This window comes from Phoenix dactylifera, chromosome 3, assembly GCF_009389715.1.
Source record: "Phoenix dactylifera cultivar Barhee BC4 chromosome 3, palm_55x_up_171113_PBpolish2nd_filt_p, whole genome shotgun sequence".
NCBI classification, from domain to species: Eukaryota; Viridiplantae; Streptophyta; class Magnoliopsida; order Arecales; family Arecaceae; genus Phoenix; species Phoenix dactylifera.
This window is the reverse complement of record NC_052394.1, coordinates 11,955,434-12,027,522: the sequence shown is the minus strand read 5'-3', so window position 1 is coordinate 12,027,522 and position 72,089 is coordinate 11,955,434. Positions and strand designations below refer to the sequence as shown.

General features: G+C 40.2%; 3 long non-coding RNA genes across 3 annotated transcripts; 2 read left to right on the top strand and 1 right to left on the bottom strand.

Annotated features, from left to right (window-relative positions):
- Nucleotides 1-5,509: 5,509 nt before the first annotated feature.
- Nucleotides 5,510-5,884, bottom strand: LOC120110080. Its single transcript, XR_005510836.1, has 2 exons — nt 5,837-5,884; nt 5,510-5,692 (listed from the first exon to the last, which is right to left on the bottom strand). It is a non-coding gene; the product is annotated as an uncharacterized LOC120110080 (long non-coding RNA).
- Nucleotides 5,885-17,279: 11,395 nt separating this feature from the next.
- On the top strand, nt 17,280-17,818 carry LOC120110079. The gene is made up of 2 exons (XR_005510835.1): nt 17,280-17,381; nt 17,516-17,818. It is a non-coding gene; the product is annotated as an uncharacterized LOC120110079 (long non-coding RNA).
- A 19,244-nt stretch (nt 17,819-37,062) lies between these two features.
- Nucleotides 37,063-37,634, top strand: LOC103698843. Its single transcript, XR_602771.2, has 2 exons — nt 37,063-37,187; nt 37,322-37,634. It is a non-coding gene; the product is annotated as an uncharacterized LOC103698843 (long non-coding RNA).
- The last annotated feature ends 34,455 nt before the right edge of the window (nt 37,635-72,089 follow it).

Sequence of the window (72,089 nt, the reverse complement as noted above, 5' to 3'; positions counted from 1 at the left end):
TTCCAAATGTTTCAGGGTCGACTCCAGCCTACCTGAGGTCGACTCTAGCCCTGTGCCTAGTGCTCTTGAGTTAGCTCTAAGTTTCATGCCGAGTGTGCCACTCCGTGCCATTTCATGCCAATGCATGCTATATGTATCAGAGTCAGCTCCAAACCCCTTGGGGTTGACTCTAGCCATAATTTTCTGCATCTTAAGATTAGACTTGCATACAGGGTTAATATATTCCAAGTAAAGTAGGATGCATGGCACATCAATATTTCATACCCTTAATAGTGAAAATTACATAATTACCCTTTTAAAGTATTTTTAACTTGAAAATTTGTCACAATGAATTTCTTAGTTTTCTCTCTTGCTCTACTATAAATTTGATCTCGAAATTAATTCTTGAGAGTTGTTTTGACCTTGTATTCATTATGCATTGTGAATGTATCGAGGGCATTGATTGTATTGAGTTAATTGACATTACTAATTTCATGTGACACTTAATGGCTTTGTTAATCATCAAAATAACATTAGGATCCTCATTGTGTTTGCCCCCTAATATATAGATTAGGATATGTACCAGCCAAAGAAAATCTTGCTATCGAAGGGTTGCCCCTGGCCTTCGTAATGGGGATGGCTAGTACTTTAAGGTTATACCACTACCTCCTATTTGGTAAGTGACCAATTCTGCAATCATATAATTAAGTAGGCATGGTCTCACCGACCTTATTAATACAACATTTTACAAATTGACATGGCAACTTTCAAGCTTGAACATCAATCTAAAGTTGACTGAAGTATCAACTCCTGTTCTATCTAGTATGACCTACACTTGCTAGTAGGATTCTGCCTTGCCTTGGTCTATGAATTCCAAGGACTCCACAAAATAGTCTTCGGTGTTTTCATCTACATAGGCCAAGATCCCTAAGTTGGGTTCTTCAAAGATGTCGGCATTTCGATACAAAGATTGATTGGCTAATTTATCTACCATATAGACAAGATCGGCTAATTCCTCTACAATATATGTTGGAGTATGCTTTGGCTTATAATATTGACTGTTGATAGTGGAAACAATTCTTTCGACTTGTTCCAGCATCAAAATCAAAGATGTCAAGTATCACTGCATCAATGGCTCTCGCACGGTGGCCACTTTACTGTTAGTATTTTGGCCTCCACCTCTCTTAGTGTATCAGCCTTTAGATCATGGATGGTCCAGATATGGTGTAATCAATATTCTTCCATTTTTACTTTTAGCATATGAAACTACATTGTATAACAACCATTATATGGTCACCTATCATGTGCTTGTTACCTAGCCATGACATGATGTGGAAATGAGGTGAGCATGAGTGAGCCAGGCGAAACTCTACTTCGGCTTATTTTATATTCGAGTTGAGCTCAAGATATTTATGTATGGCTTGTTTAAAAGTTCTGGTGAAAAGTAAGATCATTTGAGGCTTTCAAGAGAAATAATCCCTATTATATCTTCATTTTATATTTGTAATACATTTTATCCCACAAATCCATTTAAATCCATTATTTATAAAGTGATTGAAATAATACATGATATATACATATAAATTATTTATATATTAATATATTAAGTTAATTCAAACCAAGCTTGAGAAAGTTAAGCTTAGCTCTACTTTGGCTTGTTATTAAATCAAGTGAGCCAAATTTAAGCAAAATTTTGAGCTAAACTCGAGGTAATTCGTGAATAGCTTGTGAGCCCATTTTGTGGTGCATAATTGTTTTTTTTGGTACTTTTCAAAGCATGGATATTTTTAGAATGATTAATGATCAAAATATAGTCTAGTATCGGATTGTTAGTTTGGTTTAATATATCCAAACCCTATCTGAAGACTACTTAATAAATTTTATGATATTTTTATTACCCAAAACTAGATACCATTTGCATAAGGTTTGGGCATCAACCAAAATCAAACCAGTAACCCTAATAGGTCTGGATCTAAATTTACTAAAACCTAGACTCATCCCATCGTAATGACATGCTTATTTTCTCTTGCTATTTTTATTCTTTTCCGAAACTTTATTCTTTACCAAAATTCACCAGCTCTCCAACCCAAATTTCTTTAGAAAATCTAAGTTACATATTGACTCTCCAACCCAAATTATTTTTGGAAATCCGTTCTCTCTCCTTTTTTTGGAAATCCATTTTTTTGGAAATTTTGGTCACACTATGACTTCCAGCCTGATTTTTTTTGGAAATTCAGTTTTTTAGGAAATGTTGGTCACACTATGACTCCCCAACATGAATCATTTTTTTTTTTGAAATCTTCGCTTGCTTCCAATATTCTGGAGACCTTCTCGAGTTGGTAAAATCCTAGACCAAAGTGAATGCTTTTTTAAACTTGTAAAAATACAGAGGGTGAATTTTATGGAAGTTTTTCCTGCTTGCACCAGCTTGGGAACAAGGAACTATTTTTTCCTTTGACGTATGTGATACTATATTATGTTTTGTTATTAGTTTTGAATCAGTAGAGACATTGTTGTTCTGCATTCATATATTCTTGATTTCTTTTATGAGATATATTATTGTTATTATTTTTTAGATGGTTGCTGGAATTGTAGAGGTGGTTTGTAGGGGTTGATAGCCACTGGCCACTAGCAGCACTCTAATCAAGATTCTGTAGCTCTCTAGCTTTCATCCAAGTTTTCTTTTTGAAAATGACAAAATCAAAAATGCAATCGGAGACATAGATCTATTACTTGCAGTGACATTATCATATCATAGAGGTTATTGGATGTCTTATTAGATTTTTAGATTACTCGATCTATCGAAAGGAGACTTCTCTACCATATGATCATTAGGATTTTTTAGCCTAAGACAGAAAAGTTTGATTTTATTTTGGAAAGAGATATTGTAGTGATATTTCATGTGCTCGGGGAGTATCTCTTGAACATGCCTGCACTTATGTTTCGATAGATGCATGAGGCAACTAGCAAGTCTAAGGTATCCTTACCTTACAGCATGATCCTGACCTTAGTGTTTCGGAAACATAGTGTCAAGCTTAAGGGAAAGACCTCGAGAGCATTGATGCACCAACACCTACAATGACCACTCACTACATCAGATGGGATGTGCTAAGATTGATGGTCATTGGGTGAGAAGAGGTGGTAGAAGACAAGATGAACCAAGAGGGGATGAGCACAGAAAACCTAAGGCCGGACCTAGTAAGCCCATAGTTCTTACAGATCAGGCGAGCCACCTTTCTCTATGGAGATACTAGAGCCTTTGGTTGTGCCTGAGATTCATTTGGAGCATGGAGGAGGAGACTTAACTGCTTCCTTCGACTTCCAGCCTCCACATCCAGAAAGCAGTACGAGTCAGAAAATCAAACTAGATGAGGAGCAGATGAGGACCATAGTTGAGCAGATGATCATAGAGCTAACTATATTTGGTGTATTTAGAATGTGAGTCGATCCCAACACAAGAGAAAGAAAAGACTAACATGCCTTTACGAGTCGATCCCTGTATAATCGGAGTCAACCCTATAACAGTCTTAGGTGAAATATAGAAATGGGTGAAAATCTGTACGATTATGAGTCAATCTTGAAGTATCACAAGTCAACTCCTGCAAAACAAGGATCAACCATAGCACATATTGAGTCGACCTCAAAACAGTCACAGACAGAAAATAGTGCGCAGCAAAAATAAGCACTTTCTTCAGTCGACTTCTAAAAAAGAAGAGTCGACCCCTAAAGATCATGAGTCGACCCCTAAAGAAGTTGAGTGGACCTGACTACGCCTGACAATAGTAACAGCTAGCTTTTCTGCAAAAGCAGAATAACTGTTTTCACTTCCAACAGCTATTTCACCCTCTCTAATGGATAAAAACTATCTTCCAACTATTTTTCAGGATATAAATGCATGAAAACACTCAAAGAAGAGAACAACTAGTAAAAACAAGAAGTGAAATTAAAAAAAAAGAGAGTTTTAAGTGTGAACCTTCAAGGTCATATATTCGACATATCTAAAGCATTAAGTGCAAAGCTTTCAAGGCCAACCACTGCTTTCATAAGAGCTCCATCATGCCTTAATCTACTCATTAAGGAGCTTTAGTTGTTTCTTTATTGAAAGATCTTATTCTCTATTGCAACAAGTTTCAAGGTTTGAAATTTGGAAAAAGGTCCATCTAAACTTTAAATTAGATTGTATTTTCTATCATGTCTAGGCAAGGCTTGGATAGGGGGTGATTTTAGTTGAGTACTTGAGAAAATCAATTGGGTTTATTTTGAGCCCATGTAAAATAATGTTGCTATAATCTTAGAAAGATTATAGTGAAATTTCCAAGAAGAGTATTCTGGAGAGTGGCGTAGGTGTTGAGTTTGGAATTGAACCACTATAAAATTATATATTTGCTTGTTGTGAGTGTCTTCTCATTTTTCTCATATCTGTATTCTCATTTTGACACTCACTTCACTTTAAAAATCAGTTTTTAATTGCACAAACTTGTTAATTTTTTTTTAAACCCAATTCACCCCACCCCCTCTTGGGTTGTGTATCTGGGCAACAAGTATTGAACTTTAATAATAGCCCCGCATCATTTATATTTGTTTTATATTAATCAATAAAGTTTAATGATAGTTGTACATATTAACCTCAACGTTATTAATACCGGTGTCCACTTGGTCAATTGAGAGCTCAACATAAGTTGGGCCTCCACTTGAAATTGAACATTGAATTTGAGCTAGTTGCAATTATCATATATTCAAAAATTTTGGTTATAGGTAACAAAACTTGCCTTAGCATTCAGAAATTCCAAAATTATTAGACAACCATGGCCAATGTCACTAAACAAGCTTGCAATGTATCGCATGAAAAAATTATACCCAATAATGGATGCCCATTACGACTACAAGAAAATACATTTTCAGCGACTAAGATTCTAGTCGCCGAATAACCATATTTGGTCACCGAAACCTTTTCGCGACTAGCATACCCTTCGTCGCCGAACCCTAGTCACTGAAAGGTTTTGGCGACCAATATTGTGTGGTCACCTAAGGTACACCAACAACAACCAACGTTTGGTTGCCGAAGAAAATTTTCAGCGACCGAATATGTTGTCGCTAATTTCAACGCGGACCAAATAGTTGATCGTGGAATGTTTGTCTTTCGCTACCAAAAAAATGGTCACTGAATGTCTATCTTCCCCCACTAATAGTTTGGTCGCAGAATGTATTGAAATGCATTAGCAACAAACATTTTTTGGTGGCAGAAAGTATTAATCTGTATTTAATTAACAATTCAAATTATAAGCTTAATATTTATTTTTGGGCTCGTTCCAAATCCTATACAACCAACACAGCCTATCCAATATCCATATTGCACAATACATTTGCTCATCCAAATAGAAGTATACACAATGTTGGAGAATCCATAATCATTCATTATAAATATCATTATCTATAAGTCTAAAGTCAAGCATACCTATTAATACTATACATCACAATGTTTCATCCATACCATATGTTAAGGTGATAATCATTACCAAATACATCAAAATGTAAATTAAAAATTCCAAAATATCTGATCTTGCTATTCATCCAAACAACCATCATGTAGACAAAAATATTCTTATACCAAAAACTGGATTCTGCTTATAGACAACTCCACCATGATCATCTGAACAAAAGCTATCCATGTACCAAAAACTAGATTTCACATGCTCATAACTCCACCATGTATCTGAGAAAGCAAAAAAGAATACACAATCAATAACCACATGTGAAAAATAATAAACTAAAATTCAAGTATAAGTTCACAATGACATTTCGCTTAATTTGGTCAAAATCTCTAAATAACCTACGTAATATAAATGAGAATACATACCAACGAGTATTTGTACCACCAGTTGAATACATGTCCCCATTGTGATGGATAGATGATTTGTGCGTTTGAGTCTTTTCCTTTTAGAACTCTGTCACCAAACTTGTAAAATGTGCAATTTGCTTCTGTTCTTCCTCTCGCTCTTTCCTTTCCTCCTCACGCTCTCTCCTCGCCTGCTCCAATTGCCTCCGCAGCTCCTCACGCTCCATCTCACGCTGGTAAGTTTCAGGAGGAAGTTGGTAATCCTCAACTGGTGTAATGCTGACACAAAGATCAGCTATAGTTGCTCCCTGCATCCATAAAGAACTGAAATGGTGCGCCCAAAATCTTTCAGATTGTATATTAGAAAAACATGAAGGACATGAAGGTTATTTGTAAAATTTCTTTTCCTAAGATTGGAACATGTTAGCGAGTAATTTGCATTATTAAAATTTAACTCACTGAGAGAAGCATTGCTATGTCTGCTCCCTGTGACTCCTTGAAAGTGACATAGGTAATCTGAGACCTTTCAGATTCGCTGCCGAAGTGAAAACAACATGATTTTGATAATGATTTCCCACAAGAGAAATGCATAAGACATAATTAGAAGGACAATGACCTCCGCAATTCAATATATTGAATGTTCCCTGAGAAGGAAAAGAATTCCTTGATGTCCCTTTCTGATGCAGCCAGGGAAATGTTGCTGACTTTCACTGTTCTTACCTGCAACAGGAGACAAGGACAATATTTCATGAACACTGTAGTATCCACCACGCAATTGATTTATCTCACAACCAATTTGATTTATCTTACAACCAATTAACTTAGCACACATTGAAGTGCACATGCCATGAATGGTTGTGCCATAGGAATCCTATCAAGGCTCATTATATGTGTCAGTGACAAAAAAAAGTAAATTTAAAACTATTGAAAATGAGCTTTCTTGGGGAAAATTATTAAAACAGTGATGGGAAGTCATAGGGAACTGATAGATATAATGTTAGATCAAATACAAATTTCAGTAAAAAAGGGCACAATATCCTTCTTACTAAGAGATCCTACTCGTTGGCGCCAATTTGAATAACCATGCTTTGTTGAGGAACAAGAGATGGATCTACATGGACTATCTAGCAGCAGTTAGCTGAGACATTATGCACTATTTTCACTAACATCAGTAAATTAGATTGTTAAAAAAAAAATCTCTCACATCTGAAACATCGATAGTCCAATTTGATATAACCGTCAACTGAGGATCCACTCTCATCCTCAAATAGCCCTGGTCCAAAGGGACATGCAATAACATGCTCCATTAGGTGCTTCTCATGGAAAGAAGGGGGGAAAATAGGGCAAAGAAACATCTAAAGCAAGAAGCATTAGAATTGATGGAATAGTGATACATTGAACTAACTCAAAGTTTCATAAGGAGATGGTTACACATATGGTTTCATGTGGCATGCTTAGATGAATGTCAGAACAGAAAATAAAAGGGCAAAGAAATGGAAGAAGCCAGTGTAAGTCAGTGTAGGCTTGGCTTTGATGATATACGATCATGTGCAAATTAACCAAAAAGATAACAAGCTTACTTGCATCATTGACCGAGGATTTGCAGTGTAAGTCGTCTCAATGATTTTCTCCATCTGTGGTTCATGGAACAAATACGTGGAAACATGAATCACTGAACTTCTCTAAAATCTATGAGGTTAAAAATTATTTGTAGATACCTCCAATTCAAATTCATAGTGGAAAGCAACTTTCTTCACATCTTCCAAACTGAGTTCAATGGATATCTACTGGATGTCAGAGGAGAACAAGTTACAGCTAGCTCATTAAGTAAAAAAAAATCAACCCATTATATATCTTATCTGCGCTTGAAATTATATATACATACATCATCAGGTGAGTATGAGTCTGCAAAGTGATAAAGTAGAGGACCCAAATTTATCCAGAGCTGTTCATATAACAAGTATGAATCGTTCATACCATTAGAAGATAATACTTATCACTTACCAAGAAATAAGACACAAAAACCATTGATTAAAAAATTGGATCTGCTTACAAATCAAATTTTGAGAAAAAGTTGGTAAGGTTCAGGAATCTCTGAAAAGTTACTAAATGCAGAAGTTTATTCTAAACAGTTTCAAAAAAACTTACTCCTCCACTTTTGAGAATTTTTGATATTATTTCAATGTATTCAACAATGTTATGTGCCGTATCCAGGAAGAAATATGTTACAACAGCATCCCAAAATGCTGCAAGAACAAAGGAGTGCAGTAAGCATATGAAAGAATTTCAGCACAATTATAGTGTTAAAGTATGTGACCTGAAATAAATCCAGAGAAACCCCTGTTGGATTAAAGTTAAACGACACCTAGTTATCAAACTCTTACAGTGGAGGAAACAGACTGCAGCAAGCTTTCAAATGTTTAACATACAGCATAAGATTTAACTTTTTTTTTTTTTGGGCGCAAAGAGCATGCCTCGGTTGACCCATGCATATGCAGTCAGCTTTGTGAATCCTCCGCAGATTAATAAGATGACTTCTTTGTGTCCTTAGTTTCAAGTCATGGGGAAATTACAAGGAGTGAAAATTGAGTTCCTAGCAAGAGTTGCAACCAGGGGCGGCCCAATACATTTGGCGGCCTAAGGCGAATCCAATGAATGAGGCCTCTTTTTTTTAATAATAATTTTTTTAATAAATATAAAATACTTAAAAAAAAAAGATATAGGAATAGATAGCTATTAAGTATACTATTTCAACAAAGAGACATGGATCTAACAAAGATAGGCAAAAAGCTTTTTCAATTTAATATAATTTTTAAATGAAAGCACATAAAAGTAATTAGTCTAAAAGAAGGGCCATGAAACTGATTAAATAACTGGGATAATGCTTGACAATAGTGTTTACCATGTCAAGCAAGAGCCGGATAGGAAAGGGTCATCCCATGGCACTTCATGGTCAAGGTAAAGAAAAGAATTGAGCCTCTCTATTAGAGAAAGTAGGGGCCTTATGGAAAATTCACTCCATCTAATAAATAAAAGTCCCATCCCACCATCTCCCCTTCAAGTGAGTACCCAAGCAGCAACTGCAACATCGCAGCACTGCTGCCTTCAACCCCCTCTCGCTCCTTTTCTCTCTCTACCACCCAAGAGGGGAGAAGAAACCGAGAGGAGAAAATTAAAAGAATCTCCACCCTCCAAGAAGTCCATCTCCAATCCCCCTATCTTTCTTCCGGATGGCCCAGCTGGATCAGGAGTAATGTGAGGGAAGGAAAACCAAGACCAAAACCAAAAAAGAGAAGGGATGAAAGATAAGAGTGGCTTCAGGCGTGCATCAACTGTCGCAAGGATCTTTGAGGATGGTGGAAGGAAGACGAGGGGGGGAACGAGTGTTTGTATAGCAGCAGCACCTCCCGGTTCCAAGAGGACTTGATCGTCCCAAGGATCTTTGAGGATGGTGGAAGGGAGACCGATGTACTTTACTTCTAGAACTTTTACTTATAGCCGGAGGATGGGCAGCGGGGGGCGCAGGACGGCGAGCTTGATGTCGCAGCTCCGGAACCCGGCCTCGCCGAAGATCCGGCTGATGATCGGGTCGTCGAGGATGGCGAGCACCAGCTGCTGCAGCTCCACCTTCATGCCGGAAAACGACGACCCGAGGGAAGGCCGTGGGTGGGGGCCTTCCCTGGGCCGGGGGCCTTAGGCGACCGCCTCGGTCGCCTAAGGCTCGAGCCGGCACTGGTGATAGTCAACTTTAAAGATCACGCAATAGCACGTATCTGGTAGAATAGTGATTACGGGTATCGATCCACAGGAATTGGGGTATAGTTATTTTTCTTTAAAAAAAAAATATTTAAAAGGAAGAGTTTGTGAAGAAAATTAAACTAAATAATTTAATAAGAAATGCAATTAAAATGATATCAGTTTGGGAGAACCTAGGGCAAGGAATTCACCACTAACATCGGAACAAGAATTAATTATATTTTTAATTTATTCTTGGATAAATATGTAAATTGGCTACAAGCCTAATAAGCATTCGAATAAAATTTCACAAAAGTAATTTGGGCATAATCCATCTTCAGTTGGCATGAAATGTCTACCCTAATCTAAGGTGGCAGCACATCGCATCTTCCCTAAGCATGGACTATCTTATATTTACCTAGTGATCATGAAGAACAATTGTATAAACGTCATATTTAAAATCACAGAAATTAAATATGAGATGAAATAAAATATTCATTAGAAGCAAAATAAGGTTTATACAACTCCAAGAATAGAAATCAAAATATAAAATTCTTGGCCCTTTATTAGGGCTGCATCCGGCCCTAGTGAGAAGATTAGCCCTGCATGGAGTTGGAGACGGCAGCAGCAGCACAGCAGCGGGCTCCCATCTTCATATAAAAATCTTTTCCTTCCATCCCACTCTCTCTATTCCCAAAATATCACAAAGTATTCTCTCCCTCTCTTTTCTCTCTTTTTTATTTTTTTCGTGGGAACTTGGCTTCTCCCCTGTTCTCCGAAGAGATCCTGGAACCGGACCCCCCAAGCTTGCCTTCATCTTCACGCATTGATTCCCTTTTGCCTTCACCTGGATGGGAGGATAAGGTTGATTGAGCTGATCTGCCGTTGGGAAGATGAGGATGAATCGCGAGCTGGGATAATGTTCTCGGCTGAGAGGAGATGCCGGATTTGGAACTATTAACGGTGGGGTCAATCCAGGAGGCTTGGGAAGATGATGCGGAAGAAGGGGAACTCATCCTCCGATCCATGAAGCTCGGGATAAGGATGGAGGCTGAGAAGATCTCGGACGCTGGGATTTGAGGTTGGGAACAGATGGATTGGTTTTGTTCGTGGGATGCTAAACGGTAATGAAGGCTGATCTTGAATGACCGAAGCATAGAATGAGCTGGGAGCTGGAAGGAAGGCTTTGTTTGGATTCGGAAGAAGACATCCGGATGTGGGAGACTGGTGAACTGGGGGCTGTGAACGGTGGATACGGGATAAAGGCTATGGAAGTTTGAATCATGGAATCAGTCCGGAAGATGGCTGGGACGTGGGAAATCCTGATGGATGTGATTCGAAACAGGGGATTCCGTTTGTGGGTGAGATAAGGATGCTGGGAGATGTGATCCGGAGGGATGGAATGGATCTTGGCTTTGGGATAAGGATGAAGTCGGATCACAGAGGCAGAGGACGTTGTTGAGAGCTTATCTGTGGAGGAGATCTAGCGGGAGAAACTAGGATGGACTCGGTTCTGGTTGAATATCGTGGAACAGGGGAGTTGGGAAGGACGTGGAGGTTTGGATTCGGCTGATGGTTTGGTTTGGTTATGGAACACGGGATGAGGATGCGGACGAGGATCTTGGACAGGGGAAATGATAATCTGGTGACGTTATTGAGAATTTGGAAAGATGTAGATGAAGTTGGGATGAAGTTTGGTAACGATAGTTGGGAGGAAGGGATCAAGCTGGATCTTTTCCATGGATGAAGGAGTCGGGAGTCACGGGAGGATGAGGATGAATACGGTTGCTGGGTTCATGCGGACGGAAGGGAAGATGTTGATCCATGGGAGATTGGCTCTCTTTTGAATCTAAAACAGGGGAGGAAAGGATGACGTGGAAGCTTGGGATCAGTGGATACGGCTGATGCGAATGGATGTAGCTGGGATCAAACGTGAGCTTCGTCCGTGGAGCGGGATGGCCGAGAGTTGATCCGGAAATGTGGGATGAGCTGGCTCCAGGCTGAGGAGAGATGGATGGATGAGCAACTAAGATGATATATTTTGAAATCTGAGAAACAAATAATTGAAGGGATTTTATTAAAATAGAAGAATTGGATCACGTAGAAAAAGAGTTAAGTGACTGAATCAGAGAGTCTTGATTTGCGGGGTGCATGTGGTTTAGGTCTAGGAATAATCCCTAATGAACTTGACTCAACCTGCATACATTAGACTCAATCAGTAAATAAGTAAAACTTGAATTACCTTTAATAATTTATTAAAATGCAATGATGAAGGTAACACATTTTTTAGTTGAATTTATAAAATATATGAATTAAAATAATGATAAGTGCTATGAATAAGATATTAATTTATGCATTATTTAGCACTTATCAACTGGTTGCAACATCGGTCGCCTAAGGCTCGAGCCGGCACTGGTTGCAACAAAAGAAAAGTAACTCTTCAACCCTTCTTTTTTTTTCCATCTCTTTTCTAACAACTTGTAGAAGAAAATGGAAGAAGTCAGGTACTTCAATTACGTCAGTCACTTTTGATTTACATAGTGGAGAAGAAAATCAATCCAAGAATCTCAGCCTTCTTACCGAATGGAACTATTCAAAAGGTGATTTTCACAGAACATATGATACGATTATAAAAATATAATCCCATTTCCTCCTGTGAGGAAACAAATAGCATTAATTATCCAACATATGAGAAATTTTTTCTTTATTTCAATATTGCACTACCTACTTGAAGAAAGCATCTCTTTGTCACTCATGAATCTTTACAATGAGGAAATTATGATGTAACAGAAATTAAGAGAGAGAGAGAGAGAGAGATGAGAAATTTGCCTACCTTGGAAGAGAACTGGACCAACCGGTACCTCTCCCCATCCGGAATCGAGTTTGCGAAACCTCGATGAAGAAGAAGAGCAGCAGAACCCTTGGCGGCGGAACCAGAGGGGTCTCCGGTGGCCATCGAAGCAGCTCTGCCTGGCCGAGATGGAGGATCTCGGGGCGGCAGCGGAGAAGCGGCACTGGGACTGGGAGGATAGGAGGGCCGCCATGGGAGCTAGGGTTTCGAGAGGAGAGGGATTGGGGAAGCTAGGGTTTTGGAGTTAACGCAAAGGATAAAGGAGGGGTTAGGAAGGAGGAGGAGGAGGGGGAGGGGTTATCCCTGCCGTGGACGACCTTCCGGTTAGGGATTTGTTGGATTTGGGTTAAGAAGGAGGAGGAGGAGGAGGAGGGGTTAGGGATCGCGGGGGGGGGGGGGGGGGGGGGGGGGGGGGGGGGGGTGTGGGGAGGAGGGGGGTGGGGGGTGTGCGCAGGTTGAGAGGCGGCTGCAGGGCTGGAGGATTAGAATTTACCTTTCCTTGCTTTCATGTTGGCGCCGGACTGGGGGGATCTGGGCGGGGCGCACTTAGTTTCATTTTAAATTTTTCTCTTTTTATTTTTTTAATTTATAATTTTTTAAAAATAATATTTTTAATATTTTTGGAATTAGAAATTAAATTTAGTGACTGAAATTTCTGTCAATAATTCGTCACTGCCAAAAATAATCTTTTAAAAATTTATAAATACTTGAGTTACGATTTTTGTGATGGCTGAATTTGTCACTATCTAGTTACAATTTTGGTTACCAATTTTACGACAGATATTTCGTCACTATGGTAGTCACTAAGTTTTGGCGCCCATCTTATCCGTGTATTCTGTGACCAGTCTGTCACTAATCTGTCACTAAGTTCACACCACGGTGACCAAATTTTTGTCTGTCACTACTCCGTCACAAATAGTAACTGATAACGGGCCGTCACTAGTTTTCCGTCACTATACGCTTGTTTTCTGGTAGTGTTTGCCGCAACCGGACATGGTCTTCCTCTTCTCCAGATATAGGGTAGGAACTCGGAAGCGAAGAAGGCTTGGCTAGCACCGAGTGGGAGGGATTTGGGATTCTAGATAGGGGAACGACGAACGGGCGAAGGAATTAACTACGGCGACGGGTGAAGGCAAGGAGTTAAAGCCGAATAGAGGAATAGGGAATTAGGGTTTGTTTGGTTTCTCACACGACGTCCCCTACATGCATACTTTTCTCGACTTTTGTGGGATTGAGATTCAGCCGAAGAGACGAGGATATACCTAAGTGAATTAAGGTGTTAAACGGCACCATTTGAAAATAAGCAGTTTTTTTTTTTGAACTTAGAAATTAGCATCTTGCAGCGGCTAGTACAACATCGTTCGGTTTTATGGAAACCTTCCACTATCAAAAGTTTGGTCACTAAAAAATTTAAACTTTCTGCCCAATTTTTTCATCGAAAAAAGGCGCCATTCGTAAAAGTTTTCTTGAACTAAATTTTTTTTAGTCGCTGAAGGTGAACCTTTAAGGACCAAAATTTAGTCGCCAAAAGTTTTACCTCCAGCCCGCACGAAATATTGGACTCGTGCCAACTTGGTATTGCTTTTTCGCGACCAAATATGCATTTAGTCGGTGTAGGACAATTATTCAGTAACTAACAAGAATGTTGGTCGCAGATAGCTTTATTTTCAGCGACCAAACTTTAGTCACCAATCGTTTTACCTCCACCCCGCCAACTTGGTTTTGATTTTCTGCGACCAAATATGCATTTAGTCGGTGTAGGACAATCATTCAGTAACTAACAAGGATGTTGGTCGCAAATAGCCTTATTTGTAGCGACCACTAGTCATTTAGTCGTCGAAAGTGGTCGCTGAAAGTGTATTTTTTTGTAGTGTACATTATCTAAATTTTTATTACATAATATGGTCTCGTGCTTGTATCTTTTTGTGCATATGTATATATATATATATAAGTGTGTGTGTGTGTGTGTGTGTGTGTGTAACGCCAAAAATAAACCCTTTTACTTTGAACTTTAGATGGCTACAATAAATATCCGAACCATGTCAATCCTAGGTTTTATGAAAAAGCCCATCATCACAAGATCAAAACTAACAAGATACCATGCACTCTGATTTCTATATAGATTTAAACCTTACCAAGAAGGTCCCCTATTTGGATTCACAAGCACATGTAGAGCCATTAGTGGATGGCTAAGGCCGATGTGAGACATATAACCATTACCATTTTAGGACTATGTGATGAAAGAAGATAGCCATGACATCTCAATCATTCTTTCTACTAAATATGTATTTGGCTTTACGGACAAATGCTACCTCCAAGACGATCAATAAAGTTTATATTTGTTTCATATTAATCAATAAAGTTTAATGATAACTGTGCATATTAACGTCGATGTTGTTAATACCGGTGTCCAATTGGTCAATTGAGAGCTCAACATAAGTTGGGCCTCCACTTGAAATTGAACATTGAATTTGAGCTAGTTGCAATTATTATATATTCAAAAGTTTTTGGTTATAGGTAACAAAACTTGCCTTCACATTCAGGAATTCCAAAATTATTAGACAACCATGGCCAATGCCACTAAACAAGCTTGCAGTGTATTGCACGAAAAAATTATACCCAATAATGATTGCCCTTCTTATATTATATTATCTAAATTTTTATTACATAATGTGGTCTCGTGCTTGTATCTTTTTGTGCATATATATGTAATGCCAAAAATAAACCCTTTTACTTTGAACTTTAGATGGCTACAACAAATATCCGAGCATCTGACACCATGTCGGTCCTAGGTTTTATGAAAAATCCCACCATCACAAGATCACAACTGACAAGCACCATTTACCATGCACTCTAATTTCTATATATATTTAAACCTTACCAAGAAAGTCCCCCATTTGAATTCACAGGCACACGTAGAGCCATTAGTGGATGGCTAAGGCCGATGTGAGACATATAACCATTACCATTTTGGACTATGTGATGAAAGAAGATAGTCCTGACATCACAATCATTCTTTCTACTAAATATGCATTTGGCTCTATGGACAAACGCTACCTCCAAGAGGGGGCAAGCACAAATATTAGCCTTCATGGCCCTCCACTACCCACTCTATAATATTCTAGCATATGGTGGGTAATTGCAAGCACACATGGAGGCTAAGCCCATTTCTATTATTACACTTGTAGTGATGATGAATTGGGAAGGAGCATATCAAATAGGAGCACATGTGCTATGATTGGAGAGAAGAAAGAATTTCTTAAACTCGCTCAATCCAAATCACCCAACAAAAAAAAATTAGAAAAGGTGGAAAAACTAGTGAAAGTAGAGTTTTAAGTCTCTTTTCTTTTATTGATGATCATAAACTAACATACATAACCATATTTATAAAAGTGACATTTGTCTTGGCATCATTGGGGTCAGATTCTTCTTTTAGTTCTAACATGACTCCCTTTTCTAAAATAGACATAACTAGTAGATATTCTCTTAAAAAATCTAAAATCTAATAGGAGGTAGATCTTGACTCCTACATCAACTTGACTTATTGTCGCTCTATCGAATTCTTCTTGGGTTGGAATATACGGCCAATCAAAATCTTTTTTGAAAAGAAAAATTTAGTTCGATCAGCCTATTTCAGGGCCCAAAAGATGAAATTTAGGCTTGATCACCAGGGGCGCGACCAAAAAAGACTTGTTGGCATTTTATCCATCCCATTTGGAGAAGCATAAAAAAACTTGGGGTCCTAGGAAACTCAGACGGTTGGTGAGAAAAGGCATCGAGTGGTCAATAGAAACAAGGTTGGTATGCTCAGGAATGCCACCAGCATCTGGTAAATTGGAAAGATAGTGATAGGAATTAAAGAAATGACAGAAAGTAGCATGCATTTAGGTTCTTTGATTTTCAAGGACTCTCACCTCTATCACAGCATCGCTCGAAGGTGTATAAAACGGTGTATATGATAGAAGGGTGTTGCGTTGGGCTATAGTAGAGACATAGTGCTAGGCTATGACAAGCATGTAGCGCTAAGGTAGGTGGAAAGCTAAGTTATGTTACTCCTAGGATAGAAGATAGAGTAAAGCTAAGATAAGATAAAGATACATTGGATTGACTGTCAAAGGATCCCTATATAGAGCACAATTTCAACGTGTATACTAAAATAAACTAACTACCCTCTCGGATAGTAGCTCCATATTTGGCCTCAACTCCTGGTGGTTCTGGTAACTGGCATCGGTAGTTTTGCACTACGCACGTTTGATTGCATTGTTGCCCTACAATAACTATCAAATTGATAATCACCCCTTATCGATCATGGCTTATAATGGTTATTTATTTTTACTCCGGCCTATGATATAGACTCCTGCATATAGAAATCTTTAGGACCGATTCAGTCACCTCTACTAGTTTTCTTTATATGCTTTGTAGTTAATAATGGTCAAGGCTCAATTCATTAGCCTACTTTTCAACATTATGACTAAATAACTCTTCTTCAGCCTCTCCCTCCCCACTTAGTAGAAATCATCTGATTTCTATCTATTTTGACTTCATCCAAATTGGTCCACATGGCAGTTACTCATGGCTTTTTGGTGGGTTGTTGGGATGCGGTGTAAATAAGACAAAATCAAAAATTGAAATAACAAATCGCACAAAATCTACATGATATATTCTACGAATCTAATGGAGATATGGTGTAGATAAGATTGATACAAGAAATTAAAGAAGAGCAAATCTGATTAATTTTCATTACTGTATCTCCGACTAAATCCAAAAGTGACAAAACAATAAATTCCACAATATCTCACTAAATCTTTGAAAAAATAATAAATTCTGCAATATCTCACTAAATCTTTCTCCCTTCCTAGAGTCGCTATATAAAGAGCTTTACCTTACCACCAAACAACACAAGCACAATGACATCCAAGAATTCCATTGCTATTCTGGTCTTACTCCTCGTTACTCTCATTATGCCTGCCCAATCCACCAGTACGTATCACGTTCACCCATCAAAGTGTTTCTCATTGAAGCTTTTGTTTTGGATGTCTAATTAAGTTTGAGCTTAAGCTTGAGAAACCATTGCTGCAGTTGATGCTAAAGTTTGACTGGTTATTTGTTTGCAGGTTATCCAATTCATGATCAACAGATTGTACGCTGCATTTATATGGGGCCGTGCGTAAATAGTCGTCATTGTGAAAAGCATTGCCAATTCAATCGCCATCTTCCTGGGAAATGCGCTGATTATAATAATACACAAATTTGCTGCTGTCTTCCACCATGATTTGGAAGGGAGTTCAGGAGGCCTTTTCCTTAATGCATATGTAGTCTTCATGAGTTTTATTTTGTGCCGCTATGCCCGCTTTCATGTTCTCTGCTCTCTATATAGAAGGAAATAAATGAAATAATTTATAAACAAGAAAACAATAGAAAAAGAAATGCTCATTTCGTATGTGATGCGTTTCCGAATCTATTTTTCTTTTGAACCCTTTTTTGTATTTAAAATATAATTTTCTTAGATTCTCCATAACTAAGAAATCCCAGGTATAAATCTAAGCAGTGGTGTCCTAGTCATTTGTTTCGGGAAGGACCTTTTCTCAAAATTACGACTTAATATCTGTAAGTGGCTCTCATTAACAGCTAGAATGGATGTCACTATTTCAATTTATCACTTGTCCTTTTTACAGCTATTTTTAAAATGCAATATGATACTTTAAACAAGTATAATTAACATCCGGATTCAAAATAAAAATATTTATTGCACATTAAGTAATAAACTTTAATAATATGCTAGCATATGTAATACTAGCAACATTCACATTAATTACACATTAATCAATAAACTTTAATAACAATCATACACATTACTATTGATGTCATTAATTTCAGTGTCCACTTGGTCAATGCAGCGTTCTGCATAAGCTGGGCCTCCACTTGAAATCGAACAATGAATTTAAGTTAGTTGCAATTATTAGAAAGTTAAAAGTTTTAATTATAGGTAACAAAACTTGCCCCAATATTCAAGAATTTCAAAATTATAATTGGCCAATGCCACTCAAAAAGCTTATATTATATCGGATGAAAAACTTGTACTCACTAATGACCAGCTTTCTTATATTATATTATCTAAAATTTCAAGTAGGAGGGCATGGAACTCTTTTTTAAAAAAAATAAAAAATAAAATGGCAAGTCATCTCGTATTAAATTGATAGATGAAATGAGAGAGAGGAACAGTAACAAATATAAAAGAAGCAAATTAAGAGGAAAGAAGGAAAGAAGAAAAACAGACAATTGGAGGATACAAGGTCAGCCCAAAAACCTGGCCCAATAGAAAGCAGGCAGAAAACCTTATCACAACGTATTTGCTCCGGTCCAGTCCTAACTCAGCCCAAACCCAAAACAACATACACAAAGTCAAAAAACAGCTACTATGTGGAACCCTGCTGGTCTCTCTACTAAACACCTTGAATGCACCAATATGCGCAAATGGTTGGAATAATTATGTTCTGTGGTTCATGCAGATTTGTGGTAATACTTACCATGCTCTATGCTTGAGATTGCCCAAATTCTCGGATCAAGTAAACCTATTCTAATTGTACCCCAAAAATCATCCCCTTTTTTTAAGTTATTTTTTCACTTCGTCTATTAGTTGTTTATTTAATTGCTCAATTGAAAACAACATATTCATATTGATGTGGTTGTATTCGAACAAAGATATTTTGACAGAATTTAACTCTCTTGCTACATCTTAACCAACTAGATCTGATATTTTGGAACTAGTTAATACTCTACGATTGAACCTAATCAAGTTAAAAGGTACATGGTCTTAGCCTAGTATAAAAGCTTTTTAGGGTTGGATTGGTGCATAGGATGCTTGTAAAGAAGTGGAAAACAAAATAAGATTTGTTTCTAGTGAGACCTGACATCCTTATATTTTTTTATGTTTGTTTTGTTTACTTATATCAAAATACAGTTTAGATAATGCCAAGCTTGAGAATTATGTTGTGGTGGGAGTTGGTCGTGTTCAGTAATATATCAAGCCTCTAAAGATATAACCCAAACTTAACTCCATTGACTAGCTAATTAAACTGACCTAGACCTAACCTACCTTCGACTTAACTTTGGATTTCGATAACATTCAACTTGATCGATTTGAAGACAATGGAGGATTTGGTAGGGAAGAGACTCAAACTTTAGCATAAGGTAAAAACCATGGAGGATCCTGTGGAGGTAAAACCCATTGTTGTATTTGCCCCCTAATATATAGATTAGGATATGTACCAGCCAAAGAAAATCTTGCTATCGAAGGGTTGCCCCCGGCCTTCATAATGGGGACGGCTAGTACTTTAAGGTTACACCACTACCTCCTATTCAGTAAGTCACCAATTCTGCAATCATATAATTAAATAGGCACGGTCTCACCGACCTTATTAATACAACATTTTGCAAATTGATATAGCAACTTTCAAGCTTGAACATCAATCTAAAGTCGACTGAAGTATCGACTCCTGGTTCTATCTAGTATAACCCTACACTTGCTTGTAGGATTCTGCCTTGCCTTCGTCTATGAATTCCAAGTACTCCACAAAATAGTCTTCGGTGTTTTCATCTACATAGGCCAAGATCCCTAAGTTGGGTTCTTCAAAGATGTCGGCATTTCGATGCAAAGATTGATTGGCAAATTATCCACCATATAGACAAGATCGGCTAATTCCTCTACAATATATGTTGGTGTTAGAAACCCGCCCATGCCGCAGAAAAATTTCAAAAAATTTCAGATGCAGCGGAAGAGGCATGCGCGGGATCAACCGTTCATCGCATGAACGTTGTTTCAAAAACCGTTCGTAGATAGATAAGGATTAAAACTTTTAAAACCTTTAGTAAGATCAGATCTTCACCTTGTGCGGGTAGATGATCATCGCAAACTGATGATTGTGGTTTTGGATGAAGGTTCGCTTGAAGTCGTTCAAGTGTCCGGCCTCTACGGGTATCCACACGAAGCAGGAACCGATCCAAGCTTTCTATCTCCCCGAGGTGCTAGCTCCCTTGCAGAGATAACTTTGATGGCTAATGTCCTCCCTCTCAATCAACCTTTGATTGTGCTTGGGAGGAGGAAGAAGAAGGATGAAGAGAAGAAGAGGATCAAAGCCCTTGGCAGCCTTCTTCTCTTTTCATGCGTTGGAGCCAAGGAAGAAACCCAAGAGGAGGGAGATGCCAAGAGTTTTCTTCCCTTGCTGATGGCGGCTGAAACAAAGGGAAAAAGAGGAGGCCACGGCTGGAGAGGAGAGGGATTCAATCAATTAGGGTGCCTCCTCTTTACCCCCTTTTAAAGCATCTAGGGCTCCTACAAATTAGGAGCCCTTGATGTTATGCCATGTGGGGCGCCTCCCTTTCTTCTTGCCGCACCAAAGGAATCAAGGAGGAGGGGCATGATCCCCTCCTTCTTGTGATGCCCTAATCCTCCTCTAAGGAGGATTAGGTGTCCCTCTTATGGCTTAGTCCTAATCCAATTAGGTCTTAACCAAATCATTAATCAATTGGGTTCAATTTATGCTAGTCCTAATCCAATTAGAACTTGAATGAACCATGACTCAATTGAACTCTTCAATCCTAATCTAATTAGGAGTCATGTTGATTCATTAGATTCATAATTAATTAGGACTTAAGAAATTCTAATAAAATTAGGACTTGTTTAATTCTAGTCCTAATCTAATTAGGACTCTAATTTGAATTCAAAGTCCTAATCCGATTAAGACTCCAGGAATCCTACTCCAAGTAGGAATCCAAATTTAATTCAAAACTCCTAATCTAATTAGGATTATAGGAATCCTACTCAAAGTAGGAATCCTAGTCCTACTCCAAATAGGATTTTCAGTCTAAGTAGGAATCCCATATTGGGAACCCGCCCATGCCGCTGATATTTCAAAAAAATTCAGATGGCAGCGGAATCGGCATAAGCGGGATCGACGTTCATCGCATGAACGTTGTTTCATGAATCGTTCGTAGTTAGATAAGAATTAAAACTTTTTAAACCTTTAGGAAGATTAGATCTTCACCTTGTGCGGGTAGATGGTCACCGCAAACTGAAGTTCGTGGTCTAGGATGAAGGTTTGCTTGAAGCCATTCAAGTGTCCGGCCTCTACGGGTATCCACACGAAGCAGTGATCCGATCAAAGCTCTCTTGTCTTTCCGGGGTGCTAGCTCTCTTGCAAAGACTTCTTTTGATGGCTGATTTCCTCTCTTTCAATCAACCCTTGATTGTGCTTGAGAGGAGAAAGAAGAAGGATGAAGAAGAGGAAGAAGAAGAATCCCCACGCAGCCTTCTTTCTTTTTCCTGCATTGGAAGGAAGAAGGGAGGAAGAGGATGCCGCCAACACCTTTGGCTTTTATCTTCCTTGCTTGCGGCTGAACCAAGAGAAGAGGAGAGGGAGGCGTACGGCAAGGAGGAAGAGGACTTCTTCTATGCCCTAGGTGCCGCCCACAAGTCCCTTTTTATAGACATGTGGAGCTCCTAACATTTAGGAGTTCTTGATGTCTTTCCTAAGAGGGGGCGCCGTCTCTTCTCCCTTCTCCACGTGGAAAGGGGAGGGGCTTATCCCCTTCCTTATGGTAAACCCTAATCCATATTAGGTAGGGATTGGAATGCCCTAATGTGGTCAAGCCCTAATCCAATTAGGCTTAGCCCAAGGGTGAACCAATTTGGATCCAATCTAGGTAAGTCCTAATCCAATTAGAACTTAAATCAATTTTGACTCAATTGAACTCTTCAATCCTAATCCAATTAGGAGTCTTATTGATTCATTAGATTAATAATTAATTGTGACTTAAGAAATCCTAATCCAAATTAGGACATATATAATTTTAGTCCTAATCCAATTAGGACTCTATTTGAATCCGAAGTCCTAATCCGATTAGGACTCTAGGAATCCTACTCCAAGTAGGAATCCAATTTTGATTCAAAATTCCTAATCTCATTAGGATTGCAGGAATCCTATTCCAAGTAGAAATCCCAGTCCTACTCCAACTAGGATTCCCAGTCCTAATCCAATTAGGACTCTAGGAATCCTACTCGAAGTAGGACTCTTGTTTCAAGTCCAATTAATTAATTCCTTTTGTTCCTTCTTCAACTGAATATCAATCGAATTGATTACTTGTGATTCATAATCACTTTTCAACCATCGGATCGGTCAATACTTCTAGTGTGTGTGACCCCATAGGTTCTACTCTGACTGGTAGTGAGATATATTGTGATCTCTATCACTATATCATTGAAAACTCCTTTCAATGGGTTGGAACGATTCCAACTCAACTCATTAGGGTTTATCGATCATCGAGATAATCCCTGTGAGTCCCACCATCCACCAGTGACACCTAGCAGCATGTAGTGGCTACCCAGTAGAATAGAAAGATGAACCTCTAGGTGCAGTTACCATGTGATACAGTCCTACTATCATGGATCCCTACAGGACGGAGGTCATGGACAACTCGTCAAACCCCATCGTCTGTCATATGTCAAAATTTATTCGACTCGAGTTCGATAGTGGAAAACTCTTTCTCCACTTTATATTACTGCCCTGGCCAAGGTCTTAGAACTCAGTCTAACAAATCACATAGGATCACTCCTCTTCTATCAAGGTCGATAGATTCCTTGTAGGTGCATACCCTACTCCTACAGTGAACCTACTGCAGCCAATCTACACTGCATGGACCCATATGGCTAGAGACCATGTATGTGTGCAGTCAAACTACAATAACCTCACTGTGAGTAGCCGAAGCACCGCAGGTCAAAGGACCAGTCACACTACTGCAACATCAAGCAAGTCACTGACGAGTGGATAGACATCCAAGTGACTTCTTGTCTTGGTCACGCTCAGTACCCTTGTTCTCTAACAAGCACCTGCACTATCACTTCAGTGTCCCTACACTGTGGACTCAAATCTCGTCCATCCAGAAGGAAAGTGATCTGTGCACTGATCGGATCAATCACCGTCCTCGTGATGATCCATTGATCAGGAGCATTTAGAAATTAATCACCAATGATACATGGCTCAAATTCTCAACTCTTGAGAATATGTATCATCATCTTATTAATTTCTTGGATGATTCATAGACACATAAATAATATGAATGAAAAGATGCCTTTTATTTATTCAATAATAAATAGTCAAGTACAAAATTATGTCCTTAGAATTAACAATGTGTTAGCCAGATTGGCTTCTAGGGCATACATCTAACAATCTCCCACTTGCACTAAAGCCAATCAGCCATAAACCTAAGCCCCATCTTCTCAAGATGCGTTTTAGTTTTCAGCCGACTTAGCTGCTTAGTGAATGGGTCCGCCACATTTTCTGTGGAGTCTACTCTCTGATCCTCTACTTATTTTCTTTCGAGGTAGTCGCTTATTAGGTTAAACTGCCGCTCTATGTGCTTCGATTTTTGGTGAGACCTTTGGCTCCTTAGCTAGTGCTATGGTGCCTTTGTTATCGCAGTAGAGTGTTATGACATCTGATGACATTACACCTAACTATGCAATGAACTTTTTAAACCAAAAGATTTCCACTGCACCCTTAGAGGCGGCTTAACATTCAGCTTCTAAGGTAGAATCTATAATGATCGGTTGTTTGGAACTCTTCGAATTTACTGAACCACCATTGCACATATTCTGATGTAGACTTTCTATCATCAATATGTGTGCATCCTTCTACCTTCAACTCTGATCTTCTTCCAAAGACCAAAAATATGTCCTTAGTTCTTCTCAAGTACTTAAGACTGTTCTTCACAGCTATCCAGTGCTTCTTGCCTGGATCTGATTGACATATGCTCGTGACATTCACAGCATGTACTATATCAAGTCATGTACATAGCATGGCATACATGAGGCTCCCTATTGCTGATGCATAGGGGATCTTGCTCATGCGTTGAATCTCTTCAGATGTGTTGGGGCACAATTTTTTTTTTTTTTGGAGAGATTAATTCCATGCCTTAGGGGTAAGAGACCCCTTTTAGAGTTTTCCATGCTGAACCTTTTCAGCACTTCCTCTATGTACATCTTCTGTGATAGGCCAAGCATCCTTTTAGATCTATCTCTATAGACTTTCATTCCCAAAATATAGGATGCTTCCCCAAGGTCTTTCATGGAGAACCCTTTTTGACAACCAGACCTTGACCGAGGTTAGCATGGGAATATCATTCCCTATCAGGAGGATGTCGTCCACGTACAGTACGAGAAATACGACAGCGCTCCCACTAACCCTTTGTAAACACACGGTTCCTCTTCGTTTTTGATAAAATCAAACATTTTGATTGCGTCATTGAAACGAGTGTTCCAACTCCGAGATGCTTGCTTTAGTCCATAGATGGACCTTTGCAGCTTGCAGACCTTGTGATCTCCATCACTGGAAGTGAAACCCAAAGGCTGTTCCATATAGATGTCTTCATCAAGATATCCATTCAGAAAAGCTGTTTTCACATCCATCTGCCAGATTTCATAATCATGAAATGCTGCAATGGCAAGCAATATTCGGATGGATTTCAGCATGGCTACAGGTGAAAAGGTCTCCTGATAGTCAATGCCTTCGCGCTGACTATACCCTTTCGCCACAAGCCTTGCCTTATAGGTCTCTACCTTTCCATCCGAACCTATCTTTTTTTTGTAGATCCATTTGCATCCAATAGGTACAATACCTTCTGGTGGATCTACTAAGGTCCAGACTTGGTTGGAATGCATGGAGTCTAACTCTGACTTCATAGCTTCCAACCATTTCTCGGAATCGATATCAGATATCGCCTCGTCGTAGGTTTTGGGATCCTACGTGTGATCCCTATCTCCCACTAGGAACATTTCCTCGGTATCCTCTTCTAGTATACCTAAGTATCTATCGGGAGGATGGGAGATCCTACTAGATCTGCGAGGTGGTTGAGGGACATCGTGTACTGGCTTTGTATGAATGGGTTCGATAGGATCCATGACTCATTGCTTTTCAGAGACTTTCTCTTCAAGCTCAATTTTCCTCCCACTGCCTCTATCAAGGATAAACTGGTTTTTTCAAGAAGATGACGTGACGGCTCACAAACATATTGTGATCCTCTGAGACGTAAAAATTGTCTCCTAATGATTCTTTAGGATATCCTATAACACGAGCACTTATGGTCCAAGCCTCTAACTTGTCTGCCTGTAGTCTCTTGACGTGGGCCGGACATCCCCAAATCTTGGTTTCTTACCATGTCATATCTCATATGGTGCGGTAGGAATGGACTTTAGGGGAAACTCTATTCAACAAGTAAATAGCTGAAAATAGGGCATCTATCTAAAGAAACAAGGGTAAATCAGTGAAGCTCATCATGGACTGGACCATATCAATAGAGTCCGATTCCTCCTCTCTGACACTCCATTGAGCTGAGGTGTACCAGGAGGAGTCCATTATGAAACTATACCATTCTCCTTGAGATAATCACGGAACTCTCCATTAAGGTATTCACTTCCTCGATCTGATCGAAGAACCTTAATGAGTTTTTTGTGCTTATTTTTCTACTTCATATCTAAGCTTTTTGAACCTTTCAAAAGTTTCATATTTGTGTCTCATACACATATCCATACCGTGAGTAATCATCGGTAAAATGAAGTAAAAATTATAACCCCTAGCCTGCACATCGAATGGGCCACACACATCAGTGTGTACTAGGGTAAGTATTTCAGTGGACCTCCCTGTGTCCTACAAAAAATAATTTGGCCATCTTTTCTTGAAGGTAGAATTCACAGATCAAATATGACTCGAAAGTCAATGAGCCCAAAAGCTCATATTTCTCCAATTTGTTTATTCTGTCTTCTCCTATATGGCCAAGCCTGAGGTGCCATAAATACTTTAGATTTATCTCATTTTTGGATCTATTAGATCCTATGGTATTCACTGTTTGCTCAGATATATTTACAGATACATCCATATGTATGTGATAGAGACTGTCAATCATAAAACCATTTTGAATCAATTTAATTTTCAAATAAATAAAAATCTTTCTGTGCTAAATAAAATACAGAAATCAAATTTCTGCTAGCAATAGGTAACAGTCCCTAAGTATCCTGAGCATATCTGACAAACCTTCTGAAGGTCTGTCACCCTTCATGTTCTTTAGGCTCTCGAGGTATGAAGGACAGTTTCTCTTCCAGTGGCCGTCGACATTGCAGTGAAAACATTTTCCTTTGTCATTGGCCCTTTTCTTTTGAACTTCCTTCTTTGGCTTCTTGTCTTTCTTCTGCTTCTTAGCAGACTTCTTTTTCTTCCAAGTAGACTTTCTCTTGAAACCAGAAGTCAACTCAGCAGCAAGGACATTGCCCCTTGAACCTTTCAACGCTCCCTCAGCAGTTACCAACATGTTTATCAGTTCAGTCTTAGTGCATTCAATCTTATTTATGTGGTAGTTTACTATAAACTGACCAAATGAATCAGGAAGTGACTGTAGGATCAAATCCACTTGTAATTCCTTGTGCATGTTCATTCCGAGCTTCTCAAGCTCCTCTAGGTCCTTGATCATGTCAGACCGTGATCATGGACAGACTGTCCTTCGCGCATCTTTGTCTTGAAGAGCCTCTTGGACACTTCAAAATGAGATGTGCGACTCTGCTCACCATACAACTCTTGCAGGTGTGCTAGTATGTCCCTAGCAGTCTTGAGATTCTCATGCTGGCATTGGAGTTCATTGGACATGGATGCCATTGTGCAGCACCTAACTTTATTGTCATTGTTCGTCCACTTAACAAGCGTCTTACGCTGATCAGTGATCGGACGGATTGGTAACATGGGGATTCCATGGTCTAGCATATACCCGAATTTCTCACAATTCAAAACTATTTTTGAAATTTGCTGAGCCAATCTTTATAATTGGGTTTGGTCAAACGGTTGTTCTATAGGATATGAGTTAAGAGTCTAGAAGCTGACTTCATAATTCTCAGAGAGTAAAGATTCTAGTTAGACTTTTGTACTTGATCTTAATCTGTTCTAAGGTCTTTTAGAACAAATGTAACTCCCACTATTTTCTCGAATTCCTCACACTCCCCTGGTAGGAAAACGGAAATCTCACACGACTAGGATTTCTAGTGGGTACTGCTGTCCCACCGATGTACATGCCACCTCACCTAACAGTTATTGGTGACACATAGATTGATGAATGTACAACTCTTGTACAATGCTTCTCAAGCATGTTGTAGTGTAACTTGGTCTCTAAGCTATAAAAACCTCACCTAACAGTTATTGGTCCCATTTCTTATTTAAGTCAGACCCACCGTATAACCGTAGGAATAAAGTCGTCATTGGGTCCTCACCTAACAGTTATTGGTGCCCAACTCCACCTTTACCCTACAACATCTCATGTCTATAGACAGGTCCAGCCCCCCGATGCAACTTGATCACTGTGTCCAGCCGAGACAAATCAACATCAGAAAGGCCTTAGCAGCTCTACTATAGTGGAAGACCTATTGACTTAATATTGGTTAATCAGGTCTTAGTGTTTGCAACTTGAGCTCTTCATAAGAGGTAATCGAACAATTGGCCAGGTAAGCAGGTGGGAGGCTCCCCTTACTCAGAGAGTAAGGTCCTAATTAAGTAACCACCTTTCATGCTTTCCTAGACACCAATTAGATCAATTAATCTAATATGACTTGCTCATGTCGGTTCACTCTCGACTTGATTGAGGAAGTTTTGATTTAGGTCTCAATTGGGTTTGCTACATCACATGTAAACCTATCTACCCGACTCACATTCACATCACATGCCAACGGCACATTGCAGGCAGTTATAATCGCAGCAATAATTAAAGCTAAACTTAAAATAGGTGATGATCATGGATTCTAGTTAGGTCGTATTACAAGCACATGCACGTCAATCGATCAACTGGTCTTCAACTCTTGAATTGGTTCCAAGCCTCCTTGATCCGATCCTTGATCAACTCTTGATCCAATCGCCATCAACCGCTTAGATCACCTGTTCATCTCATGCCTAGTCTTCAACTTGATCGTTGACGTACATCACATCACACAAATACAACCAGATTGTAAAATAAAAATAAAAATAAATTACATCTCCTTGTAGGAGGCACGCAGGCCTCTCAAAACATCAAATAAGATGCATGCAAGCATCTGAAAAATTACAAGACATTGTAGATCACATCGCATGTCATTACATTTGATACCAAAAGAGTTTGAATCCAATGATCAACACCATATGCAACAATTATAATTTTCAGATCTGAAAACTAACTGATTATATCATGACATAGGTTGCTGATCATGCTAATCATGATTCTAAACTTTATAATCTCATTAACAATGCAATTAGAATCATCATTTTATCACATAAAAATCAGCATGCAAAAATCAGCACCCCTGAAAAATCTGCATGTAGAAATTTTCAGCATGCATGATCATTCAATTTTCAGATCTAATAAGCCTTTAGATAATTAATTCTTACCTTAATCTATGAAGCCTAGGCTCTGATACCACTGTTGGGAACCCGCCCATGCCGCTGATATTTCAAAAAAATTCAGATGGCAGCGGAATCGGCATAAGCGGGATCGACGTTCATCGCATGAACGTTGTTTCATGAATCGTTCGTAGTTAGATAAGAATTAAAACTTTTTAAACCTTTAGGAAGATCAGATCTTCACCTTGTGCGGGTAGATGATCACCGCAAACTGAAGTTCGTGGTCTAGGATGAAGGTTTGCTTGAAGCCGTTCAAGTGTCCGGCCTCTACGGGTATCCACACGAAGCAGTGATCCGATCAAAGCTCTCTTGTCTTCCCGGGGTGCTAGCTTCCTTGCAAAGACTTCTTTTGATGGCTGATTTCCTCTCTTTCAATCAACCCTTGATTGTGCTTGAGAGGAGGAAGAAGAAGGATGAAGAAGAGGAAGAAGAAGAATCCCCACGCAGCCTTCTTTCTTTTCCCTGCATTGGAAAGAAGAAGGGAGGAAGAGGATGCCGCCAACACCTTTGGCTTTTATCTTCCTTGCTTGCGGCTGAACCAAGAGGAGAGGAGAGGGAGGCGTACGGCAAGGAGGAAGAGGACTTCTTCTGTGCCCTAGGTGCCGCCCACAAGTCCCTTTTTATAGACATGTGGAGCTCCTAACATTTAGGAGTTCTTGATGTCTTTCCTAAGAGGGGGCGCCGTCTCTTCTCCCTTCTCCACGTGGAAAGGGGAGGGGCTTATCCCCTTCCTTATGGTAAACCCTAATCCATATTAGGTAGGGATTGGAATGCCCTAATGTGGTCAAGCCCTAATCCAATTAGGCTTAGCCCAAGGGTGAACCAATTTGGATCCAATCTAAGTAAGTCCTAATCCAATTAGAACTTAAATCAATTTTGACTCAATTGAACTCTTCAATCCTAATCCAATTAGGAGTCTTATTGATTCATTAGATTAATAATTAATTGTGACTTAAGAAATTCTAATCCAAATTAGGACATATATAATTTTAGTCCTAATCCAATTAGGACTCTATTTGAATCCGAAGTCCTAATCCGATTAGGACTCTAGGAATCCTACTCCAAGTAGGAATCCAATTTTGATTCAAAACTCTAATCTCATTAGGATTGCAGGAATCCTATTCCAAGTAGGAATCCCAGTCCTACTCCAACTAGGATTCCCAGTCCTAATCCAATTAGGACTCTAGGAATCCTACTCGAAGTAGGACTCTTGTTTCAAGTCCAATTAATTAATTTCCTTTGTTCCTTCTTCAACTGAATATCAATCGAATTGATTACTTATGATTCATAATCACTTTTCAACCATCGGATCGGTCAATACTTCTAGTGTGTGTGACCCCATAGGTTCTACTCTGACTGGTAGTGAGATATATTGTGATCTCTATCACTATATCATTGAAAACTCCTTTCAATGGGTTGGAACGATTCCAACTCAACTCATTAGAGTTTATCGATCATCGAGATAATCCCTGTGAGTCCCACCATCCACCAGTGACACCTAGCAGCATGTAGTGGCTACCCAGTAGAATAGAAAGATGAACCTCTAGGTATAGTTACCATGTGATACAGTCCTACTATCGTGGATCCCTACAGGACGGAGGTCATGGACAACTCGTCAAACCCCATCGTCTGTCATATGTCAAAATTTATTCGACTCGAGTTCGATAGTGAAAAACTTTTTCTCCACTTTATATTACTGCCCTGGCCAAGGTCTTAGAACTCAGTCTAACAAATCACATAGGATCACTCCTCTTCTATCAAGGTCGATAGATTCCTTGTAGGTGCATACCCTACTCCTACAGTGAACCTACTGCAGCCAATCTACACTGCATGGACCCATATGGCTAGAGACCATGTATGTGTGCAGTCAAACTACAATAACCTCACTGTGAGTAGCCGAAGCACCGCAGGTCAAAGGACCAGTCACACTACTGCAACATCAAGTAAGTCACTGACGAGTGGATAGACATCCAATTGACTTCTTGTCTTGGTCACGCTCAGTACCCTTGTTCTTAACAAGCACCTGCACTATTACTTCTGTGTCGCCACACTGTGGACTCGAGTCTCGTCCATCCATAAGAAAAGCAATGTGTGCACTGATCGGATCAATCACCGTCCTTGTGATGATCCATTGATCAGGAGCATTCAGAAATTAATCACCAATGATGCATGGCTCAAATTCTTAACTCTTAAGAATATGCATCATCATCTTATTAATTCTTGGACGATTCATAGACACATAAACAATATGAATAAAAAGATGCCTTTTATTTATTCAATAATAAATAGTCAAGTACAAAATTATGTCCCTAGAATTAACAATGTGTCAGCCAGATTGGCTTCTAGGGCATACATCTAACAGTTGGAGCGTGCTTTGGCTTATAATATCGACTGTTGATAGTGGAAACAATTCTTTCGGCTTGTTCCAGCATCGAAATCAAAGATGTCAAGTATCACCGCATAAGTGGATTTCGCACGATGGCCACTTTACTGTTAGTATTTTGGCCTGCACCTCTCTTAATGTATTAGCCTTTAGATCATGGATGGTCCAGATATGGTGTAAACAATATTCTTCCATTTTTACTCTTAGTATATGAAACTACATTGCATAACAACCATTATATGGTTACCTATCATGTGCTTGTTACCTAGCCATGACATGATGTGGAAATGAGTTGAGCTTGAGTGAGCCAGGCGAACCTCTACTTCAGCTTATTTTATATTCAAGTTGAGCTCAAGATATTTATGTATGGCTTGTTTAAGAGTTCTAGGGAAAAGTGAGATCATTTGAGGCTTTCAAGAGAAATAATCCCTATTATATCTTCATTTTATATTTGTAATATATTTTATCCCACATATCCATTTAAATCCATTATTAATAAAGTGATTGAAATAATATATGATATATACATATAAATTATTCATATATTAATATATTAAGTTAATTCGAACCAAGCTCGAGAAAGCTAAGCTTAGCTCGACTTTGGCTTGTTATTAAATCAAGTGAGCCAAATTTAAGCAAAATTTTGAGCTAAACTCGAGGTAATTCGTGAATAGCTTGTTAGCCCATTTTGCAGTGCATAATTGATTTTTTTGGTACTTTTCAATGGATGTTTATAGAATGATCAATGATCAAAATATAGTCTGGTATCGGATGGGAAGTATGGTTTAATATATCCAAACCCTCTGAAGACTACTTAATAAATTTTATGATATTTTTATTAACCAAAACTAGCGACCATTTGCATATGGTTTGGGCATCAACCAAAATCAAACTAGTAATCCTAATAGGTCTAGATCTGAATTTACTAAAACCTAGACTCAACCCATCGTAATGATATGCTTATTTTCTCTTGCTATTTTTAATTTTTTCCAAACCCTTATTCTTTACCAAAATTCGCCGGCTTTCCAACCCAAATTTCTTTAGAAAATCTAAATTACATATTGACTCTCCAACCAGAATTACTTTTGGAAATCTGTTCTCTCACCTTTTTTTGGAAATCCATTTTTTTGGAAATTTTGGTCACACTATGGCTTCCAACCTGATTTTTTTTGGAAATTCATTTTTATAGGAAATGTTGGTCACACACTGACTCCCAACATGAATCATGTTTTTGGAAATCTTGGCTTGCTTCCAATATTCTGGAGATCTTCACGAGTTGGTAAGATCCTAAACCAAAGTGAATGCTTTTTTAAACTTGTAAAAATACAAAGGGTGAATTTTATGGAAGTTTTTCCTGCTTGCACCGGCTTGGGAACAAGGAACTATTTTTTCCTTTGATGTATGTGATACTATATTATGTTTTGTTATTATTTTTGAATCAGTAGAGACATTGTTGTTCTGCATACTTATATTCTTGATTTCTTTTATGAGATATATTATTGTTATTATTTTTTAGATGGCTACTGGAATTGTAGAGGTGGTTTGTAGGGGTTGATAGCCACTAGCGACGGGCAACAATCTAATGAAGATATCGTAGCTCTCTAGCTTTCATCCAAGTTTTATTTTTTAAAATAACAATATCAAAAATGCAATCGGAGACATAGATCTATTACTAGCAGTGACATTATCGGATCATGGAGGTTATTGGATGTCTTACTAGATTTTTAGATTACTCCATCCGTCGAAATGAGACTCTACCATATGATCATTAGGATTTTCTTGCCCAAGATAAAAATGTTTGATTTTATCTTGGAAAGAGACATTGCAGTGATATTTCACGTGCTCAGAAAAGTTCCCTTGAACATTCCCGTGCTTATGTTTCGATAGATGCATGGGGCAACGAGCAAGTCTATGGTATCCTTATCTTACAGCATGATCCTGAACTTAGTGTTTCGGGATCATGGTGTCGAGGTTGAGGGAAAGACCTCGAGAACATTGATGCACTGACACCTGCAATGACCACTCACTGCATCATATGGGATGTGCTAAAATTAATGGTCATTGGGTGAGAAGAGGTGGCAGAAGACAAGATGAACTAAGGAGGGATGAGCACAGAAAACCTAAGGTCGAACCTAGTAAGCCCATAGTTCCTACAAATTAGGGTATCGAGCCACCTTCCTCCATGGAGATACCAGAGCTTTCAGTTATGCTTGAGATTCATTTGGAGCATGGAGGAGGATACTTAACTATTTCCTTCGACTTCCAGCCTCCGCATCCAGAGAGCAGTACGAGTCAAACCATCAAACTGGACGAGGAACAGATGAGGACCATAGTTGGGCAGGTGATCATAAGGCTAACTGCATTTGGTGTATTTAGAATGTGACTCAATCCTGACACAACAGAAAGAAAAGACTGGCATGCCTTCACGAGTCGACCCTGGATAATTCGAGTCAACTTTGAAGTATCACAAGTCAACTCCTGCAAAATAGGGATCGACCCCAGCACATGTCAAGTCGACCTCAAAATAGTCACAGACAGATAATAGAGCGTAGCAAAAATAAGCACTTTCTTGAGTTGACTCCTAAAAAAGAATAGTCAGCCCCTAAAGATCATGAATCAACCTCTGAAGAAGTCGAGTCGACTCGACTGCGCCTGACAATAGTGATAGCTAGCTTTTTTACAAAAGTAAAATGACTATTTTTACTTCCAGCAGCTATTTCACCCTCTCTAATAGCTAGAAACTGTCTTCCAACAATTTTTCAAGATATAAATGCATGAAAACACTCAAAGAAGAGAACAAGTTGTGAAAACAAGAAGTGAAATTAAAAAAAAAAAGAGAGCTTTAATGTGAACCTTCAAGATCACATATTCGACATTTCTAAAGCAATAAGTGCAAAGCTTTTAAGGCCAACCACTACTTTTATAAGAGCTCTATCAAGACTAAATCAACTCATTAAGGAGCTTTAGTTGTTTCTTTATTGAAAAATCTTATTCTCTATTGTAATAAGTTTCAGGGTTTGAAACTTAGAAAAAGGTCCATCCAAATCTTTAAATTGGATTGTATTTCTTATCATGCCTAGGGATGGCTTAGATAGGGGGTGGTCTTAGTTGATTACCTGAGAAAATTAATTGGGTTTATTATAAGCCCATTTAAAATAATGTTGCTATAATCTTAGAAAGATTATAGCGGACACTCACTTTGGTTTAATTCAGTTTTTAATTGCGCATACTTGTTATTTTAAAAAAAAAACAATTCACCCCACCCCCTCTTGGGTTATGTATCTAGGCAACATGCCTTGAACTCTAATAATAGCCCCGCATCATTTATATTTGTTTCATATTAATCAATAAAGTTTAATGATAGCTGTGCATATTAACGTCGACGTTGTTAATACCAGTATCCAATTGGTCAATTTGGAGCTCAACATAAGTTGGGCCTCCACTTGAAATTGAACATTGAATTTGAGCAAGTTACAATTATTATATATTCAAAAGTTTTTTGTTATGGGTAACAAAGCTTGCCTTCACATTCAGGAATTCCAAAATTATTAGACAACTATGGCCAATGCCACTAAACAAGCTTGCAGTGTATTGCATGAAAAAATTATACCCAATAATGACTGTCCTTCTTATATTACATTATCTAAATTTTTAGTACATAATGTGGTCTCATGCTTGTATCTTTTTGTGCATATATATGTAATGCCAAAAATAAACCCTTTTACTTTGAACTTTAGATGGCTACAACAAATATCCGAGCATCTGGCACCATGTCGGTCCTAGGTTTTATGAAAAATCCCATCATCACAAGATCACAACTGACAAGCACCATTTACCATGCACCCTGATTTCTATATATATTTAAACCTTACCAAGAAAGTCCCCCATTTGAATTCACCGACACACGTAGAGCCATTAGTGGATGGCTAAGGCTGATGTGAGACATATAACCATTACCATTTAGGACTATGTGATGAAAGAAGATAGCCATGACATCTCAATCATTCTTTCTACTAAATATGCATTTGGCTCTATGGACAAACGCTACCTCCAAGAGGGGGGAAGCACAAATATTAGCCTTCATGGCCCTCCACTACCCACTCTATAATATTCTAGCATATGCTGTGTAATTGCAAGCTCACATGGAGGCAAAGCCCATTTCTATTATTACACTTGTAGTGATGATGAATGGGGAAGGAGCATATCAAATAGGAGCACATGTGCTGTGATTGGAGGGAAGAAAAAATTTCTTAAACTCGCTCAATCCAAATCTTCCAAAAAAAAAAAAAGGTGGAAAAACTGGTGAAAGTAGAGATTTAAGTATCTTTTCTTTTATTGGTGATCATAAACTGACATACATAACCATATTTATAAAAGTGACATTCGTCTTGGCATCATTCGGATTTAGATTCTTCTTTTAGTTCTAACATGACTCCCTTTTATAAAATAGACATTACTAGTAGATATTCTCTTAAAAAATCTAATAGAAGGTAGATTTTGACTCCTACATCAACTTAACTTACTATCGCTCTATCAAATTCTTCTTGGATTGGAATATACGACCAATCAAAATCTTTTTTGAAAAGAAAAATTTAGTTCGATCGATCAGCCTATTTCAGGGCCCAAACGATGAAATTTAGGCTTGATCACCAAAGGCACGACCAAAAAATACTTATTGGCATTTTATCCATTCCATTTGGACAAGCATAAAAAAACTTGGGGTCCTAGGAAACTCAGATGGTTGGTGAGAAAAGGCATCGAGTGTTCACTAGAAACAAGGTTGGTAAGCTCGAGAATGCCACCAGCATCTGGTGAATCGGAAAGATAGTGATAGGAATTAAAGAAATGACAAAGAGTAGCATGCATTTAGGTTCTTCGACTTTCAAGGACTTTCACCTCTATCAAAAGCATAGCTCGAAGGTGTATAAAACGGTGTATATGATAGAAGGGTGTTACATTGGGCTATAGTAGAGAGATAGTGCTAGGCTATGACAAGCGTGTAGCGCTAAGGTAGGTAGAAAGCTAAGTTATGTTACTCCTAGGATAGAAGATAGAGTAAAGCTAAGATAAGATAATGATGCATTGAATTGATTATCAAAGGATCCCTATATAGAGCACAATTTCAATATGTATACTAAAATAAACTAACTACCCACTCTGATAGTAGCTCCATATTTGGCCTCAACTTCTGGTGGTTCTGGTAACTCACATCTGTTGTTTTGCACTACGCACGTTTGATTGCATTGTTGCTCTACAATAACTATCAAATTGATAATCACCCCTTATCGACCATGGCTTATGCTGGTTATTTATTTTACTTCGGCCTATGATATAGACTACTGCTTTGTAGTTAATAATGGTTAAGGCTCAATTCATTAGCCTACCTTTCGACATGATGACTAAGTAACTCTTCTTCAGCCTCTTCCTCCCCACTTAGTAGAACTTATCACACCATATCTTATCAATTCCGAAAAGAATCATCTGATTTCTATCTATTTTGACTTCATCCAAATTGGTCCACATGGCAGTTACTCATGGCTTTTTGGTGGGTTGTTGGGATGTGGTGTAAATAAGACAAAATCAAAAAATTGAAATAACAAATCGCACAAAATCTACATGATATATTCTACGAATCTAATGGAGATATGGTGTAGATAGAATTGATACAAGAAATTAAAGAAGAGCAAATCTGATTAATTTTCATTTCTGTATCTCCGACTAAATCCAAAAGTGAAAGAACAATAAATTCCACAATATCTCACTAAATCTTTGAAAGAATAATAAATTCCGCAATATCTCACTAAATCTTTCTCCCTTCCTAGAGTCGCTATATAAAGAGCTTTACCTTACCACCAAACAACACAAGCACAATGACATCCAAGAATTCCATTGCTATTCTGGTCTTTCTCCTTGTTACTCTCATTATGCCTGCCCAATCCACCAGTACGTATTACGTTCACCCATCAAAGTGTTTCTCATTGAAGCTTTTGTTTTGGCTGTCTAATTAAGTTTGAGCTTAAGCTTGAGAAACCATTGCTGCAGTTGATGCTAAAGTTTGACTGGTTATTTGTTTGCAGGTTATCCAATTCATGATCAACAAATTGTACGCTGCATTTATATGGGGCCGTGCGTAAATAGTCGTCATTGTGAAAAGCATTGCCAATTCAATCACCATCTTCTTGGGAAATGCGCTGATTATAACAATACACAAATTTGCTGCTGTCTTCCACCATGATTTGGAAGGGAGTTCAGGAGGCCTTTTCGTTAATACATATGTAGTCTTCATGAGTTTCATTTTGTGCCACTATGCCCGCTTTCATGTTCTCTGCTCTCTATATGGAAGGAAATAAATGAAATAATTTATAAACAAGAAAGCAATAGAAAAAGAAATGCTCATTTCGTATGTGATGCGTTGTCGAATCTATTTTTCTTTTGAACCCTTTTTTGTATTTAAAATATAATTTTCTTAGATTCTCCATAACTAAGAAATCCCAGGTATAAATCTAAGCAGTGGTGTCCTAGTCATTTGTTTCGAGAAGGACCTTTTTCTCAAAATTACGACTTAATATCTGTAAGTGGCTCTCATTAATAGCTAGAATGGATGTCACTATTTCAATTTATCACTTATCCTTTTTACAGCTATTTTTAAAATGCGATATGATACTTTAAAAAAGTATAATTAACATCTAGATTCAAAATAAAAATATTTATTGCACATTAAGTAATAAACTTTAATAATATGCTAGCATATGTAATACTAGCAACATTCACATTAATTACACATTAATCAATAAACTTTAATAACAATCATACACATTACTATTGATGTCATTAATTTCAGTGTCCACTTGGTCAATGCAGCGTTCTGCATAAGCTGGGCCTCCACTTGAAATCGAACAATGAATTTAAGTTAGTTGCAATTATTAGAAAGTTAAAAGTTTTAATTATAGGTAACAAAACTTGCCCCAATATTCAAGAATTTCAAAATTATAATTGGCCAATGCCACTCAAAAAGCTTATATTATATCGGATGAAAAACTTGTACTCACTAATGACCAGCTTTCTTATATTATATTATCTAAAATTTCAAGTAGGAGGGCATGGAACTCTTTTTTAAAAAAAATAAAAAATAAAATGGCAAGTCATCTCGTATTAAATTGATAGATGAAATGAGAGAGAGGAACAGTAACAAATATAAAAGAAGCAAATTAAGAGGAAAGAAGGAAAGAAGAAAAACAGACAATTGGAGGATACAAGGTCAGCCCAAAAACCTGGCCCAATAGAAAGCAGGCAGAAAACCTTATCACAACGTATTTGCTCCGGTCCAGTCCTAACTCAGCCCAAACCCAAAACAACATACACAAAGTCAAAAAACAGCTACTATGTGGAACCCTGCTGGTCTCTCTACTAAACACCTTGAATGCACCAATATGCGCAAATGGTTGGAATAATTATGTTCTGTGGTTCATGCAGATTTATGGTAATACTTACCATGCTCTATGCTTGAGATTGCCCAAATTCTCGGATCAAGTAAACCTATTCTAATTGTACCCCAAAAATCATCCCCTTTTTTTAAGTGATTTTTTCACTTCGTCTATTAGTTGTTTATTTAATTGCTCAATTGAAAACAACATATTCATATTGTTGTGGTTGTATTCGAACAAAGATATTTTGACAGAAATTAACTCTCTTACCACATCTTAACCAACTAGATCTGATATTTTGGAACTAGTTAATACTCTACGATTGAACCTAATCAAGTTAAAAGGGTGGTCTTAGGCTCTTAGCCTAGTCTAAAAGCTTTTTAGGGTTGGATTGGTGCATAGGATGCTTGTAAAGAAGGGCAAAACAAAATAAGATTTGTTTCTAATGAGACCTGACATCCTTATATTTTTTATGTTTGTTTTGTTTACCTATATCAAAATACAGTTTACATAATGCCAGGCTTGAGAATTATGTTGTGGTAGGAATTGGTCGTGTTCAGTAATATATCAAGCCTCTAAAGATATGACCCAAACTTAACTCCATTGACTAGCAAATTAAACTGACCTAGACCTAACCTGCCTTCGACTTAACTTTGGATTTGGATAACATTCAACTTGATCGATTTGAAGACAATGGAGGATTTGGTAGGGAAGAGACTCAAACTTTAGCAGAAGGTAAAAATCACGATGGATTCGGTAGAGGTAAAACCCATCACAGTATTTGCCCCCTAATATATAGATTAGGATATGTACTAGCCAAAGAAAATCTTGCTATCGAAGAGTTGCCCCTGGCCTTCAAAATGGGGACGGCTAGTACCTTAACGTTATACCACTACCTCCTATTTAGTAAGTCACCAATTCCGCAATCAAATAATTAAATAGGCATGGTCTCACCGACCTTAATAATCCAGTATTTTGCAAATTGATATAGCAACTTTCAAGCTTGAACATCAATCTAAAGTCGACTAAGTATCAACTCCTGGTTTATCTAGTATAACCCTACACTTGCTAGTAGGATTCTGCCTTGCCTTGGCCTATGAATTCCAAAGACTCCACAAAATAGTCTTCGGTGTTTTCGTCTACATAGGCCAAGATCCCTAAGTTGGGTTCTTCAAAGATGTCGGCATTTCGATGCAAAGATTGATTGGCTAATTTATCCACCATATAGACAAGATCGGCTAATTCCTCTACAATATATGATAGAGTGTGCTTTGGCTTATAATATCGACTGTTGATAGTGGAAACAATTCTTTCGACTTGTTCCAGCATCGAAATCAAAGATGTCAAGTATCACTGCATAAGTGGATTTCGCACGATGGCCACTTTACTGTTAGTATTTTGGCCTGCACCTCTCTTAATGTATCAACCTTTAGATCATGGATGGTCCAGATATGGTGTAAACAATATTCTTCCATTTTTACTCTTAGTATATGAAACTACATTGCATAACAACCATTATATGGTTACCTATCATGTGCTTGTTACCTAGCCATGACATGATGTGGAAATGAGTTGAGCTTGAGTGAGCCAGGCGAACCTCTACTTCAGCTTATTTTATATTCGAGTTGAGCTCAAGATATTTATGTATGGCTTGTTTAAGAGTTCTAGGGAAAAGTGAGATCATTTGAGGCTTTCAAGAGAAATAATCCCTATTATATCTTCATTTTATATTTGTAATATATTTTATCCCACATATCCATTTAAATCCATTATTAATAAAGTGATTGAAATAATATATGATATATACATATAAATTATTCATATATTAATATATTAAGTTAATTCGAACCAAGCTCGAGAAAGCTAAGCTTAGCTCGACTTTGGCTTGTTATTAAATCAAGTGAGACAAATTTAAGCAAAATTTTGAGCTAAACTCGAGGTAATTCGTGAATAGCTTGTTAGCCCATTTTGCAGTGCATAATTGATTTTTTTGGTACTTTTCAATGGATGTTTATAGAATGATCAATGATCAAAATATAGTCTGGTATCGGATGGGAAGTCTGGTTTAATATATCCAAACCCTCTGAAGACTACTTAATAAATTTTATGATATTTTTATTAACCAAAACTAGCGACCATTTGCATATGGTTTGGGCATCAACCAAAATCAAACTAGTAATCCTAATAGGTCTAGATCTGAATTTACTAAAACCTAGACTCAACCCACCGTAATGATATGCTTATTTTCTCTTGCTATTTTTATTTTTTTCCAAACCCTTATTCTTTACCAAAATTCACCGGCTTTCCAACCCAAATTTCTTTAGAAAATCTAAATTACATATTGACTCTCCAACCAGAATTACTTTTGGAAATCTGTTCTCTCTCCTTTTTTTGGAAATCCATTTTTTTGGAAATTTTGGTCACACTATGGCTTCCAACCTGATTTTTTTTGGAAATTCATTTTTTTAGAAAATGTTGGTCACACACTGACTCCCCAACATGAATCATGTTTTTGGAAATGTTGGCTTGCTTCCAATATTTTGGAGATCTTCTCGAGTTGGTCAGATCCTAAACCAAAGTGAATGCTTTTTTAAACTTGTAAAAATACAAAGGGTGAATTTTATGGAAGCTTTTCCTGCTTGCACCGGCTTGGGAACAAGGAACTATTTTTTCCTTTGATGTATGTGATACTATCTTATGTTTTGTTATTATTTTTGAATCAGTAGAGACATTGTTGTTCTGCATACTTATATTTATGAGATATATTATGGTTATTATTTTTTAGATGGCCAATGGAATTGTAGCAGTGGTTTGTAGGGGTTGATAGCCACTGGCGACTGGCAGCAATCTTGTGGAGTGATTAATTATAACCCTATTTGATTTTGATGAGCTCAAAGTATTTGAGTATATCTTATGTTATACTAATGAATTCAATCTAGTGTTTCAGGCAAATATTTATGAATTTATGTTTAAGAGCATCGAGCCTTGGTTCAAAGTCAATTAGCTAAGTATTGAACTCACTTAAGCCAAAGTCTGAAGCTCGAGTCGACTCCGGAAGATTTCGAGTCGACTCTAAGTGTTTCAGAGGTTCTGGCACATGCTCGAGTTGACTCCGGTACACTACGAATCGACTCCGACTAAGAACTGACAGAAGGACAGAAAGTTGATTTTCAGACCCTATCAGCGAGTCGACTTCAGAAGGGTTCGAGTCGACTCCGATGGAATCCGAGTCGACTCCCGATGATTCCAGATCGACTCCAAAAGGTAACAAAAGAAAGACAGAATGATGTATTTCAGACCCTGCAACCGAGTCGACTCCAGAAGGTTACGAGTCGACTCCGAAGTTTGGCGAGTCGACTCCTAGTTACGTCCGAGTCGACTCTCAGAGGAAAGCAAGATTAAAAGGCAGAGAACCAACTTCGGGGACTCTGAGAGCCGAGTCGACTCCAACAAAGTGCGAGTCGACTCCGAGGCAGTTCAACTCAAAACATAGAGGATCAGTTTTTCGGTCTCTGAGAGCCGAGTCGACTCCAACAAAGTGCGAGTCGACTCCGAGGCAGCTCAGGTCAACAGACAGAGGATCGGGGTTTCCGACTCTGAGAGCCGAGTCGACTCCAAGAGAATCCGAGTCGACTCGAGGTAGTAAAACCGAAAGAAAGATCTCTGGAACCCTGAGAACGAGCCGTCTCCAAAAGTGTCGAGTCATCTCCAGACATTGGCGAGTTGACTCCAAGTTTGGTCCGAGCCGACTCCGGAACGGGACAGCATTTTAATTCAAATCCTGAACAGTGGGCGAGTCGTCTCCAGTGAAGCATGAGTCGACTCCAGCAACAGCCGAGTCGACTCCAGATCGAGCGAGTCGACTCTGACCCCAACGGATACATTGTCAGGAGTTGCAGATTGTGCAGAACGGCCACAAATTAGTGTCTAGCAGCTAGTTTTCAAAGGAGACTGCTTAAATAGCTAAAGTGAACAGTAGTAGACATCAAGAGAGCTATTCCATTCAAACAAAAAGAGATTTCCACCTACCAAAGGCTCTCAAGAGAAAATACAAGAGAAAGAAGGAAGAAGCGCATTGAACTCCATCCAACAAACTCTTTCCTTCGCATTCAAGGCTCTCCTTCTGACATCAAATCTTTAGCGCATTCAAAGAGGAGACTCAGAGTTCGAGAAGCCTCTTCTTTCTCTTCCAAAATCTGTTTGAGGGCTTCTAACTCTACTTTATTCATATTGTTCATATTTGCTTTTTAAGAAGCTTTCCCTGTACTCTTTCCAAACTGTTTTTTTTTTTCTTACTTGATTCAATCAGGGGATTGAATCAAGGTTGTTAAAGTTAGTTGGTAAGCCGAAGTTAAAACCAACGGTGTAAGGGTTCGATTGTAATTCCGGAAAAACAATCGGGTGGTTCTAGTCGGTGAGCCTGTGAAAACCGACCGAGTTCGTTGTGATCTCGTGAAAACAACAAGTTAGGTTGTGAACTTGTAAAACAACTGGCTGTAATCCTAGGAATTATAGTGAACTCCCAAGTGAAACTTGGAGAGTAGACATAGGAGCAAGGGTTAGCTCCGAATCACTATAAAACCTCTTGTGTTTGTAATTGGTTCATTGTCTCTTCCATCCTCTCCACTCACTACAACTAGTAATCTAATTAATCTGCCTGCAATAATCTTAATTAGTTACTCATTAAGTTTTAATTTGCAATTATTACTTAAAACCCAATTCACCCCCCCCCCCCCTCTTGGGTTGTCTTCTTGGGCAACAAGTGGTATCAGAGCCGGAGCTCTTATATTAAAAGAGTAAAAAATCAAAATGACAACCCCTTTTGGATCTTCTCTTAGTGAGGGGCAATCCACCAATAGGCCTCCATTCTTTAATGGAGCCAACTACACCTATTGGAAGGCTATGAGGATATTCATCCAAGCCCAAGACTATGATGTTTGGAGCATCATAATTAATGGACCATACATTCCTTCTATTTATGTAGATAACATTGCTATACCCAAGCTTGAAAAAGATTGGGATGACAATGATAGAAGGAAGGCACAACTAAATGCCAAAGCAATGAATATGCTTTAACGTGCCTTAGATCATAATGAATTCAATAGAATCTCTACTTGCAATTCTGCAAAAGAGATATGGGACAAACTTGAAGTGACCCACGAGGGCACGAATCAAGTAAAGAAATCTAATAAACATACTAGTACATAAGTATGAACTATTTAAGATGGAATCTAATGAAACTATCTATCACTTGCATGTTTACTAGATTTACTGATATTGTCAATGTGGAGTGATTGATTATAACCCTATTTGATTTTGATAAGCTCAAAACATTTGAGTATATCTTATGTTTATTAATGAATTCAATCTAGTGTTTCAGTGAAATTCTCTTAAATTTATGGTTAAGTGTCTCTAGATTTGGTTCAAGACACTTTGGATAAGTTAAGAAGTCAATATGAGCCAAAGTCTGAGACTCGAGTCGACTCCGGAATATTACGAGTCGACTCCAAGCGTATCAGAAGCACTGGCACAGGCTCGAGTCGACTCCAGAACATTACGAGTCGACTCCGACTGAGAACAGACAGACAAACAGAAAGATCCAACTCAAAACCTATCAGCGAGTCGACTCCTGAAGAGCGCGAGTCGACTCCGATGCTTGCCGAGTCGACTCCAGAGTAGTATGAGTCGACTCCAGGGAGTTACAGACAGAAAGACAGAAAAATTATTTTGGATCCTGAGAGCCGAGTCGACTCCTGAGGAACTCGAGTCGACTCCGATGGTTGGCAGGTCGACTCCAAAGGAAGCGAGAGTCGACTCTCAGTATAATACAAGGCAAAAGTCAGAGAGCAACTTTCGGACACTGAGAGCCGAGTCGACTCCCGCAAAGGCCGAGTCGACTCAAAAGACAGCGCGACCCCAAAAAGACAGAAGACAGTATTTTTGTCTCTGAGAGGCGAGTCGACTCCAAGACAGTTCGAGTCGACTCCAAGGCAGCGCTACCCCAAAAAGACAGAAGACTGCTTTTCGGATACTGAGAGCCGAGTCGACTCCAAAACAGTCCGAGTCGACTCCAAGACAGCACGAGCCAAAAGACAGAAGCTCGGGAGTTCGGACTCTGAGCGCCGAGTCGACTCCCAGAATTCACGAGTCGACTCGAGTGAGCAAACTTGAAAAATGCATCCAGGGATTCCTCGGGATGAGCCGACTCCAAAAGTGCCAGGTCAGCTCCAGACTTTGGGGAGTCGACTCCGGGTTAAGTCGAGTCGACTCCCAGTCGAGAAGAGCACTTTAATTCAAATCCGGAACAGTTGCCGAGCCGACTCCAGAAAAGCATGAGTCGACTCCTGCTGCAGCCGAGTCGACTCCGGATCGCGCGAGTCGACTCCGATCCCAACGGAAACATTGTCAGGATGTGCAGAATGTGCAGAACGGCTAGTAGATTGTGTCTAACGGCTAGTTTTCGTGGGGAATGGCTTAAATAGCCACAGAGAACTGTAGCAAGGTAGAGAAGTGACATTCCTTTCAAAGAAAACACATATTCTTCATCTGCCAAAGGATTTTCAACGAAAAAGAAGGAAGAGGGCCATTAACTCCATTCAACCAACTCTTCCCAGCATTAAAGAAGTCTCCTTCAGCCTTCAAGTCTTCAAGACATTCAAGAGGAGACCCAGAGTTCAAGAAGCCCTCCACTACATCATCATAAATTGTTTGAGGCCTCTTAACTTCTCTTCTATTTATATTGCTGAAAATCTGCTTATTTAGAAGCTGTATTTTTCTGTTTGTTTTTCTATCCATTTGGTCCTTACTTGATTCAATCAGGGGATTGAATCAAGGGTGTAAAGGTTTGTTGGTGAGCCTAGGTTGAAACCAACGTGTGAAGGGTTTGATTGTGATCCCGAAAAAATAATCGGGCGGTTCTAGTCGGTGAGCCTGGGAAAACCGACCGAGTTCGTTGTGACCTCGTAAAACAACAAGTTGGGTTGTGAGCTTGTAAAACAACCGGCTGTAATCTGAGGGGTTATAGTGAATTTCCAAGTGAGGCTTGGGGAGTGGACGTAGGAGCAAGGGTTAGCTCCGAACCACTATAAAATCATTGTGTTTGTGATTGCCTTGACTTCTTTACTTTCATCTCACTCACTGCACATAGCATCTAATTAATCAACTTGCAAAAAGTATTAATTAGTGTCCACAAATATTTTAATTGCAATAATTGTGGAGTGATTGATTAAAACCCCGTTTGATTTTGATGAGCTCAAAGCATTGGAGTATATCTTGTGATTACTAATGAATTCAATTGAGTGTTTCAGTGAAAATCCTGTCCAAGTGTCTCTAGACTTGGTTCATAGCATTTTGGATAAGTTAAGAAGTCTGCATGAACCAATGTCTGAGATACGAGTCGACTCCCGAGTTTCACGAGTCGACTCCAAGCGTATCAAGGTCACTGGCACGAGCTCGAGTCGACTCCTGATCAGTACGAGTCGACTCCAACTGAAAACAGACAGAAGGACAGAAGAGCAGTTTTTCAGGTCTGAGATTCGAGTCGACTCCAGTGGAACGCGAGTCGACTCCCAGCGGTACACAAAGAAAAAGTCAGAGAGCGTTTTATGGACTCTGAGATTCGAGTCGACTCCCGCAGTACGCGAGTCGACTCCGAGACTGTGCAACCATCGACAGACAGAAGACCATGTTACTGCCTCTGAGATTCGAGTCGACTCCCAGACAGCTCGAGTCGACTCCAAGACAAGCTTCACGTCAAAAGGCAGAAGACCAACTTTCGGAAACTGAGAGCCGAGTCGACTCCAAGGAAGTTCGAGTCGACTCCAAGACTGGATGAGCCAAAAGACAGAGAATCGGGAGTTCGGGCTCTGAGATTCGAGTCGACTCCCAGGACAGTCGAGTCGACTCGAGTGGACAAAATTCAAATTTGGATCCACGGACTACAGAGGATGAGCCGACTCCAAAATTGCCAGGTCAGCGCCAGAAGTTGGCGAGTCGACTCCGGGTCAAGACGAGTCGACTCCCAGTCAAGACGGCAACTTTAATTCAAACTGGGAACAGTTGCCGAGTCGACTCCGGAAAAGCTCGAGTCGACTCCTGCTACAGCCGAGTCGACTCCTGATCGCGCGAGTCGACTCCAACCCACCAACGGTCACATTGTCAGGCTGCGCAGAGTGTGCAGAACGGCCAGAAAAAGCAGAGTAACGGCTAGTTTCCGTGGGGGTTGGCTTAAATAGCCACAGAAGACTGTAGCAAGGTAGAGAACACACATTCCACTCCTAGCATTCAAGTCTTCAAGCTCTCTAAGTGCTCTTCAACGAGAAAAAGGGAAGATCTGCATTTACTGCTCCACCAACATCTTCCCAGCATTCAAAGCTTCCTCCTCCTGCTTTCAAGTCGATCACTCTTTCAAGAGGAGACCGGAGTTCCAGAAGCCACACCTCTTCACCATCTTAAAAGCGTTTGAGGGCTTCTAACTCCTTTACGATTATATTGTTTTAAATCTGCTTTTTGAGAAGCTATTTTCTGTTTTCTTCTATCTCGTGTATTTACTTGATTCAATCGGGGGATTGAATCAAGGGGATTAAGGTTGGTTGGTGAGCCGATTTAAAACCAACGAGTGTAAGGGTTTGATTGTGATCCCGGGAAAACAATCGGAGTGGTTCTAGTCGGTGAGCCTGGGAAAACCGACCGAGTTCGTTGTGAGCTCGTAAAACAACAAGTTCGGTTGCGAGCTTGCAAAACAACCGGCTGTAATCCAAGGGGGTTATAGTGAAATTCCCAAGTGAGACTTGGGGAGTGGACGTAGGAGCAAGGGTTAGCTCCGAACCACTATAAAACTTTGTGTTTGTAGTGCATTGTCTCTCATCTTCTTCCCCACACATTACTCACAGCACTTAGCTTTAATTAAATAACTGGCTATAGTATTTAGTTAATCATCCACAAAGTTTTAATTAGCTAAGTTAATTTAAAAACCCAATTCACCCCCCCCCCCCCTCTTGGGTTGTCTATCTGGGCAACAAGTGGTATCAGAGCCAAAAACTCTTCCACTCAAGAGTTAAAAGATCAAAATGACAACCCCATTTGGATCTTCTCACATTGAGGGTCAGTCCACCCAAAGACCTCCTTTCTTCAATGGATCCGACTACTCATACTGGAAGGCTAGGATGAGAATATTCATCCAAGCCCAAGACTATGAGATGTGGACCATTGTAGTGAATGGCCCATACATCCCATCCACATATGTAGAGGGTGTTAAGGTACCCAAACTAGAAACGGATTGGGATGAACATGACATGAGGAAGGCACAACTAAACTCTAAAGCAATGAATGTGTTTTATTGTGCCTTAGACCGTAATGAATTCAATAGAGTTTCAACTTGTAATTCTGCAAAAGAAATTTGGGACAGACTTGAAGTGACCCATGAGGGCACGAATCAAGTCAAGGAATCCAAAATAAACATCTTGGTTCATAAATATGAACTATTTAAAATGGATTCAAATGAAACAATCACAAGCATGTTCACTAGGTTTACTGATATTGTCAATGGCCTAAAAAGCCTTGGCAAGAACTATACTAACAGTGAACTTGTCAGAAAAATCCTTCGATGTCTACCAAGGTCGTGGGAAGCCAAGGTGACGGCGATCCAAGAAGCTAAAGACTTGAACAAGCTTCAACTTGAAGAGCTCCTTGGATCCCTGATGACGCATGAGCTTACCATGAAACAACACAACGAGGAAGAGTCCTTCCATAAGAAAAAGGTAATAGCTTTAAAATCTACTTCTTCTAACAAGGACCTGTCTTGCAGCAGCAGCAGTGAAGAGGAAGAAGATGAGGAAGATGGTGGTGAGGCACTTCTTGTGCGCAAGTTCAAGAAGTTTATCAACCACAAGAAGACGTATCATCAAAGGAGAGGTCCCTCAAATTCCTACCGCAGAGACAAAGGTAAGGAAAGGGAAAATGAGGGGATTGGGTGTTACGAGTGCAAGAAGCCGGGACACATAAGAGCAGAGTGCCCCTTACTGAAGAAGGGGAGTAAGTACAAGAAGAAGAAGGCACTTGTCACCACCCTATCGGACTCCGATGCATCATCTTCATCATCGGATGAAGAACAAGAAGAGAAGGCCAATTTCTGTTTCATGGCCAACGAAAATGAGGTAATCTCCGATACGCATTTTGATTTTACATTTGATGAACTTTATGATGCGTTCAATGAATTAATGATTGAGTATAAGAATATAAATGATAAAAACAGAGAACTAAAAGTAACTAACCAAAGTTATATTCATAAGCATGATTCATTAATTAAGGATAAAGATAATCTCACCAAAGAAAATCTAGAACTTAAGACAAGCAACCAACTCCTAATTAAGAAGACTAACACCTTAACGAAAGATATTGAGAAACTAACAAAGGAATTTTTAGATCTCAAAAACCATAAACAAGTCTTAAACAAGGATCTAACTAAAGAGCTAAATGATCTAAAAACCGAAAATCAGACATTAACTAAAGAACTAAACAAATACAAACCCTTAGTTGAAAAATTCACATATAGTTCTGAAAAGTTAAACATGATACTTAATAATCAACGAGCCGTATTTAATAAAGCGGATTTAGGGTATAAACCAAGGAATAAGCAAAAACTTCTTAGTAACTTCTTTGTTAAAGCTGGGGAAACTAAAATTAAGAAAATAACTTGCTTTTGTTGTGGAATAGTAGGACATAAAGCAAATGCATGTAATTTTAGGAAAAGTAAAACTAAAAGAAAAAATAAAAGGGTATGGGTTCCAAAAGGAACCAACTTGACTAACCATGAAGGACCCAAGAAAACTTGGGTACCTAAGATGACATGATTTGCTTGTGTAGGAGTGTCTTGCAGCCAAGGTCAACAAAAACTGCTGGTATTTGGATAGTGGCTGTTCAAGGCACATGACGGGTGATAAAGATCAATTTTTCACCCTTGAAGCTAAGAAGGGAGGTGCTGTGACTTTTGGAGACAACAACCAAGGTCACATCATTGGTATTGGTAAAGTTCAAATCACCCCTTCTACCTTTATAGATAACGTTAGATATGTTGATGGTCTTAAGCATAACTTGTTAAGCATTAGTCAATTATGTGATAAAGGATATGATGTTATGTTTAAACCATCACTATGTATTATAACAAATCCTAATAATAATAGTTTAGTTTTTAAAGGGATGAGACGTGGAAATGTATATGTGGTAGATCTAGAAGACCTTACAAAACATAACCAATGTTTAGTTGTTAATGAAACTAAAGAAAATGATGCTAGTTGGTTATGGCACCGTAAGTTAGGTCATGCAAGCATGGACACAATAACTAAACTAGTTAAAAGAGACTCCGTGATAGGTTTGCCAAAATTAAAATTTGAAAAGAACAAAATATGTGAAGCATGTCAATTTGGCAAACAATCTAGAAACTCTTTTAAATCCATAAAAAGTGTCTCTACTTCTAGGCCTCTAGAATTACTACACATGGACCTATTTGGTCCAACTAGAACAACAAGCCTAGGTGGAAATAAATATGGTCTAGTTATAGTAGATGATTACTCTAGGTACACATGGGTCATGTTTCTAGCGCATAAGGATCAAGCATTTTCTATGTTTAAGAAGTTCCATAAGGAAGTAACAAATGCTAGAGAGTCCTCAGTTATAGCTATTAGAAGTGACCATGGTACCGAATTCGAAAATCAATTATTTGATGAATTTTGTAGTAAAAAGGGGATAACCCATAATTTCTCAGCACCTAGGACACCACAACAAAATGGAGTTGTGGAAAGAAAAAATAGAACCCTAGAGGAAATGGCTAGAACGATGTTATGTGAAAGTAACCTCCCTAAGTACTTTTGGGGAGAAGCCATTAATACTTCTTGCCATGTATTAAATAGAGTTCTATTAAGACCCATCATAAAGAAAACACCATATGAACTGTGGAAAAACAGAAAACCAAAGGTTAACTATTTTCATGTTTTCGGATGTAGGTGTTTTGTACATAATAATGGGAAAGATAATCTAGGAAAATTTGATCCAAAATCTGATGAAGGAATATTCCTAGGTTATTCTACAACTAGTAAAGCCTATAGAATCTTTAATAAAAGAACCCTAGTTATAGAAGAATCTATACATGTTGTTTTTGATGACTCTAGTGACATCTCATCTAGTAAGAAGGTTAATTTTGATGATGATATTGAAATACTTGAAGAAAAGATAGATGAGATGGGATTACAAGATGATAATCAAAAGTTGAATTGAAGGAGAATCATCAAACCAAGAGCCTATAGTGGATCATGGGCTAACTAAAGCTTGGAGGTATGCTCATGGGCATCCTAAGGAACTAATTCTAGATGATCCATCCCAACCCGTTAGGACTAGAGCATCCCTTAGAAATTTGAATAACCATCTAGCTTTTGTTTCACACTTTGAGCCCAAACATATAGAAGAAGCCGAAAATGATGTAAATTGGATAAATGCAATGCAAGAAGAACTAAACCAATTTACTAGAAACAAAGTGTGGGATCTAGTAGAGAGACCTTCTGAATATCCAATTATAGGTACAAAATGGATATATAAAAATAAGCTAGATGAAAATGGAATTGTTATAAGGAATAAGGCTAGACTAGTAGCAAAGGGTTATAATCAAGAAGAAGGTATAGACTTTGATGAAACCTTTGCTCCCGTAGCTAGACTTGAGGCTATTAGACTATTATTAGCATATGCATGCTCTAAGGACTTCAAGCTATATCAAATGGATGTAAAAAGTGCTTTTCTAAATGGGTTTATTAATGAGGAGGTATATGTGGAACAACCTCCTGGTTTTGAAAATCATCAATACCCCAATCATGTGTATAAACTGAACAAAGCACTTTATGGACTAAAACAAGCACCTAGAGCATGGTATGAGAGACTTAGTAAATTTCTATTAGAACATGAATTCTCTAGGGGAAATGTAGATACAACATTATTTCTGAAAAAGAAAAATAAGGATATGTTATTAGTACAGATTTATGTTGATGATATCATTTTCGGTGCTACTAACAATCGCCTCTGCGAGGAATTTGCTGATTTGATGCAGAGTGAGTTTGAGATGAGCATGATGGGAGAGTTGAACTACTTCCTCGGGCTTCAAATCAAACAATCTGAAGGAGGCATCTTCATCAATCAAGCCAAATATATCAAGGAGATGCTCAAGAAGTTTGATATGGAGGGAAACAAGTCAATCAGCACCCCCATGAGCTCATCATGTAAGTTAGACCAAGATGAATCAGGTAAATCTGTAGATCAAAAACTTTATAGAGGTATGATAGGTTCTTTACTGTATCTTACTGCAAGTAGGCCTGATATTATGTTTAGTGTGTGCATGTGTGCTAGATATCAGGCTAATCCTAAAGAATCACACCTAGCTGCAGTTAAGAGAATCTTTAAATACTTAATAGGAACTAAGAACATAGGGCTGTGGTACTCTAAAGAATCTAGCCTAAACTTAATAGGGTACACAGATTCAGACTTCGCTGGATGTAAGCTTGATAGAAAAAGTACCAGCGGGTCTTGTCAATTTTTAGAGAAAACCTAATCTCATGGTTTAGCAAGAAACAAAACTCGGTTGCATTATCCACTGCAGAAGCTGAATATGTTGCAGCCGGGAGTTGTTGTGCTCAAATCTTGTGGATTAAACAACAATTAGAAGATTATGGCATTAAACAAGATAAAATCCCCATTAATTGTGATAATACAAGTGCCATAAACCTAACTAAAAATCCAATTCAACACTCAAGAACTAAACACATTGAGATAAGACATCACTTCATAAGAGATCATGTATTGAATGGTGATGTGACTCTCCAATTTGTTTGTACTGATAATCAATTAGCAGATATTTTCACAAAACCCCTAAGTGAAGAGAGGTTCAGTGTACTTAGGAGGGGATTAGGAGTGATTGACCCATCCTAGTGGGAGTTTCCACTAGATTAATTGATTTTGATGATTAAAATGAGGTTAAAATAGAGTTTCTATTCAATGATCATCAAATCAGATCCCAACTAGGTGATCTTCCCTCATTTGGCACGGTTATAGCATGATTTTTAAGTGCGTGCCAAGGTTAGAGACGACTCGAGTAAGTTTCAGAGCCGGCTCCTAAGGGGGAGTCGACTCGCGCATTTAGGGGAGTCGACTCGCAAAGTTGGCAGCTGAGGGGGAGTCGACTCGCACATTGTCGGGAGTCGACTCGAAGTCTACAGGCGCATAAGGAGAGTCGACTCGCGCATTTTCTGGAGTCGACTCGAGGTCGAGTCGACTCGCGACTCAGGGGAGTCGACTCGCAGTCGGGATCCGACTTTTTAACCCTAGGTTTGTCGTTTCGCAAACACTTTTTCTCAAGCCGCCACTGTTCACAAAGCCCTAGAGCCGACTCCTAGGTCATCCTCGATCGTCTCCAAGCCCTTTTCCCGTCGATTCTTCGCCGGACATTGAGTTTCCATCCGTTCCTAGGTCTTTTCAGGTCAGTCCCGAGCTTCCTCTATCGATCCTTCTTCGTTCTCTAGGTTTTCATCTCGTTTAGGTCAAGATGCCTCGCAAGGGAGTTGTTAGAAAGAGGTCCCGTCCCGTGGCCGGTCCCGAGCGGCGCTCCAAGGCGCGGCACGATCCCGCGAGGCAACCTCCTCCGGATCGTTCCCCGCCTAGGGTGGTTCATGTTAGGCCGTTGGCCGGGAAGGCCGTCACCTCCGGGAGGTATGTCACTTTCGACTATCTCTCCCGGGAAGGATTCACCATAGGCGATAGGCTTAGAGCCCAGGGTCTAGAGTACTTCCTCACCTTGGACCTTCCCACCTATCCTGGCCTAGTTCAAGAGTTCTACAGTACCGTCCATCGGGGAGATGGAGGTATTGAGGGCACGGTATTAGGTGTCCCATTGCGTGTCACAGAGGACCTCATTGCCCATATCCTCCACCTTCCATTAGTAGGGGTGGCTCCTGCACATCCTGAGGATAGATTTGAGGCCCTTACGATCGTCTTAGGGCATCCACCTCAGTCTCCCCTAGATGAGGTATCTGCTAGCTCACTTCCTATTGAAGTGAGAATCCTTTTGAGCATTTTGTCCAGGTCCATCTTCCCTAAGACAGGGAGATTTGATTTTGTGAATGAGAGGGACCTAGCTATTATGTCTTACATTCTTCAGGACACCCCGGTCAACTTCCCCAAGCTCATTTATAGGTATATGTGTGAGCCCCTGGATAGACCTAGGCTCTCCCTCCCATACGGAATGATATTCACTCTTCTCTTTAGGCAGTACGAAATTTCCATTTCTGAGAAGGAACCCTCTCGTGCCTTGCGATGGACTGATCGCTTGGGTACGGGGACCATGCACAGGATGGGATTTCGGAAGAGAGAAGGGATCTGGGTTAGGAAGTCCACTCTCACCGCTCAGACCACCAGACCATCACCCAGTCCTGAGCCAGATTCTGACTACCCAGAGTTCCCAGACCATCCAGACCTTCCATCCACTCCTCCTGCTCCTACCACCTCTGCCGGACCTTCCTCCTCAGCTCCACCATCTATGGAGGTCCGTATTGATCCAGAGCAGCTCCGGGAGCTGCGGCAGGAGATCGTCCGAGATTTGAGGGACGAGCTGCTCCGGGAGCTCCGAGGTTCCGTGCTAGCTCCCACTCCTGCACCCACTCCATCCTCAGCATTGGTCCCATCCTTGACAGCCGTGACAGACATGACGGCTGAGGTGCGGCAGGAGATCTACAATATTAGGACCCTGGTGCAGGCCCAGTTCCACAGCATGAGCGAGGTCACGAGCACCACGAGGAGGATGCGGGATGACATCCGCCGTGACATGCACACCACCACCGAGGGGGCCGAGCGCTTGTCGAATGTGCTCATCGACAAGCTGGACGCACTTCAGACCTCGGTGACTGGGCTTCAGATGTCGGTGACTGAGCTCTCCACTACACATAGCAGAGCCACCACGTCTATTATCACGCAGCTGGGCCATGTTACAGAGGCAGTCGCCCTCCTTATGGAGCAGAGCCGATTGAGAGGAGGAGTCACATCCTCGAGAGGAGGAGCTACATCCTCCAGAGGAGGAGATGTATCCTCGAGAGGGGGAGCCACATCCTCGAGGAGGTCATAGATGATTTTGAGTTGTGTTTTGTCTTCTTTTGTATTGTTCTTGCTTTACCTATTGTATGCTCAAATGTATTCACCTTCATATCAATACAATGAGTAGACATCTTATCTTCATTTCTGTGCCATTTGATGATTGACTGTGCCATTTGTGCCATTGATTGTGTGTGATTACCTCCTTTTTGGTATGATGACAAAAAGGGGGAGAAATGTGTAAGTATAAAATATGTAAAAGGGGAGAAATATTAAAAAATATGTAAAAGAAATCAATGGAAATAAATAAAACGATAAACTCTTAAAAACACACATAAATTTGTTCTAAGTGGATTCGGTACCTCGAGGCTCATTATCTCTCTTTTGGGGCTCCTAATGGAGTAATCTCCAGAATCTATTCAAGGGATATTCGGAGATTAGCTGAATCCTACTCAAGAACAAATTGACAGATTTTTCCTCTAAAAACAAAAATTTTAGTTCAAAAATTTCAAAGCATTAAAAGAAAATTCAGAAAATCAAAACATAGTTGAATGCATATGTTGAGGGGGAGAATCTGAATATTAATCAAGCTAAATCATTAATGTCATATAAGCCAAACAATTGATTGCAGAATATGAAGGCTTATATAATTCCAAATGAAAGGGGAAACTTTAACTCCGAAATTTAATGTTTCACTCCTTTCAAACTTGGATAAATTAAATTATCAGACATTTGAATTCATTTATGGAGTTTATTTCATTATTTACTGAGCAACTCATTTTACATATACTCAAAGTTTTGTCATCATCAAAAAGGGGGAGATTGTGGAGTGATTGATTAAAACCCCGTTTGATTTTGATGGGCTCAAAGCATTGGAGTATATCTTGTGATTACTAATGAATTCAATTGAGTGTTTCAGTGAAAATCCTGTCCAAGTGTCTCTAGACTTGGTTCATAGCATTTTGGATAAGTTAAGAAGTCTGCATGAACCAATGTCTGAGATACGAGTCGACTCCCGAGTTTCACGAGTCGACTCCAAGCGTATCAAGGTCACTGGCACGAGCTCGAGTCGACTCCTGATCAGTACGAGTCGACTCCGACTGAAAACAGACAGAAGGACAGAAGAGCAGTTTTTCAGGTCTGAGATTCGAGTCGACTCCAGTGGAACGCGAGTCGACTCCCAGCGGTACACAAAGAAAAAGTCAGAGAGCGTTTTATGGACTCTGAGATTCGAGTCGACTCCCGCAGTACGCGAGTCGACTCCGAGACTGTGCGACCATCGACAGACAGAAGACCATGTTACTGCCTCTGAGATTCGAGTCGACTCCCAGACAGCTCGAGTCGACTCCAAGACAAGCTTCACGTCAAAAGGCAGAAGACCAACTTTCGGAAACTGAGAGCCGAGTCGACTCCAAGGAAGTTCGAGTCGACTCCAAGACTGGATGAGCCAAAAGACAGAGAATCGGGAGTTCGGGCTCTGAGATTCGAGTCGACTCCCAGGACAGTCGAGTCGACTCGAGTGGACAAAATTCAAATTTGGATCCACGGACTACAGAGGATGAGCCGACTCCAAAATTGCCAGGTCAGCGCCAGAAGTTGGCGAGTCGACTCCGGGTCAAGACGAGTCGACTCCCAGTCAAGACGGCAACTTTAATTCAAACTGGGAACAGTTGCCGAGTCGACTCCGGAAAAGCTCGAGTCGACTCCTGCTACAGCCGAGTCGACTCCTGATCGCGCGAGTCGACTCCAACCCACCAACGGTCACATTGTCAGGCTGCGCAGAGTGTGCAGAACGGCCAGAAAAAGCAGAGTAACGGCTAGTTTCCGTGGGGGTTGGCTTAAATAGCCACAGAAGACTGTAGCAAGGTAGAGAACACACATTCCACTCCTAGCATTCAAGTCTTCAAGCTCTCTAAGTGCTCTTCAACGAGAAAAAGGGAAGATCTGCATTTACTGCTCCACCAACATCTTCCCAGCATTCAAAGCTTCCTCCTCCTGCTTTCAAGTCGATCACTCTTTCAAGAGGAGACCGGAGTTCCAGAAGCCACACCTCTTCACCATCTTAAAAGCGTTTGAGGGCTTCTAACTCCTTTACGATTATATTGTTTTAAATCTGCTTTTTGAGAAGCTATTTTCTGTTTTCTTCTATCTCGTGTATTTACTTGATTCAATCGGGGGATTGAATCAAGGGGATTAAGGTTGGTTGGTGAGCCGGTTTAAAACCAACGAGTGTAAGGGTTTGATTGTGATCCCGGGAAAACAATCGGAGTGGTTCTAGTCGGTGAGCCTGGGAAAACCGACCGAGTTCGTTGTGAGCTCGTAAAACAACAAGTTCGGTTGCGAGCTTGCAAAACAACCGGCTGTAATCCAAGGGGGTTATAGTGAAATTCCCAAGTGAGACTTGGGGAGTGGACGTAGGAGCAAGGGTTAGCTCCGAACCACTATAAAACTTTGTGTTTGTAGTGCATTGTCTCTCATCTTCTTCCCCACACATTACTCACAGCACTTAGCTTTAATTAAATAACTGGCTATAGTATTTAGTTAATCATCCACAAAGTTTTAATTAGCTAAGTTAATTTAAAAACCCAATTCACCCCCCCCCCTCTTGGGTTGTCTATCTGGGCAACAATAATTATTTTAAAACCTAATTTACCCCCCCTCTTGGGTTGTCTATCTGGGCAACAAGTGGTATCAGAGCCTGAACTCTACTACCCAAAGAGTAAAAAATCAAAATGACAACCCCATTTGGATCTTCTCATATTGAGAGCCAGTCCACCCAAAGACCTCCATTCTTTAATGGGTCCGACTACTCATATTGGAAGGCAAGGATGAAAATATTCATCCAAGCACAAGACTATGAGATGTGGACCATCATACTTAATGGACCATACGTTCCATCAATTTTTGTAGAGGGTGTAACTATACCCAAACTTGAAAAGGATTGGGATGACAATGATAGAAGGAAGGCACAACTAAATGCCAAAGCAATGAATGTGCTTTATTGTGCTTTAGATAGAAATGAATTTAATAGAGTCTCTACTTGCAATTCTGCAAAAGAGATTTGGGATAGACTTGAAGTGACCCACGAGGGCACAAATCAAGTAAAAGAATCCAAAATAAATATATTAGTTCATAAGTATGAATTATTTAAAATGGATTTTAATGAAACAATCACTTGCATGTTTACTAGATTTACTGACATTGTCAATGGCCTAAAAAGCCTTGGCAAAAATTATACTAATAGTGAGCTTGTCAGGAAGATTCTTCGTTGTCTACCAAGATCATGGGAAGCCAAGGTGACGACAATCCAAGAAGCCAAGGACTTGAACAAGCTTCCACTTGAGGAGCTTCTTGGATCCCTAATGACGCACGAGCTCACAATGAAACAACACAGCGAAGAAGAGTCCTCCCACAAGAAAAAGGTAATAGCCCTCAAATCTGTTTCTACTAACAAAGACTTATCTTGCAGCAGCAGCAGTGAAGAGGAAGATAATGAGGGAGATGATGATGAGGCTCTTCTCGTGCGTAAGTTCAGAAAATTCATCAACCGTAAGAAGACCTTTCATCAAAGGAGAGGCCCCTCAAGTTCCTATCACAAGGATAAAGGTAAGGAAAGGAAAAATGAGGGAATCGGATGTTACGAATGTAAGAAGCCGGGACACTTCAGAGCAGACTGTCCTTTGTTCAAGAAGGCCAGCAAGTACAAGAAAAAGAAGGTCCTCGTCTCCACCCTATCGGACTCCGATACATCATCATCATCATCGGATGAGGAACAAGAAGAAAAGGCCAATCTATGCTTTATGGCAAACGAAAATGAGGTAACATCTGAAACGCATTTAGATTTTACCTTTGATGAGTTATATGATGCATTTAATGAATTAATGGATGAATATAAGACTATAAGCCTTAAGAATAAAGAGCTAAAACTAACCAATCAATCTCACCTCCATAAATACGATAAATTAGTTAAGGATAAGGATTTTATCACTAAAGAAAATTTAGAACTTAAGACAAGCAACCAAATGTTAATTCAAAAAACTAATACCTTGAGTAAAGATAACGAAAAACTAGCCAAGGAAATTTCTGAACTTAAAAAGGATAAACAAACTATTGGAGGTAATTTCACAAAAGACTTAGATGCACTAAAAACAGAAAAACAAAAGTTGGCAATAGAACTTGAGAAGTACAAGCTTTTTGTAGAAAAATTTACTTATAGCTCAGAAAAAATAGAAATGATACTTAATAGTCAACTAGCTGTGTTCAATAGAGCTGATTTAGGGTATAAACCTAAAAATAGGCAAAAACTCCTTAGTAATTTCTTTGTTAAAGCAGGAGAAAGCAAAATTAAGATAATAACATGTTTTTGCTGTGGAACATTAGGACATAAAGCAAATGTGTGTGATTATAGAAAAGAAAAAACTAAAAGAAAAATTAAAAGGGTTTGGGTTCCAAAAGGAACCAACATTACTAACCATGAAGGACCCAAGAAAACTTGGGTACCTAAAATTGTATGATTTGCTTGTGTAGGAGTGTCTTACAGCCAAGGTCGACAAAAATTGTTGGTACTTGGATAGTGGCTGCTCAAGACACATGACGGGTGACAAGGACCAATTCTTCACCCTTGAGCCTAAGAAGGGAGGTGCTGTGACATTTGGAGACAATAACCAAGGTCACATCATTGGTATAGGTAAAGTACAAATTACCCCTTCAACCTTTATTGATAATGTTCGATATGTTGATGGTCTTAAGCATAATCTACTTAGCATTAGTCAATTATGTGATAGAGATTTTGATGTTTTGTTCAAACCAACCTTATGCATCATAACCAACTCAAATGACAACAGTTTAGTTTTTAAAGGAATAAGACGTGGGAATGTGTATGTAGTAGACCTTGAGGATCTTGCCAAACATAACCCATGTTTAGTTGTTAATGAAACTAAGGATAATGATGCTAGTTGGTTATGGCACCGTAAGTTAGGTCATGCCAAGTATGGACACAATATCAAAACTAGTTAAAAGAGATTCTGTGATAGGTTTGCCAAAACTAAAGTTTGAAAAGAATAAAATATGTGAAGCTTGTCAATATGGCAAACAATCAAGGAACTCCTTTAAATTCATAAATTGTGTCTCTACCTCTAGACCTCTAGAACTACTACACATGGATCTATTCGGACCAACTAGAACCACAAGTCTAGGAGGAAATAAATATGGTCTAGTTATTGTAGATGACTTTTCTAGATATACTTGGGTCATGTTCTTAACTCATAAAGATCAAGCATTTTCAGTTTTTAAGAAATTTCATAAGGAAGTAACAAATGCTAGAAATACTTCAGTCATAGCTATTAGAAGTGACCATGGAACCGAATTTGAAAATCATTTGTTTGATGAGTTTTGTAGTAAAAAGGGAATAACTCATAATTTTTCTGCACCTAGGACACCACAACAAAATGGAGTTGTGGAAAAGAAAAATAGAACCCTAGAGAAAATGGATAGAACCATGTTATGTGAAAGTAACCTTCCTAAGTACTTTTGAGGAGAAGCCATTAATACCTCATGTCACATATTAAATAGAGTTTTATTGAGACCCATTATAAAGAAAACACCTTATGAACTTTGGAAAAATAGAAAACCAAAAGTAAACTATTTTCATGTCTTTGGATGTAGGTGTTTTGTTCATAATAATGAAAAAGACAATCTAGGTAAATTTGACTCTAAATCTGATGAAGGTATATTTTTGGGGTATTCTACAACTAGTAAAGCCTATAGAGTTTTTAATAAAAGAATCCTAGTTATAGAAGAATCTATACATGTAGTTTTTGATGATTCTAGCGATATCTCTTCGAGCAAGAGAGTTGATCTTGATAATGATGCTGGAATTCTTGAAGAAAAGATTGATGAGATGACATTACAAGATGATCAACAAAAATTAATTGGAAATGCATCATCAAGCCAAGAGGCTGTTGTGGATCATGGGCTGACTAAGGCTTGGAGGTATGCTCATGGGCATCCTAAGGAATTAATTTTAGATGATCCATCTCAACCTGTTAGGACTAGAGCATCTCTTAGGAACTTAAATAATCATCTAGCTTTTGTCTCACATTTTGAACCCAAACACATAGAAAAAGCTGAAAAAGATGTAAATTGGATAAATGCCATGCAAGAAGAATTAAACCAATTTACTAGAAACAAGGTATGGAACCTAGTTGAACGACCCTCTGAATATTCAATTATAGGTACTAAATGGATATATAAAAATAAACTTGATGAAAATGGAATTGTAATTAGGAATAAGGCTAGACTAGTAGCAAAGGGCTATAATCAAGAAGAAGGTATAGATTTTGATGAAACCTTTGCTCCTGTAGCTAGACTTGAGGCAATTAGATTATCACTAGCATTTGCATGCTCTAAGAATTTCAAATTATTTCAAATGGATGTAAAAAGTGCATTTTTAAATGAGTATATTAATGAGGAGGTGTGTGTAGAACAACCTCCTAGTTTTGAAAATCATCAATACCCTAATCATGTGTATAAATTGAACAAAGCACTTTATGGTTTGAAACAAGCACCTAGAGCATGGTATGAAAGACTTAGCAAATTTCTACTAGAACATGAGTTCACTAGGAAAAATGTAGATACAACACTGTTTTTAAAGAAGAAAAACAAAGATATGTTAGTAGTACAGATTTATGTTGATGATATTATTTTCGGTGCTACTAACAATCGCCTCTGTGAAGAATTTGCTGACTTGATGCAGAGTGAGTTTTAAATGAGCATGATGGGAGAGCTGAACTATTTTCTTGGGCTTCAAATCAAACAATCAAAAGAAGGGATCTTCATCAATCAAGCTAAATACATCAAGGAGATGCTTAAGAAGTTTGATATGGAGGGAAACAAGTCAATCAGCACACCAATGAGCTCATCATGCAAACTAGACCAAGATGAATCAGGTAAATCTGTACATCAAAAGATGTATAGAGGTATGATAGGATCTTTATTGTATCTCACTGCAAGTAAACCTGATATCATGTTTAGTGTATGCATGTATGCTAGATATCAGTCTAATCCTAAGGAATCTCATCTAATTGCAGTAAAGAGAATCTTTAAATACCTAATAGGAACAAAAAGTATAGGTTTATGGTATTCTAAAGAATCTAGCCTGAAATTAATAGGATACACAGATTCAGACTTTGCTGGTTGTAAACTTGATAAAAAAGCGCCAGCGGGTCATTGTTGGGGTATGTGGAGACCATTGGTGATGAAGAGAATTGAAGGAGAATTAATTCTGCATAGTTCTGTCTGGCGGACTGTCGGAGTCGACTCGAGCTACAGTCGAGTCAACTCGAGAATAGTGGAGTCGACTCGAGGCTCGTCGAGTCGACCCGAGAGGAGAAAAGCCGCAAAAATCATGTTTCTGTCTGGACTGTCAGAGTCGACTCGAGCTACAGTCGAGTCGACTCGAAGCATCATCGACTCGACTCGAGCCACAGTCGAGTCGACCCGAGATTGTGCTAGTCATACTGAAAGTTATCCAGACGTGCCCGAGTCGACTCGAACTAAAGTCGAGTCGACTCGAGCTCGCGGGAAATCATACGGATGAGTTTTCTTTTGGTGTTTTGTTGGCGTTTCGACGGCTATGATCATCTGAAGGTCTTGAGACTATATATAGGACTCATGAGAGCCCTAGGGTATAGAGATTGCCGTATATTTGAGAGAGACTCTTGTTTTGTGAGGCTAGGGTTCTAGAGAAGAAGAGGATTGGGATCCTACTTCTTGTGCAAAGGGAATTCTGTGTGAATCTCTTGAAGAGCGATCGCTTGTGATCGTTCGGGTGTGTGCTATCTCTGTAATCAGATCATCCTAATTGAGATTTGGAGCGGTGGAGGACGTAGGCTACTTGTAGCCGAACCTCGTTACATCTTTGTGTTTGCTTTGCTATTTTCTTCTTTCTTCTTCCTTTGGTCTGATAATCCGTTGCGGTGCTCAAGTGTTTTACCCTATTGATACCAGGGGTAATCTTTTGCCCTTCGCAGCGGAAGCGAAGTGGTGATCCTTGAGTCCGGTGTCGAGGGAGCGAGAGAGTGCTTATCCATTTGTTTCTCTCTTTGCTTGTCCGACGTCGGTGGCGGCGCCGGTGTGAGTGGGTTCCGGCGTGGGCGCTGACAACAAGTGGTATCAGAGCTATTGGTTTTCTGCGATGGCGGATGAAGGAAAGGTGCGAATTGAGAAGTTCAATGGCACGAACTTCGGATTTTGGAAGATGCAAATAGAGGATTACCTTTACCAGAAGGATCTCTATTTACCTCTTGGAGGTAGAGCAAAGAAACCAGAGAAGATGCCCGATGAAGACTGGGAGGTCCTCGATCGGAAGACGCTCGGCACCATTAGATTGTCACTTGCATCCCAATTGGCATTCAACATCAAAAACGAGAAGACGACGATGGAGTTGATGGCAATATTGTCGCGGATGTACGAGAAACCCTCAGCATCAAACAAGGTATTTCTCATGAAGAGGTTGTTTAATCTTCGTATGAAAAATGGCGGCAGCATAGCAGAATACCTCAACGAATTCAATGGACTCACGGCCCAGTTGGAGTCAGTGGAGATTAGTTTTGACGATGAGATTCGGGCATTGCTAATCCTCTCCGGATTGCCTGATAGCTGGGAGGGCCTGGTGATGGCGGTGAGCAACTCTTCGGCGACGGGAAAGTTGATCTTTGATGACGTTGTGGGAGTGCTTCTAAGTAAAGAAGCAAGAAGGAAATCTTTTGGAGCTACGGAGTCGTCTGGAAGTGTACTAAACACCTCTGACCGGGGAAGACAAAAGAAGGACGGTCGATTTCGAAGCGACTCGAAGTCGAGATCCAGCAGGTCTCGAGCACCTCAGAACAAGGGAGTGAAGTGCTGGAACTGCGGAAAGACGGGGCACTTTAAGAGGGACTGCAAATCTCCTAAAGGGAAGCAAGGCGACCACACCGAAGGAGTCAGCAAGGATCTGGCAAATCTTGCTGAAGACGGTGATATGGATGCCCTCGTTCTATCTTTATCTACCTGTGACGAGTCTTGGGTGATAGACTCGGGCGCGTCTTTCCATGCTACATCCCAACGGAAGCTTCTTGGAGGATATGAGAAGGGAGACTTCGGCAAAGTCTACCTAGGGGATGGAGAGCCTTGCACCATACAAGGAAGGGGAAGCGCGGAAGTGAAGTTGATTTCTGGATCTTCACTTGAGCTTGAGGACGTACGGCACGTGCCTCAACTGCAGAGGAATCTGATTTCTGTTGGACAGTTGGCGAGCCAGGGGTACAAGACTATTTTCACAGCTGATCAGTGGAAGATATCCAGGGGTTCGTTGACGGTGGCTAGTGGCAAGAAGGTTGGGACACTTTATGTCGCCAACGGCACGGAGAACTCTATTGGAGTTGCTGCAGCAGATGTGGACGCCAAGTTATGGCATTGTAGACTTGGGCATATGAGTTATCAGGGACTGGAGGTGATGCACCAGTTGGGAAAGCTGCAGGGTCTCAGGAGTGTTGAGATGGACTTCTGTGAGGATTGTGTTCTCGGAAAGCAGAAGCGTGTTTCATTCAACAAAGAAGGTAAACCTCGAAAGTAAGAAAAGCTAGATCTCGTGCACACGGACGTGTGGGGGCCTGCACCAGTTTCTTCCATTGGTGGATCTCAGTACTATGTTACTTTTATTGATGATGCTACCAGGAAGCTTTGGGTGTTCTTCTTGAAGCACAAGTCAGAGGTATTTGGGGTCTTCAGGAGATGGCAGGCGATGGTAGAACTCGAGACAGGAAGGAGGTTGAAATGCCTGAGATCGGACAACAGTGGTGAGTATTATAGCAGGGAGTTTGAGGACTACTGTGCAGATGCTGGGATCGTCAGGCAGAGGACAGTTCCAGGGACACCACAACAAAATGGAGTTGCTGAAAGGATGAACAGAACAATTAATGATCGTGCCAGGAGCATGAGGATACATGCTGGATTGCCACAGCAGTTTTGGGTGGAAGCAGTTAACACTGCTGCCTACTTGATCAACAGAGGGCCATCAAAGAAACTTGAATTTGGGATTCCTGAGGAAGCATGGACAGCGAAGAAGATTGATTTGGCGCACTTACGAGTATTCGGTTGTACCAGTTATGTCCATATTGATTCCAGTCAAAGAAGCAAACTAGACGCCAAATCAAAGAAGTGCATTTTCGTTGGATACGGAGGTCAACTGTTTGGGTACCGGCTGTGGGATCCCGAACACAGGAAGATCATTCGTAGTAATGATGTGGTATTCAATGAAAAAATGCAGCAGAGCTATGAATCAGAAACAAAACCTGTTGAGCCGTGTTTTGTGGATCCTGAAGAGGAGTCTACAAATTCTGGTCAAAAGACTCAGTCAAAGCAAGAACCTGAAGCATTGGCACCCCCTCCACAACTAAGAAGGCCCACTCGTAGTACTCATGGGAAGCCTCCTCAAAGGTATGATGGGACTCTTAGTTATTTGCTGCTCACAGATAATGGCGAACCTGAATGCTTCACGGAGACATTGGAGGTTGATACCAGAAAGGAGTGGGAGTTGGCCATGGATGATGAGATGAAGTCATTGGAGCAGAATCAAACATGGGATTTGGTGGATCTGCCTAAGGGGAAGAAAGCACTGTCAAACAAATGGGTTTACAGGCTGAAGGAAGAGCAGGGTGGGAAGAAGCGGTACAAGGCCAGGCTGGTTGTAAAAGGATTTCAGCAGAGAGCAGGTATCGACTTCACAGAGATTTTTTCTCCTGTAGTCAAGATGAGTTCTATTCGAGCGGTGCTGAGCATGGTGGCAGTAGAGGATCTTCACTTAGAGCAACTTGATGTGAAGACGGCCTTTCTCCACGGAGATCTCGATGAGGAGATATATATGCAGCAGCCGGAGGGATACATTGCAGCTGGCACGGGTGACTTAGTCTGCAAATTAAAGAAAAGCCTCTATGGTTTGAAACAGGCACCCAGACAATGGTATCTCAAGTTCGATAGTTACATGCTTGAGATAGGATACAGGAGATGTCAGGAGGATCACTGTTGCTACTTCCGGGACTTCGGTACATCTTACATTATCTTGCTATTGTATGTTGATGACATGTTAGTTGCAGGAGCTAGCATGCATGAGATTGCAAAATTGAAGCTGAAGCTATCAAGAAAATTTGCAATGAAGGATCTAGGAGCAGCGAAACAGATCCTTGGGATGCGGATCAGCAGAGATAGGTCTAAACATATCCTCAGACTATCTCAGGCGGAGTACATCAGCCGAGTACTCAGGAGATTCTGCATGGAGAGTGCCAAACATGTTGGCACACCGCTGGGTGCCCACTTTAAGCTTTCAAAAGGGCAAAGTCCGAAGACACGGGTGGAGGAGCTCAATATGTCAAAAATCCCGTATGCATCGGCAGTGGGGAGCTTGATGTATGCTATGGTGTGTACGAGACCAGACATTGCTCAAGCAGTGGGAGTTGTGAGTCGCTTTATGAGCTGCCCAGACTTGGAGCATTGGCGCGCGGTCAAATGGATACTGAGGTATCTGAGAGGCACTGAGCACATGTTATTGTGCTATGGAGGTTCTGAGATCCAGTTACAGGGCTCTGTGGACTCAGACATGGCAGGGGACTTGGACGGAAGAAGGAGCACGACAGGGTACTTGTTCACCTTGGGCAGTGGAGCCGTCAGTTGGATTTCCAGGTTGCAACCAGTTGTTGCATTGTCGACTACGGAGGCGGAGTATGTGGCAGCCACAGAGGCGTGCAAGAAACTAATATAGCTTCAAGGCTTGATGAAGGAGCTTGGGAAGGAGCAGAAGGATTGCATGTTATATTCAGATAGTCAAAGTGCAATTCATCTGGCAAAGAATTCAGCTTTCCATTCAAGGACGAAGCATATTGACATACGGTACCACTTCGTGAGGTCATTGCTCGAGCAGGGACTCGTCAAGTTGGAGAAAATTCATACAAGTCAGAATCCTGCAGATATGTTGACGAAGGTCGTCACGGTGGAGAAGCTGAGGAGTTGTTCAGCTTCTGCTGGTCTTCATGCTTAAAGATGTTGAGGAGGCATCGTACTGATTTCACTAGGATGATCCAGTTTCAGTGGGAGCACAGAGGAGAACCAAGTAACAAGAGGATATACCCAAGGTCTCCAAGTGGGAGATTGTTGGGGTATGTGGAGACCATTGGTGATGAAGAGAATTGAAGGAGAATTAATTCTGCATAGTTCTGTCTGGCGGACTGTCGGAGTCGACTCGAGCTATAGTCGAGTTGACTCGGGAACAGTCGAGTCGACTCGAGGCTCGTCGAGTCGACCCGAGAGGAGAAAAGCCGCAAAAACCATGTTTCTGTCTGGACTGTCAGAGTCGACTCGAGCTACAGTCGAGTCGACTCGAAGCATCGTCGAGTCGACTCGAGCCACAGTCGAGTCGACCCGAGATCGTGCCAGTCATACTGAAAGTTGTCCAGACGTGCCCGAGTCGACTCGAACTAAAGTCGAGTCGACTCGAGCTCGCGGAAAATCATACGGATGAGTTTTCTTTTGGTGTTTTGTTGGCGTTTCGACGGCTATGATCATCTGAAGGTCTTGAGACTATATATAGGACTCATGAGAGCCCTAGGGTATAGAGATTGCCGTATATTTGAGAGAGACTCTTGTTTTGTGAGGCTAGGGTTCTAGAGAAGAAGAGGATTGGGATCCTACTTCTTGTGCAAAGGGAATTCTGTGTGAATCTCTTGAAGAGCGATCGCTTGTGATCGTTCGGGTGTGTGCTATCTCTGTAATCAGATCATCCTAATTGAGATTTGGAGCGGTGGAGGACGTAGGCTACTTGTAGCCGAACCTCGTTACATCTTTATGTTTGCTTTGCTATTTTCTTCTTTCTTCTTCCTTTGGTCTGATAATCCGTTGCGGTGCTCAAGTATTTTACCCTATTGATACCAGGGGTAATCTTTTGCCCTTCGCAGCGGAAGCGAAGTGGTGATCCTTGAGTCCGGTGTCGAGGGAGCGAGAGAGTGCTTATCCGTTTGTTTCTCTCTTTGCTTGTCCGACGTCGGTGGCGGCGCCGGTGTGAGTGGGTTCCGGCGTGGGCGCTGACAACAGTCATGTCAATTCCTAGGAGAAAATTTAATCTCATGGTTTAGCAAGAAACAAAACTCGGTTGCATTATCTACTGCTGAAGCTGAATATGTTGCTGCCGGGAGTTGTTGTGCTCAAATCATGTAGATTAAACAACAACTTGAAGACTATGGCATTAAACAAGACAAAATTCCCATTAATTGTGATAATACAAGTGCCATTAATCTAACTAAAAATCCAATTTAGCATTCAAGAACTAAACATATTGAGATAAGACATCACTTCATAAGAGATCATGTACTGAATGGTGATGTGACACTTCAATTTGTTTGCACTGATGATCAATTAGCTGATATCTTCACAAAACCCTTGAGTGAAGAGAGATTTAGTGTGCTTAGGAGAGGATTAGGAGTGATTGATCCATCCTAGTGATATTCTCTTCTAGTTCATTGATTTTGATGATTAGCTTGTGTTAAATATGGAGTTTCTCATCTATAATCATCAAATCAGATCATAACTTAGTGATTGTCCCTTGGTTGGTACGAAAATAGCATGATTTTTAGGTGCGTGCCAGAGTTCGAGTCGACTCGAGTAAGTTTCAGAGTCGGCTCATAAGGGGGAGTCGACTCGCACATAGACGGGAGTCGACTCGAGGTCGATGGCAGCATAGGGGGAGTCGACTCGCGCATATTTTGGAGTCGACTCAAGGTCGAGTTGACTCGCGACTTACTGGAGTCGACTCGCGGTCGGGATCCGAGTTTTTAACCCTAATCCAAGCGTTTAATCAACACTTCTATTCATCGCCTCCACTATTCACAAAACCCTAGAGCCGTCTCCGACATCGTCTCCGACCCCGGTTAGAGTTTTTCCGTCGACCTTCTTCCATCCATTAGGGTTTTACCCCATTCCTAGGTCAACCATGCCCCGTAAGTCGGTTGTCCCAAGCCGGAAGAGGCCCCAACCCGCGAGCGGCACCGAGCGACGGTCCAAGGCTCGGAACGATCCCGTGAGGCCACAACCTCCGGTTCGTTCCCCGCCAAGGCCGGTTCCCTCGCGTCCGTGCGCCGGGAAGGCGGTCTCCACTGGAAGATACGTCAACTTCGACTATCTCTCCCAGGAGGGCTTCACTATAGGAGATAGGTTGAGGGCCCAAGGCCTAGAGTTCTTTTGTTCCCTAGATCTCCCCACATACCCAGGGCTAGTTAGGGAGTTCTATGGTACAGTGTCTAGGGGGAATGGTGGGATACAGGGAACCGTAGCGGGTGTCCCTTTATTTATTTCGGAGGATTTTATTGCTCAAGTCCTCCATCTTCCCCAAGTAGGGGTATCTCCTACTCACCCGGCCGATAGGACTGAGGCCCTTACGGCCATATTAGGGAGTCCACCCCAGTCCCCACTAGATGAGGTGTCCGCTAGTTCCCTTTCAGTTGAAATGCGGCTCCTCTTGAGCATTATCTCTAGGACCCTTTTTCCTAAGACCGGCCGCTTCGATTTTGTATCTGAGAGGGACCTAGCCCTCATGTATTACATTCTCCAGGACACCCCAATTAACTTTCCCAAACTAATCTACAAATACCTATGTGAGCCACTAGACAGACCTAGGCTCACCCTTCCATATGGGATGCTATATACCCTGATCTTTAGGGAGTCCGAGATCCCTATTCCTGAGGGGGAACCCTCTCGCGCACTGCGATGGACAGATCGCATGGGTGAGGGAACCCTTCACAGGATGGGTTTTCATAAGGTAGAGGGAACCTGGGTCAGGAAACCATCCTCCTCCACACCTACTACTAGACACTCCCCTAGTCCTGATCCTGATTCAGACTTTCCCACCTATCCCTCCACCTCAGCACCATCTACCTCTGCCGGACCCTCCACTGCACCACCTTCTCAGCCACTAGAGGTCCGGATATCACCTGAGCAGCTCCAGGAGTTGCGACAGGAGATCGTGAGGGATCTTCGGGACGACCTACTGAGGGAGCTCCGAGGTCCAGCGACTACTCCCTCCACTGCCCCCTCTTCTGCATTGGTTCCCTCCCTGACAGCAGTGACTGAGATGATGGCTCATCTGAGGGAAGAAATTTACAATGTCAGAAGCCTGATACAAGCCCAATTCTCCAACATGAGCGATGTCACAAGCAACACAAGAAAGATGCGAGATGACATCCGACACGACATGGGCAGCCTGAATCAGGGGGCCGAGCAACTGGCGAATGTGTTGATCGCCAAGTTGGACAAACTCCAGGAGACTCTGACTGAGCTTTCCACGACGCACAGTAGGGCCACCTCGGCGATCATTACACAGCTAGGGAACGTCACTGATGGGGTCAGTCTACTCATGGAACAATCAAGACTGACCAAGGGAGCCACATCCTCCTCGAGAAAGCCCTAGCTTATTATTTTTGTATTTTGACATGTATTTCTTGCATTACTCTTTGTATTCACAAGTGTACTTACATATACATCAATACAATGAGTAGACAATTTTCTTCAATTATTGTGCACATTAATCTCTAATTGCTTGTGTGTTCTGCTTACTTCCTTTTTGATACGATGACAAAAAGGGGGAGAAATATATTCAATAGATATGTAAAAGAAATCAATGAAAATCAATAAAAAGAAAACTTTTAAAACACACAATAATTTGTTCTTAGTGGATTCGATACCTCGAGGCTCATTATCTCTCTGTTGAGGCTCCTAATAGAGTAATCTCCAGAATCTATTCAAGGGATATTCAGAGATTAGTTGAATCATACTCAAGAATAAATTGGCAGATTTTTTCTCTAAAAATCAAAAATTTAAGTTCAAAAGCTTCAATGCACTAAAAGAAAATTCTGAGAATCAAAACAAAGTTGAATGCATGTGTTGAGGGGGGAGAATCTGAATTTTTAAGAAAGCAAAATCATTAAATATATATAAGCCAAACAATTGATTGCATGTTATGAAGGCTTATATAATTCCAAATGAAAGGGGGAGCTTTAACTTCAAAATTTATTGTTTCACACCTTTCAGGTTTGGATAAATTAAATAATCAGACACATGAATTCATTTAAAATTTTATTATAAATCTCCTTGTTTGTTGAGCAATTCACTTTACATATACTCAATATTTTGTCATCATCAAAAAGAGGGAGATTGTGGAGTGATTGATCATAACCCTATTTGATTTTGATGAGCTCAAAGCATTTGAGTATATCTTATGTTTACTAATGAATTCAATCTAGTGTTTTAGTGAAATTCTCTTAAATTTATGGTTAAGTGTCTCTAGATTTGGTTCAAGACGCTTTGGATAAGTTAAGAAGTCAATATGAGCCAAAGTCTGAGACTCGAGTCGACTCCAGGATATTACGAGTCGACTCCAAGCATATCAGAAGCACTGGCACAGGCTCGAGTCGACTCCGGAACATTACGAGTCGACTCCGACTGAGAACAGACAGACAAACAGAAAGATCCAACTCAAAACCTGTCAGCGAGTCGACTCCGATGCTTGCCGAGTCGACTCCAGAGTAATATGAGTCGACTCCAGGGAGTTACAGACAGAAAGACAGAGAAGTTATTTTGGACCCTGAGAGCCGAGTCGACTCCTGAGGAACTCGAGTCGACTCCGATGGTTGGCAGGTCGACTCCAAAGGAAGCGAGAGTCGACTCTCAGTGTAATACAAGGCAAAAGTCAGAGAGCAACTTTCGGACACTGAGAGCCAAGTCGACTCCCGCAAAGGCCGAGTCGACACCGAGACAGCGCGACCCCAAAAAGACAGAAGACAGTATTTTTGTCTCTGAGAGGCGAGTTGACGCATGAGCTCACAATGAAACAACACAGCGAAGAAGAATCCTCTCATAAGAAAAAGGTAATAGCCCTCAAATCTACTTCTTCTAACAAGGATCTATCTTGCAGTAGCAGCAACGGAGAAGAAGATAATGAGGGAGATGATGAAGAGGCTCTTCTCGTGCGAAAGTTCAGAAGATTCATCAACCGGAAGAAGTTCTTTCATCAGAAGAGAGGTTCCTCAAGTTCCTACAACAAGGATAAAGGTAAGAAAAAGGAAAATGAGGGAATCGGATGCTATGAGTGCAAGAAGCCGGGACATTTCAGAGTTGACTGTCCCTTGCTGAAGAAAGGCAGCAAATACAAGAAAAAGAAAGTCCTCGTCTCCACTTTGACAGACTCCGATTCATCATTATCATCATCGGATGAGAAACAAGAGGAAAA